The sequence below is a fragment of the Mauremys mutica genome, unplaced genomic scaffold (genome assembly GCF_020497125.1).
Source record: "Mauremys mutica isolate MM-2020 ecotype Southern unplaced genomic scaffold, ASM2049712v1 Super-Scaffold_100120, whole genome shotgun sequence".
Classification (NCBI taxonomy): Eukaryota; Metazoa; Chordata; order Testudines; family Geoemydidae; genus Mauremys; species Mauremys mutica.
This window is the reverse complement of record NW_025423273.1, coordinates 912569-983900: the sequence shown is the minus strand read 5'-3', so window position 1 is coordinate 983900 and position 71332 is coordinate 912569. Positions and strand designations below refer to the sequence as shown.

Here is a 71332-nt window from a genome sequence, read left to right as displayed (position 1 = left end):
CAGCCACAATGAGCCTTTGGTGCGAGAGCTCAGACCTGCCCCTGTCCCAGGGGGAGGGGGGTGTCTACAAGGGGCTTGGACCACTGATCTGTCAGGGCCTAACTCCCAAACTTTCAGTAACTCTATCATCAGTGCCCGTGAGTGTAACTTAAACCGTGAGAAAAACCACACTAGGCTAGACCGAAGGCCCATCTAGCTCTGAATCTTGTCCTCTGACAGTACCCAATAGCAGGTGCCCCCAAAGCCACCACTGGGAGTGGAACCCAGGATCACCTGTTTACAAGGCAGGTGCTTTAGCCAGCTAAGCCATGGTGCCTGCCTGGGTGTAAGATATAGTGTCTGCCCACACCTGACTCCCTGCCATCGCCACCAGGACCTGACACGCTTTCCTTGTGTTTGGATTCTGCAAAGCAGAGGAGGAGGTGATGTTTTCCTTGCAAGCTCTGTGTGTGTGTGTGTGTGTGTGTGTGTGTGTGTGTGTGTGTGTGTGTGTGTGTGTGTGTGTGTGTGTGTGTGTGTGTGTGTGTGTGTGTGTGTGTGTGTGTGTGTGTGTGTGTGAGAGAGAGAGAGAGAGAGAGAGAGAGAGAGAGAGAATATCTTTGGCCAGGTCTGCACTACAAAGTTATTTCAGCATCATTATATTGTTCAGGTGTGTGAAAAACACACAACGCTCCCTCAGTCGGCAGCTTTTGGCTGGTGCACACACTGCAATGCCACGTCTGGCGACAAAACTGCCCTGTTTTGGTGACAAAATAAAACCACTTCGATGAGAGGCCTAGAGCTTTTTGCAGCAAACTGAAAGTGCCAGTGTAGATGCTGCTGGTCATTAAATCACCATAACTGGCCTCTGCCAGTATTCCACAATGCCCGCTGTGAACTCGCCTGCCCTGCATTCCTGCTACAGAGGCTGGGCCCCTCCCTTTTCCTAGCTCCAGGAAGTTCTGGCAGCTGAGCCTGCTGCTCTGCTCCTGCAGCCAGGAGCAAATCACTGCCGTGGAATGCTGCTCTCCGGCACTGCAAACACAGAGCAGGGGGCTGGAACTTCCATACATGGGGGGGGGCACCAGCATCCGAACTGTGACACCCCATGACACCCCTTCCCTCCAGGAGGCTCTTACCTTCTAAACAGGGACGGCTGTTTTCTAGTAAAATCACTAAAAGGGAAGGAGAAAACTCGAAAGAGGTTCCTCCTGGCGCTCACATCCGTGAACCCGAATACTCAGTCCTCAAAGAGAGACCTGGAGAAGGAGACTTGCTGGAGCAAAGCCACAGGGGCCTCTGAGGTTTCCCTGGTCCCTCGCCCGTGTTCTGCCTGGCTGATGTCAGCATCTCTCTGTGAGGTCACCACCTCCCCCCCATACCTTTGACCAATAGGCTGAGGTCCTGCAAAACACCTTTGTGATGTCACTGCCACACCCCGCCCTTGCTGTGCCAATGTCCTGCCCCTGGCCAGGCACTTTGCAGGTTTCAACTAGTCCCTGTGGATCACCCCACTCCAGGAGCGTTCGTTCTAGGCAGCAAGCCGGCTAGACAGGGAAACATCAGACGCTGCTCCCAATGCTACACTCAGTTTTTCAGAAATTAGTCGACTTTATGGCCAGAAGAGACCATTAGAGCATCTAATCTGACCCCCTGCATATCACAGGCCTCCTGTATGACACAAGAGCTACTTTTGGGGCAAACACATTCCAGAAAGGCATCTAATCTTCATTAAATGACATCAGGAGATGGAGAATCCACCACTTTCCTTGGTAGCTTGTTCCTGTGGTGAATCATCCTCGCTGTTGAATATTTGTGCCTTAGTTGCAATATGAATTTGTCTCTTTTCACCTTCCAGTCACTGGATCTTGTTAGGCCTTTCTCTGCTAGATTCAAGAGCCCTTTAATACCCAGTATTTTCTCTCCAATATGGCACTTCAGTGAAGTCACCTTTCAATCTTCTTATGATAAGCTAAACAGGTTGAGCTCTTTCAGTAGCTCACTAGAAGGCATTTTTCTCCAGCCCTCAGAACATTTGGTGGCTCTTTGCTGCCCCAGCTCCAATTTCACAACATCTTTTTCAAATGAGGACACCAAATCTGGAGGCAGTATTCTAGTATCAGTCTCACTGATGCCGTGTCACCTCCTGTGACTTTATTGACATAATCTGTAACTGTATAGATCACTGTTGTGACCACTGTTCTATATTTGCAGCCAATATTGTAGAAAGATTGTCGTGTAAGGGGTCTATGAAGGGGTTCTGATTGGCTGATTATAATGATGCTGTCTCTAGATGTGTATCATTTTTGTAGTTGACGTTATGAATATTGGCTCTCTGCTGCCTGTATTTCAATCTTGTGCTCTGCTTCCGGGGAACACCCCAGACAAGCTGGTGTCAGTTCCGCGTAGCCTGCTTGATGGCCCATTAAGGACCATCAGCTCTACAATCGCCCCATTGAGAGAAGGCAGATACGCCTTGTGACTCAGCAAGGTAGCAGGGACCTGCCTATGGAGAGAACTCTAAGGTTTTTCTATGCCACGTGCTGGACAGAGTGTCTTTGGGACAAAGAAAGCAAAGACCACATGGCAAGAGACTATAAAAGGCTGATGCCTCGTCTCCATCTTGTCTTCAATCCTGTTTCTTACCTCTGGAGGGACTTTGCTACAAACTGAAGCTCTGTACAAAGGACTGAATGACCCATCCCAGCTGTGGATGGACTCCAGAGACTTGATTTGAACCTGCAGTTTATTCCATCACTGTTACAAGCCTGAACCAAGAACTTTGCCATTACTGTATGTGAAGGGTTCAAATCCATGTGCATTTTATATAACAACCTGGTCTATGGATTGTGCCAGTTCTTTCCCAGACCCAAAGTCCAGAGTATGGTCAAGGGACCAGAGGCCTAGCAAATAGTGACCAGCTAAGAGAAAGCTGGGTAAACAGAAAGCCTTGCTTGCTAAGATAGGCCTGGTGAGCAAATTGCCAGGTGTTGGAGCTAAGAACTAAAGAATTGTGTCTTATTCAGAACTGCAGACTGAAGAAAGAATCCCTATTGTGTTTGTTTCTTCTCTAGGGAGACCTTCTTGCCACAGATCCAACCTTGAGTTTATGAAAAGTTGGCACGTCAGTATAAGATATGGCATCCTTCCACCTCCCTTCCAAGGGACCAATGCCTGCCTTTAGACACACAGAAAACAATCTTTATTGCCATATACTTTCACTCTTTCTTTGCTTTAACCCCTAGGAATGTACCTGTTGGACAATCAAAGGAGTTGCTCCATTCCTATGGATCCCAAATCAGAATTCAACCTATATATTTTATACTACTAACATTTTATCAAAGTATTAATGAAATGTTAACTTGCTAACTTGAGACCATGGGTGGAGACATTATGTAACCTGTTAACCATTGGCTACTGTGCTATCTTGTCTTGCTGCAAAACCTGTCCCAGGGTTTGGAACTGCCTACGCCGTCACTTTCCCCCACCCATGGAAAATCTATATATTCTATTGTAATTAATTAATTAACAGTGTCTCTGAGCCTAATAAGCCCACTCCACCAGCACTGTGTGTAATAAACTCCTATTGTTGACCTCTACACAGTGGAGATTTGTGTCCTTCACAGACACCTGCTGAAGAAAGAGGAGATTCAGCATCCAGCTTGGCTGAATGTGTCTCCTCTCCCCACAGCTTGGTGATCTTTTGAGGAAATGGAGAAGACTGCCTTTGCCTAGCTGTACATCACTTGCAAAAGAAACAGGTCTTTTTGGTGACAAGTGTTGAAAGGAGCCATTAGACAAATGTGGAGACAGGAAAAATGTCCCCCAATTGAACTGGCATCCATGGATGCTGAAGCCACAACACAGAGCGCTAAACACTATATGAGAACGGCTGGTGTCAGAAGAGTCTCTACCAAAGCCTTTTCCCACAAGCAGGGGCCTCTCTGTGCACAAAACTCCTGGTAGCGTGATGGCTGCAGGCAGTAGAGAACTCTATTTTGGCATCTCTTTGTCGGTGAACATCTGCAGTGGCTGTTTAAAGGTCTCTGGATAGTGATCTTTGGGAAGAGCTGGCTGAAGTGTCTTCCTTGTAACCAGGAGATCCTGGCTTGGCCTACCAGTTCTTCCTTGCAAGTCTTGAGGGAAATGGGGAACGGCTGTAGTTTGGAATTTGGAGGTGTTGTCCTGGACCATCAAATGGAACAGTTGCAAGTATTTTCTTGAGGCAGGCACCATGGCTTAGCTGGCTTAAAGCACCTGTCTAGTAAACAGGAGATCCTGGGTTCAACTCCCAGTGGTGCCTTGTTCTATGGCTTTTATCTCCTCTGCTCACATTTTCCTGTGTCTTTCCGGGAAACAGAAGAGACCTCCCTTGGTATCCAAGTAATTGCTTGCTAAGGAAAAGGCTTCTTTGGAGAGAAGCATTGGAAAGAATCAAATCACAAGCCTGGAGTTGATGAAAAGGCTGCTGTGACTGGCATTAGCATGGTGGTTGCTTCAACTGCAATTGCTGCAACATGAGAGCCTGCGCCACACGTCCTTGTGATTCGCTGGGGATGTCTGCACACAGATGTCATGTCATCTTCCTTTTGATTGTCACTGTTGAAAAATGGAGCCGCTGGGAGAAAAGTTCCAGAGACACCTGCCAGGTAAAGTGGAGGTTAGAGATGCAGCACCCAGTGGTGCCTTGCCAAATGTGCCCACTCCTCCCACCTTTTGGTCAATCTTTTGAGGAAACAGAGAGGACTGCCTCTGCCTTGCAATGCAAATGCTTCCAAAAGAAACCAGTCGTTTTTTCTGACAAGTGTTGGAAGGAGGCACCTAAGAAACATGGAGACAAGGAAAAGGTCACCGTAACTCAACTTGCATCCATGGCTCTTGAGGCCACAACGCAGAGCACTAAGCACTGTACGACCACAGCTGGGGACAGAAGGGTCTTTTCCAAAGGCATTTTCCACTTGCAGGGTCCTCTCTGTGCGCAGAATTCCTGATAGTTTGATGTCTGCAGGCCCTGGAGATCACTATTTTGCCATCTCTCTCACTGTTCCAGTGAACATCTGCTGTGGTTGTTGAAAGTCTGTGATGGGATCTATGGGATGCAACCTGAACAGTGGGACCCCTGAGCCCTGTGTCCCACTGGGGGATAGAAGAGCCTGTTAGTCTAGCACGCTCCCAGCTCAACTACTTCAGCAGCTGCTCGGTTTCTTTTTGGCCTCCTGCTTTTCTGTCTGGGATGTTGTTGTCAGCTGTGGCACAGAAAAAGGACGTCATTGCGAGCGGCCCATGGAGACAAGATTCACTTTTGCCTTCCTTGCTCGGCTTTACTCGCTTCCTCGCCCTATTCCTGCCTTAGTTCCTGGGTTTCCTGAAAGCAACGGGGGGCCAGCAGTACCAGGAGGAAGTTGGGCAGCTAGACCCTGGTGGCAAAAGTCCTGCCGCCACTTGCCACCCCACTCTCTTCTCCCAGCGTCACATATTGGCCACCAGGGACTTGGGGCCCAGCAGTGCAACGGAAGGCAGTGGACAGAGCCACCCTCACCTTGAAGCTCCGGCTCATTAAACCACATCTTCAGTCGCTGATGGCCAATGAGAGACCGACATCATTTGCTATTTTAGCACTTGGAAATGCCATTGGCCAATCTTTGGATCTCTTTAATGCTGCGCTTCAGTTCATGGGGGAAAGGCGAGAGAAGCGACCTTTCAACTAAAGGCCTGGGGTTAACATCCAACGCTGTTTCCGACTGTAACACTATTTAATACCGGCCCACCCTGTGCTGGTGACAGTTCCATTGCTAGATGTTAGTACATTTCAGTTACTGTCAAAATTAAAAAGTTTCTATATGCTTAAAGAAAATGCATTTGTTTTATTTGCTTATATATGGCACGAATAAATACAGGTTTACAGAACCTAGCCTGCAAATTTATCATCTTATATGACAGAGAAAATCATGCATCGAAATTGTTCGTCAAAATCATGAAATGAGCTACAAATGCAATGAAAAATAAGATATTCAAAATTTTAACATATGGGGGGTGGGGCGGCACTGAAGACACTTCTTGCCTGGGAGAGGCACTTGGTGTAGGGGAGGCCCTGTCAGGGAGAACAGGAGTTAGTGTCAGACGCCTATTTCCAGGCTGTAATCTGTGGGTGCCCTGCTCTGGGGGAGGGATCGCGGCAGCCCAGACTCAGGGCTGGAACAGGCCCCGGATTGAGGGGGTGGCTGCAGGGTTTGCAGCGCTCTGATGTCTCAGACAATGTGTCTCCCGAAAGCCTCAGATCTGCGTCCCCAGAAGGCTCCTGCACTGCCTCCGCTCCTCTCACAGTCTATAGCAAGGAGCAGCAGCAAGGGTCAGGGATGAGCCATAGGCACTAGGTGGGTGGCCGAGGCTTCAGGAGCCCAGAGTGTTTGCCTGTCTGGGCATTTTGGCTGAGACCTCAGGGAGACATTGTGAGGCAGAATCCCAGGCATCTGTATGGAAGGAGCATAAGGACATAAGGACATACGAACGGCCAGACTGGGTCCATCTAGCCCAGTATCCTGTCTTCCCATAGCGGCCAAAGCCAGGTGCCCCAGAGGGAATGAACAGAACAGGGAATCACCAAGTGACCCATCCCCTGTCGCCTATTCCCAGCTCCTGGCAAACAGAGACTAGGGACACCATCCCTGCCCATCCTGGCTCAGAGCATATCCTCCATGAATTGATTTAGCTCTTTTTTTGAACCCTGTTATAGTCTTGGCCTTCACAACCTCCTCTGGCAAGGAGATCCGCAGGTTGACTGTGCGTTGTGTGAAAAAATACTTCCTTTTGTTTGTTTTAAACGGGCTGCCTATTAATTTCATTTGGTGACCCCTAGTTCTTGTGTTATGAGAAGGAATAAGTAACACTCCTTATTTACTTTCCCCACACCAGTCATGATTTTATAGACCTCTAGCATATTTCCCCTTAGTCAGCTTTTCTCCAAGCTGAAAAGTCCCAGTCTTATTATTCTCTCCTCATATGGCAGACACTCCATACCCGTTTCTGAACCTTTTCCAATTCCAATACATCTTTTTTAAGATGGTGCAACCATATCTGCACGCAGTATTCAAGATATGGGCGTACCATGGATTTATACAGTGGCAATAAGATTTTCTCTCTTATTCTCTATCCCTTTCTTCATGATTCCCAACATTCTGTTCGCTTTTTGCCTGCCGCTGCACATTGAGTGGATGTTTGCAGAGAACTAGCCACAGTGACTCCAAGATCTCTCACTTGAGTTGGAACAGCTATTTTACATCCCATCGTTTTCTATGTGTAGTTGGGATTATGTTTGCCACTTTGCATTGATCAACATTGAATTTCATCTGCCGTTTTGTTGCCCTTTCACCCAGTTTTGTGAAATCTCTTTTTAGCTCCTCCCAGTCTGCTTTGGACTTAACTATCCTCTATAGTTTTGGATCATCCGCAAATTTTGTCACCTCGCTGTTCAGCAGATCGTTTATGAAGATGTTGACTAGTCCCAGTACAGACACCACTAGTTACCTGTTTGCATCCTGAAAACTGTCCATTTATTCCTACCCTTTGTTTCCTGGCTTTTAACCAGTTATTGATCCACATGAGGACCTCCCAGAGGTGAACGTAAGCTGGTACATTCCGGTATGGGGTACTGGCAAGAGCGGGTACGCTGTGCCAGCCCCGCCCGGCTTCCCCAGGCTGGTGATATAAAGGGCCCAGGACTCCCTGCAGCCTCCCAAGCCCCCCTGGCAGAGCCCCGGGGAGCAAATCACTGCCGTGGAACGCTGCTCTCTCCCGCGCTACCAACACAGAGCAGGGGCGGCGGGAGCTTCCTTACAGTGGGGGGGTCACTATTGTCTGAACTGTGGCACTCCCATGAAAACCCTTCCCCAAGGACCCACACTCACACCACCCCTCCCCCCGAGGCCACACCCACAGAATTCCTCTCCCTCCCCAAGACTCCCCCTTTCCCTCCTCCATCATTTGTCCTAACAGCCAGTTAAGAGTGGTGGGGTCACGGCCCTCTAAACCCCCTGTTCCAGCACCCCTGACACAGAGCTCAGCAGCAGCGGTGTGTGTTTGCGTGTGACAGAGGCTGCTGTGCTGAGCTGAGCCAGTGAGGGAAGCGGGGGCTGATGTGGGGGCTGTCCCCTCCCCCTGCCTCAGGACTGGTTGCTTGCAGCAGCTGTCTGAACATAGAGACAGTGTGCGACACACTCCCTCTCCCCACACACACACACACAGTCTCTACCCCGCCACGCACACTGCAGTTGAAAGCAGCTGGCAATCTAGTAAGATGCCCATGGAACGGTGGGATAGAGAAACCTGCATCATGTGATGCTGTACCGGCCCATGAGGCATTGCAAACCCTTCCCAAAGCACCCTGCAGCCAGTTGCACAGCTACCCACAGTGCACTGCTCTCTGTGGCCATCCAAGATTCTAGCGTGGATGTGCTCTGGTGACACAAGGGGCATAGTGTGGACATGCAGCAGCTGTTTAATTAAAACACTTTAAAGCCGCATTACCCAATAGCATAGACACAGCTTGAGAGTGAGACAAGACCCAGCTCCCTTGAAACTAAAGAACCACAACTTTCTCCGTAGTTGGCAGGATTCAAACCTGCTTAGGGAGACCCCACTGGATTGCTAGTCCACCCCCTTAACCACTCAGCCACAACTACTTGGTGGAGATGTGTCTCTTACTGCACTCTAGTTCTGTTCTCACTGAGTGATCAATTCCAGTTGTTTCCTCAGACCAGCTTCCACAACACACACACTGCTGTGCCATTGTGTAAGTGTGTCCATGGCTGAACTGCAAGAATTCCTGCTCATTTCCCTTCTGGCTGGAGCATGAGGAGAGTGTGTTTGTGGTAATGACATTGTTGTAGATTGTTGTCCATTTCCTGCCTTGACCATTCAGACAGTCCCTTTCCTGCCATATCCCCAGCACATCAGTGATTGCAATAGCAGGGGGCAGGTTTTCTCTGGGGCACTGAGATTTGTCAAGGGGGTTGGTGGCTCCTTTCTTTCCTCACCCTGGAGTAAACTCAGCTTTTAATTCCATCCTTGATATTTCAAGGAATAACAACAGACGACCGAGGAAAGAGGTGGACAGGGCGGGTCTCAGGGGAGGGGCAAAGAGGTGGGGTGGTGGACAGGGAAGGTCATGGGAGGGGGTAGAGAGGTGTGAGCACTGGGCAGGGTGCGTCTCGGGAGAGGCAGAGAGGTGCAAGTGGTGGGCAGGGCGGGTCTCAGGGGAGGGGCAGAGAGGTGGGGGCGGTGGGCAGGGCGGGTCTCAGGGGAGGGGCAGAGAGGTGGGGGCGATGGGCAGGGCGGGTCTCAGGGGAGGGGCAGAGAGGTGTGGGCGGTGGGCAGGGCGGGTCTCAGGGGAGGGGCAGAGAGGTGTGGGTGGTGGGCAGGGCAGGTCTCAGGGGAGGGGCAGAGAGGTGGGGGCGAGGGGCAGGGCGGGTCTCAGGGGAGGGGGCAGAGAGGTGGGGGTGATGGGCAGGGCGGGTCTCAGGGGAGGGGCAGAGAGGTGTGGGCAATGGGCAGGGTGGGACTCAGGGGAGGGGCAGAGAGGTGGGGGCGGTGGGCAGGGCAGGTCTCAGCGAAGGGCACAGAGAGGTGGGGGCGATGGGCAGGGCAGGTCTCAGGGGAGGGGGCAGAGAGGTGGGGGGGTGGGGCAGGGCGGGTCTCAGGGGAGGGGCAGAGAGGAGGGGGCGGAGGGCAGGGCGGGTCTCAGGGGAGGGGCAGAGATGTGGGGGCGATGGGCAGGGCGGGTCTCAGGGGAGGGGCAGAGAGGTGTGGGCAGTGGGCAGGGCGGGTCTCAGGGGAGGGGGCAGAGAGGTGTGGGTGATGGGCAGGGCAGGTCTCAGGGGAGGGGGCAGAGAGGTGTGGGTGATGGGCCGGGTGGGTCTCAGGGGAGGGGCAGAGAGGTGGGGGCGGTGGGCGGGGCGGGTCTCGGGGGAGGGGCAGAGAGGTGTGGGCGGTGGGCAGGGCGGGTCTCAGGGGAGGGGGCAGAGAGGTGTGGGCGGTGGGCAGGCCGGGTCTCAGGGGAGGGGCAGAGAGGTGGGGGTGGTGGGCAGGGCGGGTCTCAGGGGAGGGGCAGAGAGGTGGGGGCGGTGGGCAGGGCCGGTCTCAGGGGAGGGGCAGAGAGGTGGGGGCTGTGGGCAGGGCGGGTCTCAGGGGAGGGGCAGAGAGGTGGGGGTGGTGGGCAGGACGGGTCTCAGGGGAGGGGCAGAGAGGTGGGGGCAGCAGGCAGGCCGTGGGGCAGGGGGTGGAGAGGCACAAGGAGGCCTTCAGGGAGGAGAGGAGCGAGCGGAAGGTGGACCAGCAGGCCTCAGCCACAGTGGAAGAGCAGGGCTGGGAAGTGGCCAATGGGAGTGAGGGCGGAGCACAGGGGGGACCTCGGAGGGAGGAGAATGAGTCAAGGGGGTGGAGGGGGCAGGGCCACCCAGAGGATTCAGGGGGCCTGGGGCAAAACAATTTCGGGGGCCCCTTCCATAAAAAAAAGTTGCAATACTCTAGAATCCTGTGTTCTCCTGGGGGTCCTGCAGGGCCTGGGGCAAATTGCGCCCCCTTCCCCCCCTCTGGGTGGCCCTGCCCTCAGCCTCCCCTCGTAAGTCCCCTGCCCCCTAATCATTTTTGTTGCCCTCCCCTAGACTCTCTCCAACTTGTTTCTGTAGTGGGGGGGGGGTGGCGAAAACTGGACGCAATGCTCCAGATGTGGCCTCCCCAGTGCCGACTAGAAGGGAATAATCACTTCCCTCGATCTGCCGGCAATGCTCCTACTAATCCAGCCAATACGACCAGGTACCCATATTGAATACAGACCCAGCAATATTTGATAAATTGGTTACTGTCCATTCAGGAGGTTATTTCCCACCTATTCATAAATAATGAAGATGCTCTAAGCGGAGGGGAGAGAGCTGTCCCGTCCGTGTAGTTAATCCATCTCCCCGAGAGGTGGTAGCTATGTCACTGGGGGAAGCTATGTGGGTGGGTGTGCAAGCTGTGGTGTTTACATGGCTCTATAAGTTTAATCAAACCCCATTTTTAAAAGCACTGTGGTCTGGCAACATAACAGGAGATCCCTGAGGCAGGGCCTGTTCTTCAAAATCTTTAAGATCTCTGACTTACCTACACAGCAGTCATGGGGGTATAGCTCAGTGGTAGAGTGTTTAACTGCAGTTTAACTGGTCCTTGGTTCAAATCTAAGTGCCCCCTTACAAACCTCTTCCTTCAACAAAAATAATGGCATTTCCATTATGTTCAGGAGTTCCACTGAATAGGGATCCCTGAAATGAATAGAAACACTCAATGTTTTCCTGTGCAAATGCATAAAAACCTAGCAAACATGTGCCTCCACTGAAATCAGTTCCAATCTTCTAAAGGATTAAAGAATCCTTATTGAGGTTGCAGGAAAAAAAATCCCGATGTGTAGAAAGAATAGTAAATATGGTAGGCGACAAGCTTGGCTTAACAGTGAAATCCTTGCTGATCTTAAACACAAAAAAGAAGCTTACAAGAAATGGAAGATTGGACAAATGACCAGGGAGGAGTATAAAAATATTGCTCAGGCATGCAGGAGTGAAATCAGGAAGGCCAAATCACACTTGGAATTGCATCTAGCAAGAGATGTTAAGAGTAACAAGAAGGGTTTCTTCAGGTATGTTAGCAACATGAAGAAAGTCAAGGAAAGTGTGGGCCCCTTACTGAATGAGGGAGGTAACTTAGTGGACAGAGGATGTGGAAAAAGCTAATGTACTCAATGCTTTTTTTTGCCTCTGTCTTCATAAACAAGGTCAGCTCCCAGACTGCTGCACTGGGCAGCACAGTATGGGGAGAAGGTGACCAGCCCTCTGTGGAGAAAGAAGTGGTTCAGGACTGTTTAGAAAAACTGGACAAGCATAAGTTCATGGGGCCGGATGCACTGCATCCGAGGGTGCTAAAGGAGTTGGCCGATGAGATTGCAGAGCCATTGGCCATTATCATTGAAAAATCATGGCGATCGGGGGAGGTCCTGGATGACTGGAAAAAGGCTAATGTAGTGCCCATCTTTAAAAAAGGGAAGAAGGAGGATCCGAGGAACTACAGGTCAGTCAGCCTCACCTCAGTCCCTGGAAAAATCATGGAACAGGTCCTCAAGGAATCAATTCTGAACCACTTAAAGGAGGGGAAAGTGATCAGGAACAGTCAGCATGGATTCACCAAGGGCAAGTCATGCCTGACTAACCTAATTGCCTTCTATGAGGAGATAACTGGCTCTGTGGATGAGGGGAAAGCAGTGGATGTGTTATCCCTTGACTTTAGTAAAGCTTTTGATACAGTCTCCCACAGTATTCTTGCCAGCAAGTTAAAGAAGTATGGGCTGGATGAATGGACTATAAGGTGGATAGAAACATGGCTAGATCGTCGGGCTCAATGGGTAGTGATCAACGGCTCCATGTCTAGTTGGCAGCCAATTTCAAGTGGAGTGCCCCAAGGGTCGGTCCTGGGGCCGGTTTTGTTCAATATCTTCATTAATGATTAGGAGGATGGCATGGACTGCACCCTCAGCAAGTTTGCAGATGACACTAAACTGGGAGGAGTGATAGATACGCTGGAGGGTAGGGATAGGATACAGAGGGAACTAGACAAATTAGAGGACTGGGCCAAAAGAAACCTGATGAGATTCAACAAGGACAAATGCAGAGTCCTGCACTTAGGACGGAAGAATCCCATTCACTGCTACAGACTAGGGACCGAATGGCTAGGAAGCAGTTCTGCAGAAAAGGACCAAGAGGTTACAGTGGACGAGAAGCTGGCTATGAGTAAACAGTGTGCCCTTGTTGCCAAGAAGGCTAACGGCATTTTGGGCTGTATAATTAGGGGCATTGCCGGCAGATCGAGGGATGTGATCATTCCCCTCTATTAGACATTGGTGAAGCCTCATCTGGAGTACTGTGTCCAGTTTTGGGCCTCACACTACAAGAAGGATGTGGAAAAAGTGGAAAGAGTCCAGCAGAGGGCAACAAAAAATGATTAGGGGGCTGGAGCACATGACTTATGAGGAGAGGCTGAGGGAACTGGGCTTGTTTAGTCTGCAGAAGAGAAGAATGAGGGGGGATTTGATAGCTGCTTTCAACTACTTGACAGGGGGTTCCAAAGAGGATGGATCTAGACTGTTCTCAGTGGTAGAAGATGACAGAAGAAGGAGTAATGGTCTCAAGTTGCAGTGGGGGAGGTTTAGGTTGGATATTAGGAAAAACTTTTTCATTCAGAGAGTGGTGAAGAACTGGAATGGGTTACCTAGGGAGTTGGTGGAATCTCCTTCCTTAGAGGTTTTTAAGCTCAGGCTTGACAAAGCCCTGGCTGGTATGATTTAGTTGGGGATTGGTCCTGCTTTGAGCAGTAGATTGGAGTAGATGACCTCCTGAAGTCCCTTCCAACCCTGATATTCTATGATTATATGATTAGATGCTCTAATGGTCTCTTCTGGCCATAATTTCTGAAAAACCTGAGTGTAGCATTGGGAGCAGCGTCTGATGTTTCCCTGTCTAGCCGGCTTGCTGCCTAGAACGAATGCTCCTTGAGTGGGGTGATCCACAGGGAGTAGCTCAAACCTCCAAAGTGCCTGGCCAGGGGCAGGACATTAGCCCAGCAAGGGAGGGGTGTGGCAGTGACATCACAAAGGCCTTTGCAGGACCTCAGACTATTGGTCCAAGGTGGTGGGGAGGTGGTGACCTCACAGAGAGATGCTGACATCAGCCAGGCAGGACAGGGGCGAGGGGCCAGGGAAACCTCAGAGACCCCTGTGGCTTTGCTTCAGCAAGTCTCCTTCTCCAGGTCTCTCTTTGAGGACTGAGAGAGTATTCGGGTTCACGGACGTGAGTGCCAGGAGGAACCTCTTTCGAGTTTTCTCCTTCCCTTTTCCTGATTTTACTAGAAAACAGCCGTCCCTGTTTAGAAGGTAAGAGCCTCCTCGAGGTTTGAAACCTGTTTAGTCTGATCCATCTGGTGACAGTTGAATTCTAGGCATGGAAAACATGAGCTTAAGGAGGCAGAATTTTATTGCGCACCTGGGATTTTGTCCCTTAGAATCACTGGGGACATTGGGGTTTGTCCTTTTTGTTTTACCTTTTCCTCCATCCCTCCCTCCTTTCTCTTTATCTCTTGCTTCTTTTGTCCTTTCTCCTGTTCCCCTCCCAACACCAGGAGGTAGGTGTGTGTGTGTGTGTGTGTGTGTGTGTGTGTGTGTGTGTGTGTGTGTGTGTGTGTGTTTGTGTGTGTGTGCAGGGCCGCCCAGAGAATTCCGGGGGCCCGGGGTCTTCGGCGGCGGGGGGCCCCCGCTCAGGGGCGGCTCTAGACCCCAGCGCGCCAAGCAGGCGCGTGGGGCGGCCCTTTCCCTGGGGGGCGGCAGCCGGCTCCGGTGGACCTCCCGCAGGCATGACTGCGGCGGGTCCCCTCTTCCCGCGGCTCCAGTTGAGCTCCCGCAGGCATGCCTGCGGCAGGTCCGCTCATCCCGGGCTCCGGTGGACATGCCTGCGGGAGCTCAACCGGAGCCGCGGGAAGAGGGGAAGGGCGGCGCAGCGCACCGCGCTGCTTGGGGCAGCCTATTTTCTAGAGCCGCCCCTGCCCCCACTTCAGCAGTAATTCAGCAGCGGGGGGCCCTTCCACCCCACCCCCCCCCCGCCTGGGCGGCCCTGGTCTCACGTCGGGCACAAGAGCGAGACTGGCTGCGAGACTGGCCCCGCAACCAGCGGGTCCATGCTGGGAGCAGACCCCGGGCTGCCCGGCTCCCCGCCAGCCCTGTACCTCAGCTAACGGAGACACGTCCTCCCTGATCAGTGTCCCGGGGCCAGGACAAAACTCCCGGGGCTCCCTGCCGCCTCCCGCGTCCGCGCGCGCTGCCCCCCACCCCGGGGCTCCCTGCTCACGCTCCCGCCACGCTCCGCAGCCCCCTCAAGGACTCACCGGCCCGACCTCCTGGTGCTCTCTTGGTGGCCCCGCCCCGCGGCCGCGCTGTGTCGGCACGTCCGGCGGGTCTCGAAGATGGCGGCGGCCCGGCTCCTGGCCCCGCGGTTGCAGTAGCCGCGCTCGGTTCCCTGTCGGGGCCCTTGGGCGCCCCCTCTCCCGCGCCGGCTGCCCCGGAGCGGAACGACCCCCCTCCCGCCAGCGAAGACGGGAGAGGAAAAGTTTTCCGGGCCCCCTGGAGTGAGTGAAGGACCCCACTCCAGGGGCCCTGGAAAACACTCGTGGGGGCCCCTGCGGGACGCGGGCCCTGGGGCAAATTGCCCCTCTTGCCCCCCCCCTCTGGGCGGCCCTGTGTGTGTGTGTGTGTTGCGGGGGAGTGCTCTGCAGCTCCCACTGTGGGAGGTCCACCCAAAAATGTGGGGCTGAAATAGTGCTCGGGCAGTGATCCCCACCAGTGACCTGGGCCATCCTTTGGGCTCTCTGGTGAGAACCCTCAGCCTCCTGTCCTCAGTCTCTACCCTGACTGGCTGAGCAGGGGGTTATTGACAGGGAGGAGACTCAGGTCCTTGTTGTTCTCTTTTAAGACCAAGGAAATAAGTCAGAACCAGTTCTATGTTTGATGGATTTTGCTGCTTCTCTGCATTAATGGTCTCTGAGCAGTTCATGATTCTCTCTAACATTGCAGTTCTCCTCAAATACTTGCTGAATAATTCCTGTGCACTGTTGTTGGTCTGGAGCTCATCTGAGAGCACTTTATTCAGGTCATTCAGTGTCTGAAATTCAAGATCTGATGGTTAGTTTGAAAATCAGGGCTCTTGGGTCCTATTCCCAACTCAGCCACTGACTGGCTGTGTGACCTCAGACAAGTCAATTCTCCTTTCTCAGCCTTAGCTTCTCCCTCTTTCGAGTAGGGATAATAATGATCCGCTCCTACCTACCTCAACACACTCACTCTTCCCCAGCACACACACACTGTCTCTCCCCCCACACACACACACAGTCTTCACACTACAGTTGAAAAGCAGCTGGCAATCTAGTAGGATGCCCCTGGAACAATGGGATCGAGAAACCTGCATCACTGAAAGTGCAGCCATGGAGACACCACACAGCAGCCTTCCCTAGCAGGGGCAAGGGGGCGGGAAGGGACATCATCCGAGCTCCCTGCATCCAGGTCACGTTCCTCAGCTGGGCTGCGTCAGGGGAGGGCAGAGAGCAGCAGCTTCTGATGCTCCCCTCACAGTCCAGCCGCGGTGGGGAAAGTGACCAGGACGCATGGAGCACATAGTGTTGCTCCTCACTCCCCCCAGCCTCTGTGGGGCCACAGAGGAGCACTGGGGCAGGGGAGAGCAGTGAGCACCTTTGCACGGCCACACGGTGCCCTTTGACCCCCTAGAGCCCTGGGCGGCTGCCGGGGGCCCCTAAGGCCGGCCGGGCTCCCCAGCACGAGCAGCAGAGACACAGGGAGACTGGCCACCCACTGAGCAGAGGTAGCCTGGGCGGCTCGTAATGGAGGCTCGGTGGGGGGGGCTCAGCCTCCCCAAACCTTGCGTCGCCAAGGGGGCAGTGGGGCCCATGACTAGGGGCCCTTGCCAAATTGGGCCCCCCTGGGAAAGTCTCCCCCATGTGGGCCCCAGGGCTGGAGGAGCTCCCACTCCCTGCTACGGCCCGGGGGCTGCAGCAGGGCACAGAGCTTCTCTGGTCTCGGGGCCGCAGCGGGGCCGGGGTAAAGGACTGACCGGGTGGGGCCAGTGGGGGAAGGGGTGGAAAGAGGTGACAGTGGGTGGGGCCGTGGGTGGAGGGTGTGGAAGGGGGCGGAGCCACACACAGAAGTGGGGGGGGTCATGGTTCCGGTGCTGGGGCCCCCGCACTTGTTCTCCCTTTCCCTGGGCTTTGGCATCACTAGCCCCTGCTTAGCGAGTAGGGGTCAGTGGTCCCCAAAATGTGGGGCGTGACTCCTAGGGGGACACAGAGGAAGATTGATGGGGGCACCTCAGGGCCTGAGCCAGCCCCCATGGAGGGCAGGGAGGGAGCCCCACTCAGCCCCACTCTGTCCCAGCTCTTCCCCAACCCCACCCTCAGCCTGGGCCCCTGGCTCCCAGCCCGGCCTCGACCCCCTTACCCCTGTCCGCACCCCTCTCCCCAGCAAGCACCGGCCCCACGCCCAGCCCCGGTTCTCGACCGCGGCTTCCGAGGGGCCACAGCCATGGATACGAGGGCGCAGTGTGAAATGTTTGGGGAACACTGGGTTAGGGTGACGTCCTCAGTCACTTCTCTGCAGTCCAATGAAAGCGATTCCTCCCCCACCCACCCCTCCGTCAGGACGGCCTAGGTACGTTCTTCTTCGAGTGATTGCTCCTATGCATTCCAGTTAGGTGTGCGTGCCGCGCGCGTGCACGGCTCTTTGGAACATTTTTACCCTAGCAACTCTGGCGGGCCGGCTGGGCACCCCCTGGAGTGGCGCCGCTATGGTGCTGGATATATACCCCAGCTGGCCCGTCCGCTCCACAGTTCCTTCTTACCGCCCGTGACGGCCAGTTGGAACAGTGGAGTGCTCCGTTGACCTCCACAGCCCTAGCGTTTCTTCGTTGCTACTTGTATATAGTTTGTTGTTAGTTAAGGTAGTTAACTTAGTTAGATAGTTTAGTATAGATATAGTGCAGTAACGGAATTAGCGGGGTTCGCCCCTCTTCTTCCACAACCGGTGCGGGCTCATGCCCAAGGCACCGGGGTTCAAGCCCTGTTCGGCTTGCCAGCGGCACATGCCGGTCAGGGACCCGCACGACTCCTGCCTCCGCTGCCTCGGAGAGTCCCATTGGCCAGATAAGTGCCCAATCTGTTCGGCCTTTAAGCCTCGGACTTGAAAGGAGCGAGACTCTCGCCTCAAGCAGCTCCTGATGCAGTCGGCACTTCGCCCGCCCGCGCCGTCCCCAGCGGCACCGAAGCCGTCCTCGACGCGCAGCACACCAGCGGCCCCGAGCCGGTCCGGTGCCGAGACAGCTCGAGCTCCGCAGCCGGAACCGGCATCCCGGCACCGTTCCCTCTCTCCGGCGAGGAAGTGGAAGGCGGCGCAGATGGCCTCTAAGCCCCATGCACCACCGGCACCACTGGCACCGGCCGTGGTAGTGCACAAGCCGTGCACGGTCCCGTTGACTCCGGCACCCCAAGAGCCGTCGAGTCCGGTACCTCCCTGCTCCCCGGTGCCATCCGCAGTCGAGCTACATCTCCCGTCCACGCCCGAGACCTTCTCGACGGCGAGAGAGCTCATCGAGCTCAGAGAGGCACCGAGCCTCTGGCCCCCGGCACCACCGGTGCGGGCTGTCCAGTCAGTGGGCAAGCCGGCTATGATGCGGCCTCCTTCCCCTGACGGACGGGATAGACGGCGCTCCAGGTCCCGGTCCCAATCCCGTTCCCGGAGATGGTCACCGTCACGCCGCTCCAGGTCCTGGCACCGCTCACCATCGCGGTACCGCTCACCATCTCGGCGCCGGTCGCAGTCCCGGTACCGCTCAGCATCGCGGTACCGGTCGCACTCCCGGAGACGCTCGCGGTCCCGGTCACCCGACCGCCGGTACCGCAGGAGGTCCCGGCACCGTGACTCCAGAAGCTGCTCCCGACACCGTCGGTCGAGATCACGGTTGAGCTCCCGGCACCGAAGCAGTCGATGGTCCCGCTCTCCATCCCGGCACCGCGACGACCGGCACCGATCCTCAGCACCATCCAGGGACATACTGGCGGTATCGACGGCACAGTCCGTGAGCGCCTCTGCTCCTCCGTGGCCTTCTCGCCAGTCCTCAGTCGCCTCGCAGGCAGGCAGCAGTGGACATCTCCGGGCCGACCCCCAAGGACAGGTCCACGGACCGCAGCAGTGGGGCTTTTGGGTCCCCTGGGCCCACCACGAGGCTCAAGGGCTCCCTTTCCCTCCGCGACCCCCAGTCTCTGAACGCAGGGTGCCGGAAGCCACGGTGAGCAGGCCTCCCCCATCACCACCGGGTGAGGCCCAGTCGCCACCTATTCCCGCGGAACATCTGGGGTCCGAAGCAGCTCCCCACCCCCTGGAAGAACCACCTCCAGAGGCCGTGGTCCAGGGTCTGTCCTCATCGTCCTCGCCGGATGAGGCGGTGGCGGGGGCTTCCACGGCGGATCCCCCTCCTATTGACTTGCGGGCCCACCAGGACCTTCTTCGCCGGGTGGCAAAGGCTATTGACCTCCCCGTGGCAGAGGTCCCGGAGGACGACGACCCGGTGACCAACGTCATTGGAGCTGAGGCCCCGCTGCGGGTGGCCCTGCCCTTCATCCGCACGATCCAGAAAAACGCCACTACCATCTGGCAGTCACCGGCGTCCGTCCCTCCCACCGCACGTGGAGTTGAACGAAAGTACTCGGTTCCTCCCACCGGCTATGAGTATTTATATACCCACCCCACTCCGGACTCCCTAGTGGTGCAGTCTGTCAATGACAGGGAGAGACATGGGCCGCCAGCTCCGCGCCAAAGTCCAAAGACGCTAGGCGCATGGATCTGTTGGGCCGAAAGGTCTATTCGGCAGGGGGTCTCCAGCTCCGAATTGCCAACCAGATGGCTCTCCTTGCTCGCTACACCTTTGACAGCTTGGTGTCCCTGGCGAAATTTTCCGAGCTGATCCACGCCTCACGTCAGGAGTTCTCGGCCCTCCTGGAAGAAGGCAGAAAAGCCTCCCGGTCCTCCATCCAGGCCGCTCTGGACTCGGCGGACTCAGGAGCCAGAACCCTGGCCTCAGGGGTGACCATGAGGCGTATCTCCTGGCTGCAGTCCTCCACCTTGCCGCCTGAGGTGCAGTATACCCTGCAGGACCTCCCCTTCGACACTCAGGGTCTCTTTTCGGAGAAAACGGACTCCAGGATTCAGACCCTCAAAGATGGTCGAATCGCTATTCACACCTTGGGTATGCACACACCGGCTACCCAGCGGAGGTCGTTCCGGCAGCAGCCCTACCGGCCCTTTACTCAGGCCAGGTCGCGGCCATATAATAGTCGGCGTGCTAACCTAAACCGCCGTAGACCATCGGGCAACAGGCGCAACCAGGCCCAGCTGCCTTCCAAGGCCCCTCAAGGGCCCAAGCAGGCGTTTTGATGGGACGCCCGAGGACGGCCCATCAGACTCTTTACTGGATCCTTCCCAATTATTTTGCAACCGCCTTTCCCACTTCCTCCCCGTGTGGTCCCAAATAACACCGGACAACTGGGTACTTCGTACAATCCAGCACGGTTACCGCCTTCAGTTTGTTTCGCCCCCTCCCTCCCACCCACCTTCCCTGTCCCTCTTCAGGGACCCCTCTCACGAGCAATTCCTCTTACAAGAGGTCGAGACTCTGTTGAGCGTGGGTGCCATAGAGGAGGTGCCGCACGACATGCGGGGCAGGGGATTCTATTCCCGATATTTTCTCATCCCCAAGGCGAAAGGAGGTCTCCGACCCATACTAGACCTCCGAGAGCTCAACAGGTACCTGCTCAAGCTCAAATTTCGCATGGTAACCCTGGGGACCATTATTCCCTCCCTGGATCCAGGAGACTGGTTTGCCGCCCTCGATATGAAGGACACGTACTTCCATGTCGCAATTTATCCTCCCCACCGACGCTACCTGCGGTTCGTGGTCAACAACGCGCACTACCAGTTTGCGGTGCTACCCTTCGGCCTGTCCACCGCGCCGAGGGTCTTTACCAAGTGCATGGCAGTGGTGGCCGCTGCCCTCCGCCGTCGTCGCATACATGTCTACCCGTATCTCGACGATTGGCTGGTTCGCGGGCCATCCCGACAGCTGGTAGCAGATCACATGGCCGAGACGCTATCCCTGTTTCGGTTTCTGGGCCTTCTCATCAATGCCGAGAAGTCCACTTTCACTCCATCGCAATGAGTGGAGTTCATTGGAGCGGTCCTGGACTCCAGTTTGGCCAGAGCCTGCCTCCCACGACCTCGGCACCAGGCGATGGTATCCATCATCCGGGACCTGCACACCTTTCCCACGACAACGGTCCGGTCCTGCCTATGCCTCCTGGGCCACATGGCATCCTGTACGTTCGTCACCACGTACGCGAGGCTGCGCCTTCGCCCATTTCAATCTTGGCTGGCGTCGGTGTACCGCCCGCACCGCGACCCCATAGATATGGTAGTCACAGTCACGAAACCAACCCTCGATTCGCTCAGCTGGTGGCTGAACCCAGAGGTCGTGTGTGCAGGAGTCCCGTTCCGCCCTCCTCGCCTATCCGTCACCCTGACCACGGATGCCTCGGCGTTGGGATGGGGGGCTCACCTGGGCGACCTTCACACCCAGGGTCTCTGGTCACCCCAAGAGCTCTCCCTCCACATCAACTGCTCCTCCCTGCTCTGCACGGAAGCGATGCTCCTGTGGGACTTCTGCGTGACCCACTCGATTCATCTGGAAGCGTTCTTTCTTCCAGGAGTGCAGAACACGCTGGCCGACCATCTCAGCAGGTCGTTCCTCTCCCACGAGTGGTCCCTTCGTCCAGATGTGGTGCACACGATTTTCCAAAGGTGGGGGTTTCCCCAGATAGACCTGTTTGCCTCCAAGGAGAACAGGAAGTGCCACCAGTTTTGTTCCAGGGTCGCTCTCCGGGCTCCCTGTCGGACGCATTCCTCTGCTTATGGACGGATCATCTCCTCTACGCCTTCCCTCCGTTCCCGCTCATACACCGTGTGCTGCTCAAACTTCGGAGGGACAGGGCCCACCTAATACTCGTCGCTCCGGCCTGGCCGAGGCAGCACTGGTACACCCTGCTGCTCAAGCTCTCCGTTCGGGATCCCATTCCCCTTCCAGTATGGCCGGACCTCATCACGCAGGACTTCGGCAGACTCCGCCACCCGGACCTACAGTCCCTCCCTCTTACAGCTTGGTACCTGCGTGGTTGACCCACGCGGAGAAGGGCTGTTCGGCGGCAGTGCAGCAAGTCCTGCTTGAAAGCAGAAAGCCTTCCACTCGCTCCACCTACCTCGTGAAATGGAAGTGTTTCGCGCTCTGGTGCGACCAGCGCGGCCTTAATCCCTTCCTAGTCCCGGTCCCTACAATCCTGTACTACCTCTGGTACCTTAAGGAGCAAGGACTCACGGTCTCCTCCTTGAAGGTGCACCGGGCAGCCGTGTCCGCCTTTCGTCCATCCATGGGAGGTTGATCCATCTTCTCGAACCAGATGGTTTCCCGCTTCCTTAAGGGCCTGGACCGGTTGTACCCGCCGATACGACGTCCTACCCCGGCCTGGGATTTGAACCTGGTTCTGGCCAGGCTTATGGGGGCCTCCTTCGAGCCCTTGGCCATGTGCTCCCTGCTCTACCTGTCGTGGAAGACGGCTTTCCTCGTCGCTATAACGTCGGCAAGACGAGTGTCCGAGCTCTGTGCCCTAACGGTTGGTCCACCTTATACCGTCTTCCACGGAGACAAGTGCAGCTTCGACCACACCCGGCCTTCCTCCCTAAGGTGGTGTCGGCCTTCCACCTCAACCAGGAGATCTTCCTTCCGGTCTTCTTCCCGAAGCCGCACGTCTCACCTCGTGAGCAACAGCTTCACACCCTGGATGTCCGCAGGGCTCTCGCTTTTTATATTGAGCGGACGAAGCCCTTCCGGCGTTCGCCCCAGCTGTTTGTAGCGGTTGCTGATCGCATGAAAGGCGAGCCGGTCTCCTCTCAGCAAATTTCCGCATGGGTGACGGCATGTATCCGGACATGCTACGAGCTTGCTCGCGTGCCAGCTAGCCGCCTCACCGCTCACTCCACGAGGGCGCAAGCCTCGTCTGCCGCCTTCCTGGCCCATGTCCCCATCCAGGACATCTGTAGAGCGGCCACATGGTCTTCTGTCCACACCTTCGCTTCCCACTATGTGTTGGTGCAGCAATCCAGAGACGATGCAGCTTTCGGCTCCGCAGTCTTACACTCTGCCACGTCTCACTCCGACCCCACCGCCTAGGTAAGGCTTGGGAATCACCTAACTGGAATGCATAGGAGCAATCACTCGAAGAAGAAAAGACGGTTACTCACCGTAGTAACTGTTGTTCTTCGAGATGTGTTGCTCCTATCCATTCCAGACCCGCCCTCCTTCCCCACTGTCGGAGTAGCCGGCAAGAAGGAACTGAGGAGCGGACGGGCCGGCTGGGGTATATATCCAGCGCCATAGCGGTGCCACTCCAGGGGGCACCCAGCCGGCCCGCCGGAGTTGCTAGGGTAAAAATGTTCCGAAGAGCCGTGCACGCGCGGCACACGCACCTAACTGGAATGGATAGGAGCAACACATCTCGAAGAACAACAGTTACTACGGTGAGTAACCGTCTTTTCTGCTGCCCTTCACTCGTACAGGAAGGAGAATAACATTTCATTCCACTCAATCCCAAAGTGATGTGTAACCCACCACCATCCCAAACTGGTCATTTTGGGGAAGCGGCCCCACCATGCTGCATAGCTAGGCAGAGTAGGGGTGTCTATGGAAACACGGCCTGTTCCTGAAGTCTTCCCCCAGCTCCTCACTAGATGTGAGGGGGGAGCTCATTCAGCCCCTGCTTATGCTTAGTATTGGGAAACTCCTTAGTGTCCCTATCTCTAGTGGCCTTAGATTTCTCCTCCTGTACCTGTTTTAGCAGCTCAGATGAGGTGGCCGAGTGGTTAAGGTGATGGACTGCTAATCCATTGTGCTCTGCACGCGTGGGCTCAAATCCCATCCTCATCGGCTGTGTTTGGTCTTCACTCTCCTTTATAGACAACCATCTCCCCTCTTGGTACAATGACAGATCAAACAAGGTTGCTTCTTGCAAACAAAAACCTTCTCAGAATCTCAGCTACCCACCCCCGCCCTTGCTTCAAATAAAATGTCTAAATCCCAGATTTCTAAAAAAATTCTCTAGTCCTATATTTCTTAGTTTTTATCTCAAAGGGGAACAGCCTCATAATCTCCCCCAAACACCCTGGGACCTCCCCAAATAATTAAAATACCCCCAACCTGAGCAAGGCCACAACAGTGAACCAGAGCTAGTGTCTAGGCCAAGCTGTTCTGAAGGAGACAACTCAACCATTTTCTCTCTGCTTCCCTTGTCAAAGTCTAACTGAGAAACCAAAATTCCCCAAACTGAAAATTTTCTGCTGAAAAACCACTACTGTTTGTGGACTTTGGTTTGAATGTACTATTATTATTCTCTTCTGATTTCTGAATCAGTTTTGTCATCCAGGTGTATTTCCAGCGGTTGAGTTGTGGGGGAGAGAGGCCAACTCATGATGTCTCTACCCCCCTTTCATAGTTTTTTCCAACTTGCTAGGAAGTCCCTTTGCTATGATGTGAGCCAAGCAGTGTCCATTGTCGCTGTGCTATCTCGGAGAAGTCTGCATTGTACACGGTTCCTGGGATAGTCCTTGGGAGTGTGGAGCCCTTTAATGGGCCAGCAGCGAGTCTGGCTCCTCCCTTGTCACACCTGAAAGGCTGGCGGTGGGCATGTCCCAACCTCATCTCAGTAACACACACAGAGCAAAACTTCCCAGCCAATGCTACACACACAATCCAACAAGATATTAAGGTTCAACAGACCAAGACTTTTGAAATGATACCTCACCAGGCAGACGTTGTACAAACCGTATCATCATTGTATGAGAGTGGTGAATATGGGGCTTCCAGGGTGCTGCTTTGAGCACAGCGAGCCACACCTGGGCTGACATTGCAATGGAGACGTGCCCTTAGAGTCCATCTCTCCTGGGATAAAGATGGCAGCATGGCTGGCCTGGACCATCTGACGTGGGTTCATGGAGCTAAAGCTGAGAGGCTAGAAACTGTAGTGCAGATATTTGTGTTCACACTGAAGCCTGGGTTCGGAAACCCTCACCCCTCGTGGGGTCTCAGAGGTTGGGCTCAAGCCCATCTGTCTGCCCTGTAATTTTATAGTCTTGCAGCCCAAGCCCCATAACCCTGAGTCAGCTGACCCGGGCTTTGCGACAGGTGCCCTGGGTGTGTTAATCACAGTGTAGACATAACATTAGGCTACGTCTCCAGTGCAATGAAACACCCATGACTGGCCTGTGTCACATTAATCAGGGTCATGCGGCTTGGGCTGTAAAGTTGCAGTGTCCGTGTCTCGGCTCAGGCTCAGTCCCCTGCTCCAGGAGCCCAGAAGGTTGGGAGGGAGTTTAGCAAGTGGAAATGGTAAAACCGCAGGGGAGTATTACCCTGGACTCATGGCATTTCTCCATTGGTCTGTCTGCTCTGGGGCAGGGACAGAAACACGTCCTGCTGCATCCGTTATTTCAAAGGGCGGTTTAGGATTTTCATTCTCAGACACGGTGCACAAAGCAGGACTCAACCCTCGGCATAAACTAAACGAGCTGCCCACAGATTCTGGCAGCCACAATGAGCATTTGGTGTGAGAGCTCAGACCTGCCCCCTTGGCTGTGAGGGGACTGGACCACTGACCTATCAGCTCCTAACGCCCAAACTTTCAGTAACTATCATCAGTGCCTGTGAGTGTAATTTAAACCATAAGAAAGACCACACTAGGCTAGACCAAAGGTCCATCTAGCTCTGAATCTTGTCTTCTGACAGTAGCCAATACCAGGTGCCCCAAAAGCAACTCAGTAAGGTACCACTGGAACTTGAACCCAGGATGTCCTGTATACAAAACAGTGGTTTTAGCCAGCTAAGCCATGGTGCCTACAGTTGCTGAAGGGATCATGTCTGCACACACCTGACTCTCTGCCAACCTCCATCTGGGCCTGACAAGCTTTGCTGGTGTTTGGATTCAGTAAAGCAGAGGAGCAGGGGAAGTTTTACTCCCAAGGTTCTTTGGAAGGTCTACACTACAAAATTAGATCGGTGTAACTACATTACTCAGGGGTGTAACTACATTACTCCAGGCGCTTGTGGATCACTGTGGGCGTTTCATTGACATTTACACAGGCTGGCCTGGAAAGGTGCATGATGCACGCATCTTTCAGAACAGTGGCCTGTTCAGGAAGATGCAGGAAGGGACATTTTTCCCAGACCGAAAGATCACAGTAGGGGACGTTGAAATGCCCATTGTGATCCTTGGGGACCCCGCTTACCCATTAATGGCTTGGCTCATGAAACCCTATACAGGGAAGCTGGACAGGAGCCAGGACCGTTTCAACTACAGGCTGAGCCGGTGCCGAATGACTGTGGAGTGTGCTTTTGGGCGTTTAAAGGGGCGCTGGCGAGCGCTTTATGGGAAGCTAGACTTGGGGGAAAGCAGCATCCCTGCGGTTATATCCGCATGCTGTACCCTCCATAATATTTGTGAAGGGAAGGGTGAAACATTCAGCCAGGCATGGGCCAACGAGGTACAAGTCCTGGAGGCTGAATTTGCACAGCCAGAGAGCAGGGCTACTAGAGACGCCCACCACAGGGCAAAAAGGATTAGGGATGCCTTGAGGGAGGAATTTGAGGCTGAAAGCCAACAGTAATGTTTTTTGCCTTGACCAGGAGTGACGTGCACTGGTTACAGTGCTTTTAAGTGCCTGTGTTTTCCTTGCTGTTTGTTACCTGTGTTTTCCTTGGGGTTTGTTATCTTTCACTTTATGCAATAATAAAAACTGTTTCATAATCAAAGAAATCATTTATTTAAAAAAAAGGAAGTAAACGGGCAGGGGGGTTGGTTGTTGGACTGTACATTCATAGGTTTGCATGTGTACTGCCAGGAGTGCTGTGCACCTCAGGATTGTACTGTTGCATGGTGATGGGGGTTGAGTGCAGAGGGTAAGGGTCGTAGTTCTTTGGGCTCATAGGTGACCGTACAGGTGTCGGGGGCAGCTGGTGATGGTGTAGGTAAGAACCTGGATGCTGGGGAACGGGACTTGGAGCTGACATTGGTGCACAGGGGAAAGAGGTTTGGGAGGGTGGGGGTTTGGCACAGTAGTGCTCTGCTTGCATGGCTACCAGTGACTGCATATAGTCTGTTTGGCGTGCCATGAGGTTTATAAGCTGCCTCGTGGTTTTCTTCAGCGACAACTCCTTTCTCCTGCTTTCTGTTTCCTTCCAGTGCTGCATTTTTTCTCTCCATTCCTGCGCAGTTTTATTCTCTGTTGCACACTGGTTCATAACTGCCTTCACCAAGTCTTCCTTGCTTTTCTTAGGCTTCCTTCTAAGGTTCTGAAGTTTTCTTTCAGTCACTGATAAGACCGGTCCAGGACTAGTCAAGGACACTATAAAAATACAGCAAATGATACATTTTAAGAGAGCCTGCATTGTGTATAATCTGAAGTTAGTTTCCAGTCTCACACTGTAGCATTCCTCAGACATTTCAAACACAGCTAGAGAATTCACAGCCTCCCAGAAATGGTAAGTGAGGGTAAGGCAGTAGAGTAGAAATCAATAAATCCTGGGAGACATGTTCCTGCCGCGGTTTGGCTGAGCAGGGGGCTTCTTGCTTCATGGGTGCACTGCTGTTTGTGGGCTTTGGGAAAGGCAGGAAGCTGCTGTTGGGACCTGCATTGAAACACTGTGCCTCCCTCCATGTCACACAGGAGTTAATACTTGAAGATATCTCTCTGCTGCGGGTTACCTGGGAAGCAAGGGAGGGTCTCCTACAACAATGCGGATTCCGCCCTGGCCCCTATGCAGCTTGCCTGTGTGCAGCCATGGTCCCCCCACCCCTCCTGGAACAGTGGCGCAGACGCGTTAGCCTGACTGGGACAGGGACCACACTGGCTCTCCCTTTAAACTTGCTCAAGCGAATTGCCTATGCTCTTGCTGAAACTTTTGAAGAGATTACAGAGTCAGATTACTGCAACGTGATAGACCACATCAATGGGATATTCCACGTCTAGGCATGCAAGCATGCAGCCATACCACCCCCTCCTCTCCCAAAACATTTGCATTGCAATAAAAGCTGCTTACCTGGGACCTGCTCCTGTGATTCTTCTGCACCAAGTTCCAGGTGCTGCGACTGGCTAGCTTCCTCCTGGCTTGAGAAGAGCTCCTGACTGCATGCCTCCTGGGACTCCGGGGTGTCTCCCCCCACCACAGTAGCCTCACTGTCTGTTTGGATCTCCCCCTCCACCTCCCTCTCCTCTACCGGCTCTGAACTGTCCATCGTGGTCCTTCGATTTACAGAGGGGTCACCCCCATAAATCGCATCCAGCTCCTTGTAAAAACGGCAGGTCGTGGGGGCAGCGCCGGAGCGGCGGTTTCCCTCACGTGCTTTGCAATAGGCACTCCGCAGCTCCTTTACTTTAACCCTGCACTGTAGTGTGTCCCGGTCATGGCCCCTTTCCAGCATGTCTCTTGATACCTGGGCAAAGGTATCATAATTCTTACGGCTAGAGCGCAGCTGTGCCTGCACAGATTCCTCCCCCCAAACACTGATGAGGTCCATCAGCTCGCCATTGCTCCATGCTGGGGCTCATTTGCCGCGTGGAGGCATGGTCACCTGTAAAGATTCACTGATTGCACTCCACACCTTGCTGAGCAAACAGGAAGGGGATTTTTAAAATTCCCGGGGCATTTAAAGGGCGGGTCACCTGAGGCCAGGGCAGTAGAGTCTGACCTGATGAGCAGAGTGGCTGAACAGGCATTCTGAGATACATCCTTATACCCTGGAGGCCAATAACAGCGCTGGTGTGTGGCCACACTTGATGACCAGCGCTGCAGCACCAGCACTGCAATCCTTATTCCCCATGCTGAGCAAGGTGTACGGCCAGCGCTGCAGCCAGGGAGTTGCAGCGCTGGAAGTGCCCTGCAGGTGTGGCCACTTACTAATTGCAGCGCTGGAAAGCCTCCACCAGCGCTGCAACTCGCCAGTGTAGCCATACCCTAAGCAATGCAGTTATATCAGCCTAACCCCGGTGCAGATAGCGCTGTGCCAACAGGAGGGCTTCTCCCAACAACACAGCTTGGGGAGGGGCTTGGTTAGTGAAGATGAAGAGAATAGGTGGCCCATGGCTCTTGCATTTGGGGAGGCTGGGTGTGAGCGCTGGAAGCTCCCTAGAAGTGGGGGGCCCATTGGTGCCCAGACCATGGCACTGCCCCCCCTTCTCCTCTCTCTGAGGCCCCACCTGTGCTCCCCTCCTGCTCCAGTTTGGCCACTTCCCACCCCCAGCTCTTCCTCTTTGGCTGAGGACTGCTGAGCCACCTTTCGCTCGCTCCCCTCCTCCCCCAAGGCCTTCCTGCCTGCTGCTCATGCCTCTCCACCCCCTACCACAAGGTCTGCCCACCAGCCGCCACCGCCACCTCTCTGACCCGTCCCTGCAACCCACCCTGCCCACCACCCACACCTCTCTGCCTCTCCTCTGAGACCTGCCCTGCCCACCACTTGCACCTCTGTGCCCCTCCCCTGAAACCTCCCTGCCCACCACCCCCACCTCTCTGCCTCTCCCCTGAGACCTGCCCTGCCCACTGCCCCCATCTCAGAGACCTGCTCTGCCCACCGCTCGAACCTCTATGCCCCTCCCCTGAGACCTGCTCTGCCCACAATCTTTCTTCGGTCGTCTGTTGTTATTCCATGAAACATCAAGAATGGAATAAAAAGCTGAGTTTACTCCAGGGTGAGGAAAGAAAGGAGCCACCAACCCCCTGGCATTGCTGCTTTAGTTAAAGTGTTTTAACTAAACAGCTATTGAATGTCCTCCCTATGCCCCTTGTGTCCCCAGAGCACATCCATGCTAGCAGTTCTTGGATGGCAACAGAGAGCAGTGCACTGTGGGTAGCTATCCCACTGTGCAACTGGCTGCAGGGTGATTTGAGAAGGGTTTGCAATGCCTCACGGGCTGGTACAGCATCACATGATACAGGTTTCTCCATCCCATTTTTCCATGGGCATACTACTGGATTGCCAGCTGCTTTTCAACTGCAGGGTGGAGACAGTGTGTGTGTTGGGGAAGAGTGAGTGTGTTGAGGTAGGTAGGAGCAGATCATTATTATCCCTACTTGAAAGAGGGAGAAGCTAAGGCTGAGAAAGGAGAATTGACTTGTCTTAGGTCACACTGCCAGTCAGGGGCAGAGTTGGGAATAGGACCCAAGAGCCCTGATTTTCAAACTAACCATCGGATCTTGAATTTCAGACATTGAATGACCTGAGTAAAGTGCTCTCAGATGAGCTCCAGACCAACAACAGTGCACAGGAATTATTCAGCAAGTATTTGAGGAGAACTGCAATGTTAGAGAGAATCATGAACTGCTCAGAGACCATTAATGTAGAGAAGCAGCAAAATTCATCAAACACAGAACTGGTTCTGACTTATTTCATTGGTCTTAAAAGAGACCAACAAGGACCTGAGTCTCCTCCCTGTCAATAACCCCCTGCTCAGCCAATCAGGGTAGAGACTGAGGCTGAGGGCTCTCACCAGAGAGCCCAAAGGATGGCCCAGGTCACTGATGGGGATCACTGCCCGAGCACTATTTCAGCCCCACATTTTTGGGTGGAGCTCCCACAGTGGGAGCTGCAGAGCACTCCCCCGCAACACACACACACACACACACAAACACACACACACCCCTACCTCCTGGTGTTGGGAGGGGAACAGGAGAAAGGAAAAAAGAAGCAAGAGATAAAGAGAAAGGAGGAAGAGATGGATGGAGGAAAAGGTGAAACAAAAAGGACAAACCCTAATGTCCCCAGTGATTCTAAGGGACAAAATCCCAGGTGCGCAATAAAATTCTGCCTCCTTAAGCTCGTGTTTTCCATGCCTAGAATTCAACTGTCACCATATGGATCAGACTGAACAGGTTTCAAACCTCCAGGAGGCTCTTACCTTCTAAACAGGGAGGGCTGTTTTCTAGTAATATCACTAAAAGGGAAGGAGAAAACTCGAAAGAGGTTCCTCGTGGCGCTCACGTCCGTGAACCCGAATACTCCCTCAGTCCTCAGAGAGAGACCTGGAGAAGGAGACTTGCTGGAGCAAAGCCACAGGGGTCTCTGAGGTTTCCCTGGCCCCTTGCTCCTGTCCTGCCTGGCTGATGTCAGCATCTCTCTGTGAGGTCACCACCTCCCCACCACCTCTGACCAATAGGCTGAGGTCCTGCAAAAGGCCTTTGTGATGTCACTGCCGCACCCCTCCCTTGCTGAGCTAATGTCCTGCCCCTGGCCAGGCACTTGGCAGGTTTGAGCTACTTCCTGTGGATCACCCCACTCCAGGAGCGTTCATTCTAGGCAGCAAGCCGGCTAGACAGGGAAACATCAGACGCTGCTCCCAATGCTGCACTCAGATTTTCAGAAATTAGTCGACTTTATGGCCAGAAGAGACCATAAGAGCATCTAATCTGACCCCCTGCATATCACAGGCCTCCTGTATGACACAAGAGCTACTTTTGGGGCAAACACATTCCAGAAAGGCATCTAATCTTCATTAAATGACATCAAGAGATGGAGAATACACCTTATTACAATATTTGTGGCTTAGTTGTAATATGAATTTGTCTCTCTTCACCTTCCAGCCATTGGGTCTTGTTATGCCTTTCTCTGCTCGATTCAAGAGCCCTTTAATACCCAATCTTATCTCTCCATTAAGACACTTCAGCACTTCAGTGAAGTCACCTTTCAATCTTCTTTTGATCAGCTAAACAGGTTGAGCTCGTTCAATAGCTCACTAGAAGGCATTTTTCTCCAGCCCTCAGAACCTTTGGTGGCTCTTTGCTGCCCCAGCTCCAATTTCACATCTTTTTCAAATGAGGACACCAAATCTGGAGGCAGTATTCTAGTATCAGTCTCACTGATGCCGTGTCACCTCCTGTGACTTTATTGACATAATCTGTAACTGTATAGATCACTGTTGTGACCGCTGTTCTATATTTGCAGCCAATATTGTAGAAAGATTGTCGTGTAAGGGGTCTATGAAGGGGTTCTGATTGGCTGATTATAATGATGCTCTCTCTAGATGTGTATCATTTTTGTAGTTGACGTTATGAATATTGGCTCTCTGCTGCCCGTATTTCAAACTTGTGCTCTGCTTCCAGGGAACACCCCAGACAAGTTGGTGTCACTTCTGCCTAGCCTGCTTGATGGCCCATTAAGGACCATCAGCTACACAATCGACCCATTGAGAGAAGGCAGATATGCCTTGTGACTCAGCAAAGTGTGCAGGGACCTGCCTATGGACAGAACTCTAAGGTTTTTCTGTGCCACATGCTGGATAGAAGCAGCAAAGAGTCCTGTGGCACCTTATAGACTAACAGATGTTTTAGAGCATGAGCTTTCATGGGTGAATCCCCACTTTGCCGGATGCATGCAGTGGAAATTTCCAGGGGCAGGTATATATATGCAAGCAAGAAGGAAGCTAGAGATAACGAGGTTAGTTCAATCAGGGAGGATAAGGCTCTCTTCTAGCAGTTGAGGTGTTTTCACCGCCTGCTTCTTACTTGTTAGTCTATAAGGTGCCACAGGACTCTTTGCTGCTTTTACAGATCTAAACTAACACAGCTACCCCTCTGATACTGGATAGAGTGTCCTTGGGACAAAGAACGCAAAGACCACATGGCAAGAGACTATAAAAGGCTGATGCCTCGTCTCCATCTGGTCTTCAGTCCTGCTTCATATCTCTGGAGGGACTTTGCTACAAACTGAAGCTCTGTACAAAGGACTGAATGACCCATCCCAGCTGTGGATGGACTCCAGAGACTTGATTTGAACCTGCAGTTTATTCCATCACTGCTACAAGCCTGAACTAAGAACTTTGACATTACTGGATGTAATTGATTCCTTTAACAATTTTAACTCTCATCCATATTTCTTGCTTTTTATGAATAAACCTTTAGATGCTAAAGGATTTGCAAGAGTGCGATTTGTGGGTAAAATCTGACTTGACCTGCGTCTGGGGCTTGGTCCTTTGGGATCCTTTGAGAGAACGTTTTTTCCTTTTACTGAGGTTTTGGTTTTCGTAACCATTCATCCCCATACGGAGCGGGGCTGGTGGTGATAGAAGGGAACTGGAATAGCTGAGGGAATTGCTTGTATGACGTCCGATTGGCCAGTGGGTTAAAACCAAAGTCCTCTCTGCATGGCTGCTGTGACGTGCTTTAATAGTAAAGGGCACCCAGCCTCAGACTGTGACTGCCCTGCTCCAAGCAATTTGTCCTGAATTGATACTCTCAGTAGCGTCCTGCCAGTGGTCGCATTGTTACAGGGGTCGTCCGGGATTACAGCTGGGAACGCTCTGAAGCTCAGGATGCGCTTCCTCAGCTAGGGGAAGTACGTAACCCCCACACCTCCAGGGTGTGGTGGGGTGTCCCAGCTAGTGGCACTGGGATCACTTAGAGGGAGAGATAAAATGAGTCTTCTCTAAAGTTTTAGCTAGCAGTCAGGTGGCTCTCAGTTCATGCTGTGGAGGCCCACACACTAAGCTCCTGAGTTCCCAGTTCAATCCCACCCACTGACAAGTCACTGACCCGGATCTGTCAGCGTAACAGACACAGCTGCCACCCCAAGAAGCGGGAATGTGCTAATAAAGTTTGCAATGACACAAAGCCAGGAGGTATTGTTAACACAGAGAAGGACCGGGATATCTTACAGGAAGATCTGGATGACCTTGTAAACTGGAGTAATAGGATGAAATTTAATAGTGAAAAGTGCAAGGTCATGCATTTAGGGATTAATAACAAGAATTTTAGTTATAAATTGGGGACGCATCAGTTGGAAGTAACAGAGGAGGAGAAGGACCTCGGAGTATTGGTTGATCACAGGATGAATATGAGCCGCCAATGTGATATGGCCATTAAAAAAGCTAATGCGGTTTTAGGATGTGTCAGGCGAGGTATTTCCAGCAAAGATAAGGAGGTGTTAGTACCGTTGTACAAGGCACTGGTGAGACCTCATCTGGAATACTGTATGCAGTTCTGGTCTCCCATGCGTAAGAAGGAAAAATTCAAACTGGAACATGTTCAGAGACGGGCTACTAGGATGATCCGAGGAATGGAAAACCTGGCTTATGAAAGGAGACTGAAAGGGGTTGGCTTGTTTAGCCTAACCAAAAGAAGTCTGAGGGGGGATATGATTGCTCTTTATAAATATATCAGAGGGATTAATATTAGGGAGGGAGAGGAATTATTTAAGCTTAGTACCAATGTGGACACAAGAACAAATGGATATAAACTGGACACTAGGAAGTTTAGACTTGAAATTAGATGAAGGTTTCTAACCATTAGAGGAGTGAAGTTCTGGAACAGCCTTCCAAGGAGAGCAGTGGGGACAAAAGACATATCTGGCTTCAAGACTAAGCTTGATAAGTTTATAGAGGGGATGGTATGATGGGATAGCCTAATTTTGGCAAATAATGGATCTTTGATTATCAGCAGGTAAGTATGCCCAATGGTTTGTGATGGGATGTTAGATGGGTTGGGATCTGAGTTATTACAGAGAATTCTTTCCTGGGTGTCTGGCTGGTGAGTCTTGCCCACATGCTCAGGGTTTAACTGATCACCATATTTGGGGTCGGGAAGGAATTTTCCTCCAGGGCAGATTTGCAGAGGCCCTGGAGGTTTTTCGCCTTCCTCTGCAGCGTGGGGCATGGGTCACTTGCTGGAGGATTCTCTGCAGCTTGAGGTCTTCAAACCACAATTTGGGGACATCAATAACTCAGACACAGGTTAGGGGTTTGTTATAGAAGTGGATGGGTAGGATTCTGTGGCCTGCATTGTGCAGGAGGTCAGACTAGATGATCATAATGGTCCCTTCTGACCTTAAAGTCTATGAGTCTATAAGAAGAGAGTTGCTATGCCATACCGAGCTGTGAAGAGGTGCCAAGCAGTGAGCTGACACCCGCAGAGCTTCCTATGATAAATTGTGAACTTTGGACAATAGCGGGGTGGTAGGCAGTGTTGCACTCAGAGTGGCCTGGGTCAGAGCCCATGGGAGGCCCTGGGCTCCCCCACCATCTTCTGTGCCCTTCCCCCCACCCCAAAGGACTGAAACCCTGACCACTAGGCAACATCCCCATGAGCGAAGGCCATCACGAGGCATCTGTCTTTAAAAGTTTGCAGAGGATGCAGGAGAAGAAAGGGGAGAGAGGATGAGGGTGGCTCTTGGGAAGAGGGAGCCTTATGGGAATCTCTTGTTTATTGCCATCAACCCAATGATCAGATCATTGATGCCTAGAATCTTCCCTGATGTGTTGTAATTGATTGGATCTAGGTTTTAAAACAGGTACCACATTTGCAGACGGAGAAATGTCAGCGAGTTGAGTGAAAGGCAAGCTCAGCTAATTAGGCAATGTGGCTTATGCCCCATCTAATAAGCTCCTTAAACAATACCTCCCAGTTTTCATTCGCATTGTTCTGTTTAGTGTTTTTCTCCAAAACACTTTTACTAAACCTTTGGGTCAGCTTTGGAAAGTTAGCCGTTTCAGTGCACCAAATATAAATATTGCTGGTGGGGACTGCCCTCTATTGGTCATAAGAACAGCCATACTGGATCAGACCAATGGTCCAGCCAGCCCAGAATCCTGTCTTCCCACAGTGGCCAATGCCAGGTGCCCGCGAGGGAATCGACAGAACAGGGAATCATCAAGCGATCCATCCCCTGTCGCCCATTCCCAGCTTCCGGCAAACAGAGGCTGGGGACACTTCAAGAGCATGGTTTTGTATCCCTGCCCATCCTGGCTAATAGCCAATGATGGACCCGTCCTCCATCAACTTATCTAGTTCTTTGGTGGACCCTGTTATAGTCTTGGCCCTCACAACATCCTCTGGCAACGTTTCCCCAAGCTGACTATGTGTTGGGTGAAGAAATTCTTCCTTTGGTTTGTTTTAAACCTGCTGCCTATTCATTTCATCGGGTGACCCCAGTTCTTGTGTTATGAGGAGTAAATAGCACTTCCCTACAGATCCAGGCTAACACGGCTACCCCTCTCATACTTCCTTATTTACTTTCTCCAAACCCGTCGTCATTTTATAGACCTCTATCCTAGCCCCTCCTTAGTCATCTCTTTTCCAAGCTGAAAACTCCCCTCAGTCTTATTAATCTCACCTCACATGGCAGCTGTTCCACACCCCAATCATTTTGGTTGCCCTTTTCTGCACCTTTCCCAATACTGATATATCTTTTTGAGATGGGGGTCCAGCTCCAGTATTCAAGATGTGGGCATACCACAGATTTATACACAGGCAATATGATATTTCTGTCTTGTTAGCCATCCCTTTCCTAAGGACTTCCCAACATTTTGTTCGCTTTGACTGCCGATGCACATTGAGCAGATGTTTTCAGAGAAGTATCCACAGTGACTCCAAGATCTCTTTTCTTAAGTTGTAAGAGCTAATTTAGACCCCATCAGTTTAGATGTAGAATTGGGATCATGTTTTCCCATGTGCATTACTTTGCATTGATCCACATTGAATTTCATCTGCCTTTTTGCTGCCCAGTCATTCAGTTTGGTGAGATCCCTTTGTCACACTTCGCACTCTCTTTTGGACGTAACTAACTTGAGTTGGTTTGTATTATCTGCAAATGTTGCCACCTCACTGTTTATCCCTTTTTCCATATCACTGAGGAGTATGTTGAGCAGTGCTGGTCCCAGTAGAGCTCAGGGGGACACCACTATTTACCTCTCTCCATTCTGAAAATCAGACCCTTTCTTTCTTGCCTTTGAATCAGTTACCTATCCCAGAGAGGACCTTCCATCTTATCCCATTTTGCTTCAGAGCCTTTGCGGAGAGACCTTGTCAAAGGTTTTCTGAAAATCTAAGTACACTATATCCACAGGATCACCTTTATCCACATACTTGTTGACTCCCTCAAAGAATTATAGTAGATTTGTGAGGCATAATTTTCCTTTACAAAAACCATGTTCATTCTTCCCCAATGTAAGCGGGGGCAGACTCACCCGGCGGCGCCTCCTGCTGGTCGTCTTGGGAATTAGCTCTCCAGCCGTCAGAGCACCCTCTGCAGGCCAGTGATCTGCCTTACTGCAGCTGGTCCTCTGTCCCTCCCAGGACCCTGGTGCCCTTTACCCTGGCAGTACCCCCTGGCAGTACCCCCCCAGTTCTGGGTCTCCCCCTCCCAGGGGAACCCCCACCCACTATCCCCACTTCACCTCAGTCTTGGCTACTGCCCAGTCTCCATCCAGCCCCCGTTCACTGGGGCAGACTGCAGTGTGAGCCACTCATCACAGGCAAAGGGGTTTGGACCTGCCACCTCTGCTCCCCCCTGGGCTGCCCCCTTGCAGCCCTGCACCTATTCAGCCTATAGTCAGGCCTGCAGCCTGGGGCTTTCCAGGCCACAGCTCCCAGCTCCTCTGGCCCTTCCCCAGCCCTGCTCCCACTCTACGTGTCTTCCTTGGGTCCCTGCAGCCAGGCCCATCTCTCGCTACAAGCGGAGGGAGACTGACTGGGCTCCTGGCTCACAGCCTCTTCTAGGGGCCAGCTGGGCCTGACTGGGGCATGGCCACAGCTGAGCCTGCTTCCCCCAGTCAGCCCAGGCTCCTTGCCCCAGCCCCAGCCCTCTCCTGGGCTGCTTCAAGCCCCGCAGGGCAGGAGCAGGGAACCACCCGCTACACCCAGCAAATTCCGTTCACCGATGTGCCTAATCAGTGGGCTCTACAATTCCACCCAATGTGCCTGGTACTGACATTAGCCTCAGTGGCCTGTAATTGCCAGCTGCGTCTCTGGAGCCTTTTTCACACACTGCTCCAGCCAGGGACTCAAGGCCGCCCCAGACTTTCCCTTTCTCCCTTCAGGGAAATCAAGTTCAAATTCTACAAGGAGCTAAAGAAGCCTCAACCCCGCATCTGAGTTTATGTCACATTTCTCACTGCCCGACACAAACAAATGTCATTTCAATCCCAGGTGAGTCCACTTCAGTCATTCCTCAGCCCCATTCCTTCACCCTCCTGCCTTAGCTTAGGGCATTGTGCCACCCTGTGGGCGTTTCATGTCCCTCCTCAGTTTCACATACAGACACAATTTCCTTTGCTGTTCAACGAACAGCAAAACCTTTCTGTGTCTCTAGTCTGAGCCAGGGCATTCAACTCCATTGAAACCTTCTCTCCTGCAATGGCAACGGTCAGACAGAGGGGACGTGGCCACCTTCAGCCCCGAGAGTGAAATATTCACTCTCCTCTTTCTTCAAGATGCTGTTGTTAGTCCATAAAACATGTACCATGGAATAAAAAGCTGAGTTTACTCCAGGGTGAGGAAAGAAAGGAGCCACCAACTCCCCAAAAAATCTCTGTGCCCCAGAGAGAACCTGCCCCTGCTATTGGAATCACTGATGTGCTTCAGCTACAATGGGGAAAGTATCTGCTCTCAGGGGGTATAACTCAGTGGTAGAGTGTTTGACTGCAGATCGAGTGGTCCCTGCTTCAAATCCAAGTGCTCTCTAATAAGCCTCTCATTTTATTTAAAAAAAAAAAAAGGGAAAACATTTTCATTACCGTTCTCCATTATGTTCAGGAGCTCCATTATACAGGGATGCTTGAAATGAATGTAACACTCAACATTTCACTGCCCAAATGCATAAAAACCTAGCAAACCTGCCCATCAGCTGAAATCAGTTCCAATCCTCTAAGTGTCTAGTTTATGTTTTCATCAATTAAACAAAGGGATCATATGAATGTACATTTGCAGATCCCTCCTCTCCAGGGCTGTGCTGTGCAGAAGAACAAGAACCACATCCAGTTGGGGTTCAGGAGTCTGATGAGCAAAGGCAACTTGGTGCGGGCTAAAGTCACCAGCACTTTGGCTCCTTCCCATTCAACCAGCAGTTGGGCCCCCAGGACAAGGCATGAGAAGAAGACAGTGGCTGTGAGCAGGAAAATAGCCACCAAGAAGCTGACTAAAGCTGTCAAGATCCCCAGGGAGGTCACCATGCCCATGTCTAGAATGTAATGACTGCAGCGGGGACCAAAAAGGCAGAGAAAAGCCCTCAAAAGTTCTAAGCTGCCAAGCCCCAGAAGGTGATCAAAATCCTACCTAAAATCAAGACAGGATAATGCTAATGTCACCTCCAAAGCCAGGGCTAAGAAGGTAACACTGAGAAAGAAGTGGAGAGATTTCCATTGGGATGACTCCTGCTCCCCTAATGGCTCTGTTATGAATCACCATGGACCACCCGGAGAGATCAAAGTCCTGCAGGACAAACACCCCCATGGACAGTATAATGAAGTGGTGGCAGTGGGGGGAAGTGCTGTGATTTGTGTAACACCTGCCAGGTGAGTGATGCACTGACAGGGCAGGTGCCCATAAGCTCATTCTCTTCTATCTGCTCCTGCTGTTATTTCAGAGCCAGCACTAACGGGAGTGTGTCCCTGTCACTTCACCAGCTCTAGAACAGGCTCTGTCTGCAGCCCAGCTCTGATTAATCCCACTTGTTAATGTATTCCTACTGCGATACTTTCCCAGTTCTCTGCCTCATTCTAACATTCCGGTCAGAGACGGAATATGGGGAGGGATGGACTAATTTGTGTGACATTCGGTAAGTTGCCATCGTATGTGACTGAAACCTCTGCTGGAGGTGGACAGGAGCCTGTTACACACATAAAATAGCTAAGCTTTCCCAAACTACCTGCTACACATTCAAACCTTCCTGTACACACACAATAGAAATTGGGGCTCTGAGAAATGGCAACTTTCCTTTAACACAGATCTTTGTTTTCTGTACTTCCAGAGGCATTGAAATAGAAGCACATTACCTTTAAACAGCTGCTATTTCATGATCAGCAGCAGAGCCTCTGTAAATTTGCCACCCATAGAGCTGATTGTTTCTAACTGCAGGGTTAGCCAGATCATTCAGTAACATTATCGCTCTGTTCACAAAGCCTTTGGTTAGTGACGAATCATGAGACTTATCCCTCCCTGCTGTAATTGCACTGACTCCAGTGTCTCTTTCCCCAGTTCTGGTTCCAAGAAAATAAACAAATTAAAACAACCTTCAGAACTAACATGCTGTGGGAAAGTGGAAATGTTGATAACTCAAATAATTCAGTTTCTTCTGTGTCTTGTGTGTGTCTATCTGCTGTGTGTGTGTGACCGGTGGGGCTTTTTGTTTGCTCCTGGCAGATTCAACCCTGTCAGATTTATCTGTGGGGAGGGGCCAGAGAAAACAGACACCCTGGCCTTCCATCTTGGGGTTAGGCAAAGGAATAACAACCCTGTCCCATAAAAAACAAAAAATGTTACAGAAACAGTGGTAGGAAGAGTGCTAGAGAAACTGGTAAATAATCACAGTGCCCAGGCTTGAAGTAATCGGAAACACAGAATTCAGAAAGCTATAGCACAGGGAGCACTTTGGGATGTCTCCCATCCCACAATGGGGGAAAGGAAAAGGATTCTTAGGCTCTAGCACGGATTGAAGGAGGATGGTGATGGGGAATAAGGGAATCCCTCTGACTTACCCTAACTACAGCCCTAATGGATGTCAGGCACAGGTACTTTTTGCCTCAGTGTAGCTTGTTGGGATCAAACCTCTCTCCCACCTGGAGCTGATGAACATTCCTGGCAGGTGGGACACACACTCCTACGACTCAAAGGAAAGGAGTTGATAGAAAAGATCACAGGACTGACCCCAAAGAAGGGTGAGCTGCAAAAGGAAGAAGCAGGCAACTGATCTGGTGGAGCTGAGAGACCACGGTGAAGATGGTGCAAAAATCACTATGTGGGAATTAGCAAATGTAATTAAAAAAACCAAACTTTGGCCAGCCCTAGTCAAGGGATTTATTACAGTTCTCTCTCATGTGGATTTTGTGATGTCTAATGAGGCTTGTGCGCTGACTGAAGCTTTTCCCACACTCAGAGCACTGTAGAGCGTCTCCCCAGTGTGGATTCTCTCATATCTGATAAGGTGAGAGCTCCGCCCAAAGCTTTTCCCACACTCAGAGCACATGTAGGGCGTCTCCCCTGTGTGGCTTCTCTGATGTGTGATAAGGGTTGAGCCCCAACTGAAGCTTTTCCCGCACTCAGCGCACGTGTAGGGCGTCTCCCCTGTGTGGCTTCTCTGATGTGTGATAAGGTGTGAGCGCTGATTGAAGCTTTTCCCGCACTCATGGCACATGTAGCGTCTCTCTTCCAAGTTGATTCTGTTGCGTGGAATAAGGTCTGAGTGGCTACTGTAGTTTTCCTCTGGCCTCTGCTGAGTCTCACAGGCTTTTGTGTTTTCTGGGAGTGCACAACTCCTGGAAACATTCCCTTTGGATCTTCCTGATAACATCCAATCTGGATCTACTTGCACAGTGTCTTCCTGCTGGGGTTTCTCCTCCTCGTTCTCACTCACCATCCCATCGCTGGATGGGAGACAGAGAGAATCCAGACATAGGCCACTCCCTGTGCCTGAGAAAAAGGAAATGTCAGAGAGAGGAATGGAAAAAGGGATGAACAAACCAAAATATATGTGGGAGAGATCAAACCTATCAGGTGCTGATTTTCCCCAAACCCTTCCACAGGGAAGAGAGGAAGGGATCAGTTCTGGGTCCTCATTGCACCATAACTCTCAGGGGAAAGTGAGATCAGGGAGCGACCTGCTGCCAGTTGTCAGTCAGAATAGGACGGAAGCCATGTGGAATCATTATGGCAGATGTCACTCATCTGCAGGGAACAATCCTGACCTTGAAGAGCTCACAGGGTCTTTGTAGGGCATCCCAAATGTTTCCTGCATTCCTAAGCAGTTGTTGAGTTGTTTAACCAAGTCCTCACCTGTGAAGGCAGCTCTCAGGACCACTTCTTTCTCAGAGCCCTGGATGTCTGGGACCCACGGCTCTTCCCCTCGTTCCAGCTGCGAGATCACATCAGGTTTGGAAATTGGAAACCCTACTGCAGGCAAAGAAAACAAGGGAGGTCAGTGGAATTTGTGGGATACTTGGCACAAAGAATATTCCATGGTTTTAACCCCATCTCACTTTTAGGCAGTAACATCTGTAGCCCTCAGGATTCATCTGCTTGCCTGCATCAATATCTCTTTTCTTATAAGTACTGTATTGTGATAGGTTTATTAATTCATATTAAAAATACGTTTGGCTGTAATGCAAGAAACCTACAGGCCAAAAACCTGCATTTTAAGCTAAAGCAAAGTTAGCATAGCTACATCCTGTGCCCTTTTACCCAGAAAAGGAACTGTTTTTCCTATACCCAAATAAAGTGCCTACGCTTAGGTCTAAGACCCTTTACCTAGACCAACAGACAATGAAGAATAGCAAAGGGGATTTTTCAAAGTTGTACTCACAGACTTAACAAGTACCCCACAAGTGCGCAGATACCTGCCATCCACACGCACACACATACTAGCCTATGGAGTAAGCGTACCCTAACATTTCTATGGGGGAAGACTGAAATTTGGGCATAAGAGGAAGAATTTCCGGCATTTATTTCTATAAAAAGAGGTAACCTACCTCACTATGGTATCCCCACCCCCACCTCGACCTCCTCCTTCTTCTCTACACTTCACCATCTTCAATTACGTATTCATGCTATCCATCTACGACAGCTACTAACCAGTAATAGGCCGCACTTATTTTCTTTTCAAACCTTAAGTTCAAAAGGGACTCGGCTAAGCTTGGTCTCTCTAAAACTTTATTTTAATTTGTGTATTAGATTATTTAGTTGAGCTAAAAAGTAAATTCCAAAGTAGCTTTGACAGCTCTTTACATTAGTTTCCCGTGCAAGAGCTGTGAAACCAGAACCACCAGAGGCGAGGCCAACGCCAGTTTATCAAAACAGGGTGTGAATATTAACCAAAGTTTGCAGCACATAATATTGTATCATATGTATCTCCTGAATAACAGTAATACAATTGTAACTCTGTAATTCTACCTGTTTTACAATTTACTCACTATTTCATTGAGTTTAATAAAAAGTCGTTATGACTCTATCTGTCTCCCTGTGAGCTTCCTGTCATACCCCCGAAGGTCCCTTTATCAATTCTGTGGAACCTGATTCGAAACACGAACTTTTATCTTCTGATCAAACAAATTGGCGAGCCTAAACCCATATTAATTAATATAAATGATTAAGTATTATTATTAATTAATTAAAATAATTGCAATACAAATTAAATTAAGTTGATAAATCAAATCAACATTACTAACACACCCCAAATAAGGCTACGCATCCCAAGGCCATCTTCCTTGGCTCAAAGTGGCAGGAGAGTTACTATTATAACAAATCATATTCACTACCTTAGTGCCTAAGGACCAACTAACAGTGGGTCCCCATTGGGCTAGGCAAAGTGCAAACAGAGAATAGTAGATGGCCCATGCCCTGAAGAATTTACAATCTAAATCAGGGGTAGGCAACCTGCGGCAGCGAGCTGATTTTCAGTGGCACTCACACTGCCTGGGTCCTGGCCCCTGGTCCGGGGGGGGGCTCTGTATTTTAATTTAATTTTAAATTAAGCTTCTTAAACATTTTAAAAACCTTATTTACTTTACACAAAACAATAGTTTAGTTCTATATTATAGACTTATAGAAAGAGACCTTCTAAAAACGTTAAAATGTGTTACTGGCACGCAGAACCTTAAATTAGAGTGAATAAATGAAGACTCGGCACAGCACTGCTGAAAGGTTGCCGACCCCTGATCTAAATAGACAAGACAGACACAGAATGGGGGAAGGGCTAGAATCCACTGTTAGAATAGAGATATTCAGGCCTGCCTGTAAAGCCTAGACTTTAAGAACTTAGGGGTATTTTTATCACTTTGTCTTTATACCCCTGTAACTAGCTAAGAATCAAAATCTCAGTCTGCCTGTGTCTGGGCCTTCTCTCACTGTGACAGTCTGAAGCCTTGTTCTTAGGCTAAGGCCTTTGGCTAAGCAGCAGGCGCAGCCATAAGCTGGGAAGTGAAGGGTCACATCCTCACATCCCAAACCCGTCACGCTGAAATAAGGTGCTATTGGGCTGTTAGGAAGATGATCCTGTCCTGATAGTGCCCATCACCACCAGATAAAGAAACAGATCTTAAGATGGTTAAAGAAAACTTAGTTTGACAGCAACCTGTCTGGCAATATATCCCTTATCAATGGTTGTGGTTGTGAAACCCTCCTTTCTTTATTGTCTTATCTTCATGGTCACCACTTTTACCTTGTTAATCAGTCTGGTTCTCTAATTGTTTCTGTCTGCTGCATAATTAATTTTTCTAGGTGTAAGTTCATTAGGGCAGTGGAATATGCTTGCTTGGAAATAACCCCAATAAACATTGCATTATCTGTGCTTCAGATTTCTGGTCTTTCACTGCTTGCTGTCTGCGTGACAAGAACCAGGCAAGTGGGAGGGTGAAGGGAAAACCCTCTAACAAATGGACGTGACCTGATAACCAAGAGGTAAGCCTTTAAGGAAGGTTTTAATACACTTTGGAACGGATCAGGGATTCCCATGAGGACTGAGAGGGAGCGATGGTAAACATGCATTTAGATCCTTTTCTTGTTTTATATCTTTTCCCCATAAGGCTGAACCTCTGGCACCATCATGGATCCATAGGATCTGTGCAATGCCCTGGCTTTTAAACAGTCCTTGGGAGGTGCCCCTTGAGTGCACTAGACCCCCAAGGGGTCCCACTCTTCCACAAGGACAGGCCACTTAGCTTCAGCACCTGAGACTAAGCCACTTCCTCGGTGCCCTTCCTCCACACTCCTCTCCACTTCTTCCCATTACTCTCAGCCAGCACCATCTCCCGGCTCCTTCTTGTGTTCCCTCCTCGTCTCTCAACCTCCTCCCTCCCTGCTGCTTCTTAGCTCTAACCCTGCACACACCCTCCCCATGTCCTGACACCCCAGAATTATCTACTCCCCCCTTCTCCTCCCCTCCCACGGCTCTGTTCTCCCTTCACCCGTGGGGTCCTGAATGGCAACATTATACGCTCTCCTATCGAAAGAGGAGCTCATCTGACTGTCACACAAGCCAGGCATGAGTCATACACCCATTTACTCAATTTAGAATTCTACAGGTGGCGTATTTTCCTCTTAAAATGAGGAATAGGCATGAAAGCTACAGTTATTAATGTATCCAATAAGGATCCATTAAATGCAATTTTAAAATGACTGACGGCACCAAAAAGGCAAATGTCCAAAAATGATACTAGTGGGTGGGAGTTAAGGCAAATAAAGGGGGGGCAAGGAAACTTGTCAAAACTTGTATGACAAATAAAGGTATAAAGTTATTACTGCTCAGGTTCTTCAGAGACCCCACAGCTTCTAATAACCCAGGGGACAGGACTCCTTACCCAGCGACGTCACCGTCTCATAGTTCTCCTGCATGACATCCCTGTAGAGGGCTTTCTGAGCGGGGTCCAGCAGAGCCCCCTCTTCCCTGGTGAAATACACATCCACCTCCTCGAAGGTCACCGGCCCCTGAAAGAGCAAGAGTCCAACACTCAGTACCTGCTGCCCCACTCACAACCCCACTATTCACGGAACAGCAGCATCAGGTAAATGGAAGCTCCGGGAGGCCCATGTTAACAGAGTCCCACCTCACCTTGCCTAGAGCAGCCAGGAGGCATCAGAGGGTACAAAGAGAGAATCTTTGTGTCTCCCAACTGACAGATGGAGGCAGGGTCTTCACATTTATCACATACCTACTAGCCAGGGCTTGATATAGGAGATGGGGCTGTCTCTGGACCCTGGTAGGAATCCCAGCACTCTCCAAATAAAATATATGGAAGAAAGGGGAAGTCAATAGTAAAGAATAGAAGTTAGAAAGTCAGAATTGTATAAAATTGGTAAGGGAAGCTATCAGAAATCAATGACCACTTTATGAAAATAAGAAGAAAGTTTAAAAAAAGTATATTAACTACAAAATTAATCCCTAACAATGGTAGTGGTAAATTACTAGATGGAAATGGCAGAATTATCAAAATAATGCAGAAGAGGTAAAAGTGTTCAATAAATATTTCTCTCCTGGATTTGGAGAAAAACAGATGATGTAAGTCATATAAGACGTTGACGACGATAGTCTTTCCATCCCAACAATAACTCACGAGGATGTTGAACGGCAGGTATTACAGTTAGACATGTTTAAATAAGCAGGTCCAGATAACTTGTATCCAAGAGTTTTGAAAGACCTGGTGGAGGAGTGTGGAGGACTGTTAATGGTGATTATAATTAGGACTTGGAACACTGGGGAAATTCCAGAAGACTGGACTAAAGCTAATGCTGTGCCAATATTTAAAAAGTGTAAAAGAGATGACCCAGCTAATTACAAGAATGTTAGTCTGATACTGAGCAAGATAATGGAGCAGCGAATATGGATTTAATTAATAAAGAATTAAAGGAGGGTAATATAATTAGTACCAATTAACAAAGGTTCAGAAACAACAGATCCAATCAAACTAACGGGATATCCTTATTGCATGAGATCAAAAGTTTAGTTGCAACTAATAGTATTGATGTAATATACCTAGACTTCTGTAAGGCATATCACTTGGTTCAGCACAACATTTTGACTAGAAAACTAGAAAGATATGTAGCAATGAATGAAGCCAAGTCCGTCAGTCTGTTCCCGTGGACCCGCCCCAACTGGGCTGTCCACGTCTATTTATTATAGTTGGTTACATAAATCATTCTATTATACGCATGTACAAACTCAAGCCAACGTCTCGCCCCCTCTCCTGATTGGTGCTTTATGCACTGCGTACTCCAGAGATACACTCCTAATCGGCACTTAATCAGTGTGTCTCCTGACCGGAAGTGTGGGGGTGTGGGAACCACTTCAGCCGCTCTAAATCCGGGGGCGGCATTCCTACCCCCTTAGTGTTTAAGAAGTGTAACGTTCCTACATCCCCTCCTTTTCTGTTTTGTCGACCCGTGCCTGATCCGCATGTTTCATGATTCTATGGGCATACATGACGGCTTGGAATATAGGCAGGGGTTTGCGCCGACAGGGTGTAAAACACAGCCCAATTATGTTAGGAATACACTGAGCTAAGCAACAAAAACCAATCAAGCAGGCGATAACAATCAAAGCATATTACAAAACAATTCAAACCCATCCCATGGATGGCAGCCAAAAAGATGTACTCAGCCCAACTAAAAAGGCTGACATTGGCATTACATCCTGATCTCATGGGGGTTAAGCTTCGCCGGCATCGGGTGCGGGTCTCATTAATTTGGGAATCAGTCAACATTGACCTCGTGGGGAGTATCAATGTGAGTCTGCTTAGGCAACATTGAGCTTCTGAAATATTGGCCGGAATATAATTAAAGGTCCTCTGACCACATGTAAAAAACCAACCCTCTGGTAACATGATGTGCCCGTAATTGCTGGACACATTTTAAAAGCGCGTACAATTCCATTTTGGGGTACCCACCCGCAAACATCCTTTTGGGGGCCTGTGATGTGTGCAATTAACCATCCGTGCACAGGTCAAATTGGCGTGATTGGCTACCCGTGGGGTAAAGAGAAACAAGGCACTTGCAGGTTTCACATAAGTGGCTTGGCCCCATAGGCTCATAAAAGAATATTAAATCTCGGTGGCATTTATAAAATTAAACATCCCCGTTGCATGTGCAGCATCGCCTGGTGCCTTATATACTGGGACCAGGCAGGTGCCCAACAGGCCATGCATCTCAGGGGCCTGCTGTAAACAAAAGGAGGATTAATTGGCAAGAATCGCAAGTCGAGCCCATATATTATAACGCATGCGGCTATGCAATTCGGGTTCGGCCCTAGCCTGTAACACACAAAAACAACACAACAATATGGTAAAAGAATTAGCAATCAAACAAGCAAAGATAGCAACAGTAAAATTCTCGGGGGTAGGCTTGGACTTGTTATTCTCCAGCGTTTGCTGAGCCTGCTGCGCCAGTCGTTTCACCTGCCCCCAGGTAACCTTTGGTGCCGTCTTTGTGGCTCGGCACACTGGAAAGGTCTCGGTTAGATTCAGATTAAAGTTGGGTATCGGGTTCTTGAGGCTTTGATGCCACGTCATTGTGCCACGGTCGCACATTCTTGGCAGGGACCCACAACGGACCTGTGGGAGTAAGCACAGCGGCATGCCCCCGTCCCCAGGTTCTCAATGGAACGGGGCCATACCAATTAGGGTCTGGGCTCTGCCTATATTTGACAGATGGGCATGGGAGCGGGGTTTCCGTCTTAAATGTCATTCAGTGGCTGTAAAATTCTGAAAAATATTTAAAATATTTAGAATAAACAATACTATCGCTAATTAATTTTGCTTGGCTCCCATGGTTGGCCCATCATCCCCCACTGTTTTGTTTTGCTGTGTCAGGTACTCTTTAAGTGTACGATTGGTCCATTCCACAATGGCTTGACCAGTGGAATTGTATGGAATACCTAAGACGTGGTTAATTTGCCACTGCGTGCAAAAAGCTGCAAATCTGTAAAAAATGTAGGCGGGGCCATTATCGGTGTTTATCTATCGGGGGCGGCCCATAACGGCCACCGCAGCAAAAACATGATTAATCACATATCCGGCCTGTTCGCCCCGTTGGGGGGTGGCCCAAATGTAATAAAAGTAAATATAAATGGTAACATGTAAATATTTCCAAGAAAAAAAAGGGGGATAAAGCGTGACATCCATTTGCCAAATTTGATTAAATAAAAGGCCGCGGGGGTTAACACCCAATTCGGGATAATGAAGAAAACTTGCACAATAATTACAGGTTTAAACAATACGTTGGGCCTGAATTAAAGGGATCTTAAAATGCTTCACAAAAATTTAGCATCTTAATAAAAAAATGCATAACTATTAATGGGATCCAAAAAGAACAGAATGAATTAACTAAAAAAATTAAAGAAAAAAAAACTCTGGCCAGTCAAGGACACGGCTTGCAACTGAAACTTGGCGGACAGCCAAGAAGAAGGGAGGGCTTGGCGAACAGTCAAGAAAAGCAGCAATGAGCGCAACAGAACTCGGCCAGGCATTAACAAAATATATTAGCCAAAAAAAAAAAAAAGGGAAGGATCACCATCTGGGCCCATGAGTCCCCTTGGTGCTGCTGTTTTGACATAAGAGCCCAATTTTAAACATAAATACTTCCCATATAATCACTAGCTATTACCCTGGGAACTATCTAAATGCCATATTTTCCGGCATGGGAACGAGGGAGGATTAGCCCCATCGTGCCCGGGGGCAGGGGTCCAAAAAATTAAATAAAAACCACCACCACCTCCCCGGAGAAAATAAGCTCCCTATCTTTAAAACAAGGAAAAATCATTAAAAAAAACAATCTTTAAAACCTATTATCATAAGCTAATAATCATATGAAATAAAACTGGAATTTGGGGTTCCACACTGCAGGGGTCCCATGGGTTGAATGCAGGCGTTAATCGCTCTAAAATCATGGAGCATTCGCCATTTACCAAATTTTTACTTGATAACAAAAACCGGCGAATTCCAGGGGCTAGTGGATTCTTCCACATGGCCCGCCTGGTATCGTTCCTCACATAAGTGATACAATGCAAAAAGCTTCTCCTGGGGCAGTGGCCACTATTCCACCCATACAGGGGTACTGGCTAACCATACAAGGGGAAGGGCAATAAACTCAGGCATAAACAGTAAAATGTGAACAGAATGAGTTAACTGAAAAAGGCTGAAGAAAAAAAAACAACCACCACAGTCAAGGACAGCACTTACAACTAAAACTTGGCAAACAGCCAAAAGAAAGGGGGGCTTAACTACACCCAAGCAAAAGCGGCAAAACTTGGCCAAGCACTAACAGCACTGGCCTCAATCATAAATAGTAAAATGTGATCCAGATTTGCTTAACAAGTCTCTTCCCCATAGGGATACAGCAATATCCATGATATAGGGCTTAAGGAGAATCTCCTTTCCCCCTTCTCGCGGAGTCATAGCAATCCATCGGGTGCTTTGTTGAGCAGCCTGCAATCCGCCCACTCCCCAAATGGCTGGCACTTAGGATTTGTCCCAGGTGGACGGCTACTGCCGAGCGGAGATGACTGTAACGTCAGCTCCAGTATCTACCAGTCCCTCAAGGGGGATACCGATAAGCGAGCTTCCTCATTAATTCCCACTGGGCATCAGGATTATCCGCCTGCTCTCGTATAGCGGCGAACTGTCCTGCTCCATACAATTGCTCAGGAGTATAGGCCCCCCCCAATGCCTGCCTCTGTTGTAATGCTTCCTGTTGAAATTCACTATCCCAAATAACATACTGCACGGGGCTTAAAAGCATCCTACAAGGATCCTTCCAATCTTGGGGGAGCATGCTATACCCATTTGCAATCCCTTCTAACATGCCTCGGGTAAAGGTGGATCCCAATCCAGACTCAGTAACCGCTCGTCTCGCCTCTCGGAGAACAGAATAGGGGAGGGCTGTGATCTCCCCTTCAGCCACCCCCTCTGCATTGCCAGGGTGATGTGTCACTGGGAACGCAGCCAATAACTCCCTTATCTCTTCGGAGCTCTGTCCTCCCTCCTCCTTCTCCCTCTGTAACATTGCCTGAAAAGGGGACAGCCGATAATTCGGCTGTGAAGAGCCATCCGTACCCGGACATGCATCATGGCAGTTGGGTACCGCCTCAGGCGGCTTGGGGGGCAAGATCCGAGGGTAAGGAGGGGGGGCCGAAGGCGCGGGGGCGAGAAGGATAGCCCTGGATGACGCTCCAACCCTGATTGAATCCAGAGCCTCCGTACATCGCTGCCAAAGCAGGAGCCACTGCACCACGGCTCTAGGCTCCGCGTGCAGTGTCGCCCCTATCTTTATCCAATCATCTACTGACAGTGACCCGTGATCCGGGTACCAAGGACATTGGCGATCGATTTCAATTAGTAGCTTTTCTAACTGACCCAGGGAAACTGGCCTGCCAGTCTGTCGTATAATAGCCTGCAGCTCTTTCGCATGAACCTTCTGCGGAGCTGACAATTTCCCCCCCATACTCACGAAACGGGGCTATTCAGCGAGGGTCGATGCATCGGAGGCTATTCCAGACGGTGAGCAGGGGGAATCACGTCGGGGTCACCAGATGTAGCAATGAATGAAGCCAAGTCTGTCAGTCTGTTCCCGTGGACCCGCCCCAACTGGGCTGTCCACGTCTATTTATTATAGTTGGTTACATAAATCATTCTATTATACGCATGTACAAACTCAAGCCAACGTCTCGCCCCCTCTCCTGATTGGTGCTTTATGCACTGCGTACTCCAGAGATACACTCCTAATCGGCACTTAATCAGTGTGTCTCCTGACCGGAAGTGTGGGGGTGTGGGAACCACTTCAGCCGCTCTAAATCCGGGGGCGGCATTCCTACCCCCTTAGTGTTTAAGAAGTGTAACGTTCCTACAAAGATACAAAATAAACACGGCATACATTAAATAGATTACAAACTATTATTGTAAATGGGGAACCATGCTTGAGTAGATTTCTTTCTAGGGGATTCCCACAATGATTGGTTCTTGGCCTTCTGCTATTTAACATTCTTATCAATGACCTGGAAGAGAATATAAAATCATCACCGATAACGTTTGTAGTTGCCCCAAAGATCGGGGTTGGTGGTAACTAATGAAGTGTCAGTAGGTTCAGGTTTCTGCACTGGGAGTCTGGGAAGTTTTTCCAGTCCTGGCTAGAGGGTTATTTCCTGTGGAAGAGCTTAGCCTCCTTGTGAATGTTTCAGCCAGCCTATGAGTCATGGCTACTATGACTCACCAGGCCATGGTAGGGCCTGTGACCAGACCACATGACACTAAACTCCATTTTGGTACCTCTATTTTTCCACAAACTGGACTGGGAACTGAGTTTGGAACAAATGGTTCCTGCCATATGGAAAAGCTACATAAGGTGGGGTGTGACATCATCTCTTGGCCTCATTCTGCACACAAGAGAACTCCTGGAAACACCTCAGGAACAAAGACTGAACTGGGGGAAGTGTTGGTCCCAGGATAAAGGGATTTCTAGCTTGTGTATGGAAACTTGGGGGACTGCTTCTATCATCAGTCAGGGTGAGAAATTGCTAATTCAAATTCTATCCATCTAGTATGTTAGCCTTAGTTTGAGGTTTTGGTTATTTAAGTAATCTGCTTTGATCTTTTTGCTACCACTTACGGCTGGGAAATTGGCTGTTGTTGTCTATCCTTGAATGGCTAAGGTAAAACACTCAGGTAGCTTAGTTGGCTGCACAGTGCCACCTGCTGTCGTGTTGGGTGATAACAGGGCCTGGAGAGGCTGGTTGAATTTCCAGCAAAGCAGTGTGAGAAGGGCCAGCCCAACTTGAGGGTTCGAGGGCACAGCAGTTCCCAGAAGCCCCCCAGACTGCACCCCGGGATGACAACCCATCACACCCTAGAGTACACAAGTCTCAGCTGGTTTGTCACATCCTGTCCCCTCCCATTCCACACCCTAGATAGTTCCTGCCTCCCACCCTCCTATACATTTACTGCTCCTCTCCCTCCAAGCAGAACCCACCACCAGCTGTCTAATAATCCTTTACCTGAGCCAGCTCCATTGCAGCCATTTCCTTCCCCCTGGGAGGAGGGGATGATCTGGGGCGAAATGTGGATGTTATTCTGTAGCCTGCCAGGGTGAGAAGGGCAATGTGAGAATTCAGACAGGGTTTCTGTCCTTTCCACATGTCGATTCCCCCCAGCTTTGTTCCCTGCTAATGGACATTCTAGGTTCTGCCACACTGTGAAACACAGAGTGACCGTATCCCAGTACAGGCCTAGCCCCCTCCCACCAGGATGTGACCCTCTGACACAGGGTGAAACCCTCCCAGCAGCAGAGTCTCTCTGTTACACTTATGTTTGTGGATGATACCAAGCTGGGAGGAGTTGCAAGTGCTTTGGAGGATTGGATTAAAATTCAAAATGATCAGGACAAACTGGAGAAATGGTCTGAAGTAAAAGGGATGAAATTCAATAAGGACAAATCCCAAGTACTTCACTTAGGAAGGAACAAGCAGTTGCACACGTACAAAATGGGAAATGACTCCCTAGGAAGGAGAACTGCAGAAGGGATCTGGGGGTCACAGTGCATCATAAGCTAAATATGAGTCAACAGTGTTACACTGTTCCAAAAAAAGCAAGACACGAGAAGTAATTCTTCCGCTCTACTCCGCGCTGATTAGGCCTCAACTGGAGTAGTGTGTCCAGTTCTGGGGGCCACATTTCAGGAAAGATGTGGACAAATTGGAGAAAGTCCAGAGAAGAGCAACAAAAATGATTAAAGGTCTAGAAAACATGACCTATGAGGGAAGATTGAAAAAATTGTGTTTGTTTAGTCTGGAGAAGAGAAGACTGAGAGGGGACATGATCACAGTTTGTAAGTACACAAAAGGTTCTTACTAGACGACCTCTCGAGGTCCCTTCCAGTTCTATGATTCTAAGAACCAAAGGCCAGAGAAGAGCAGAATCAAAGGAGTCACTCTGGGGATTCCCCCTGTCACTGTCCCCAAGGCAGCTCTCTCAGGTTAACTAAGTTGTTGGATGCTCCAGCCTTTATCCAGTCTCTCCTGGCAGTGCCCCTTTCATGGGCTGGGCCTAGTTTTAGCTTTTGGGAAGTGTGACCCTGGGGGTGCTGAGACTGGGCCTTCTTGCCTCAGCACATCTTGTTCCTTTCTGTGGCTCCCCAGCGAGTCCCAATGAGTAGATACTCCACATACAGACTGTGAACATAAGAGCGGCCCACTGCATCAGAGCAATGGTCCATCTAGCTCAGTGGCCAATGCCAGGTGCTTCAGAGGGAATGACCAGAACAGGTAACCATCAAGTGATCGCCCCCGTCACCCATTCCCAGCTTCTGGCAAACAGAGGCTAGAGACACCATCCCTGCCCAGCCTGCCTGTGACACTGGCAGATGAGGTGTTAGCTCTTGCAAAAGCCCCCATGTCTTAACTGAACAGGGACAAACGCATCGCTGGAATCAGTCTGACTCACCTGTATTAGTATTGTTAAAAGAGGTATGAGAATTATAACAATGGGTTTAGACTTTACTGAATGCGTGTGATTTGCTGCCAGGGTTAATATCTGACTAGCTGCATTGTGAGCCTCTGTAAATCACCAGACAGGAGAAAGACTTTACCTAGGTGAAGTGCTGACTGGCAACCGAATGCATTACACCCTGCCTGGCAGGAAAGGTTCATCAACACCAGATAGACTATTATGGGATGTTAAAGACGACATAAGACTGTTGTTGTGCTCTTCACTTCCCTCTGGCTGAGTTTGCAGCTCAGAGCACATGGCAGGAAGGGGATGAAAAACCCCATGCAGAAGGAACTGATTATCTGTATGCTGCTTGGACTCTGGGGGGCAAAGTTCCTAGGCATAAGCAAGAGATCCCCAGCTCCTTATTCTTTAGGACTAACCCAGGCTATGTAGAACTTGCTTATTATAGAAGCTTCTGTTACCTTTTGAAATTTAAGACTAACTCGTCTGCATCTGCTTTAACCTGCCTTAACTTTGTAAACAACTCTGGTTTTAAATAAAATTTAATACAGGTTATGACAGGACTGGCTACAAGTGTTGTCTTTCTTGTGAGATCTAAGATTCAGTTGACCTAAGGAAATGACTGGTCCTTCGGGACTGGCAGTAACCTGAACATTGCTGTGATTCGTGGGGTAAGGCAGGGGTTCTCAACCAGGGGTCTGGGGCCCCCTGGGGGGCCGTGAGCAGCTTTCAGGGGGTTGCCAAGCAAGGCCGGCATTAGACTCGCTGAGGCCCAGGACAGAAAGGTGAAGTCCCAGCGCATAGGGCTGAAATCCAGGGCTCACCACTCAGGGCTGAAGCCTAAGCAATGTAGCTTTGTGGGGGCCCCTGTTGCCCTGCTTGCTGCCCCCTAACGCCAGCCCTGGCTTTTATATGCAGAAAACCAGTTATTGTGGCCCACATGGGCAGTGGAGTTTTTATAGCATGTGTGTGTGTGTGGGGGGGGGGGGGGGCTCAGAAAGAAAAATGTTGAGAACCCCTGGAGGAAGGGACCATCTGTCACAAAGGTGAGCTCACCTGCATGGTGAGATATATGGGATCACCCAAGGGGACTGTCTGTGATTCCATGTTAATGCTGTTACAGAGCCTGAAGCGTTTACATTGGATTCTTGGTTGGAGAAATCTCCATACAGACCTCACACCCAATTGGGGTTTGTTCCCTGCTTCTCACCAGTCTGTCTGAGGCCGGTGCTCGTGCTCTCCAGTCACTGGGGACAGCGTTACAGAGACTAACGGGCACAACGCCACCAGCAGCAATTGGCAGCACTGCAGAGCAGGCTTTACAGGGACACAGTGTGGGACAAAGGGTCTGTGGTCTCCACCAAGCCCCCGTTCTCCTCCAGGGCACGTCAGCATCCCGGCAACCTTCAAGGGGGGGTCCAGGCTGCCACCCCTCCAGTGATGGATCTGCAGCACAGCATCACCCGCACCCCATGACCCACCTTGTCTCCTGAGACAGAGGTGAGTGACGGAGGGGGCAGAACGGATCCAGGGGGCAGGGAGAGGGATAACAAAACACACCTCCTGGGGTCACCCCTCAGGCAGTGACGGTGACAGGCCTTGTGGTGGCAGTGAAGGGGGAGGGGAGGGAGTGGGAGCAGCACCCTCAAGGGCAATGCTGCCAGTGGGTCTCCCCACCACCTCAGGCATGGGGCTGACAGGGGGCCATTCCCTGGGCCTGGGCGCCTGTGAAGGGCTATAGAAACCCCACGCTGGCATAGAAGGGGTTAAACTGCTGCTTTAGTCTGGACTGGCCTGTCAGGACTGGAGCAGGAGCTAACAGGAGAGACCTACTCTACTCGGGGGGGGGGGGGCACCCTGGGGAGGGAACAGTCTGTGGAGCATCTCCAGCCCCAAGGAGAGGGCTGGCAGCATTCGGGGCTCTGGCCTTCACTGAGGGAGGGTGGGGATCCCGGAGCTCAAAGGGGGAGCAGGTTAAAACTTGTGCTGGGGACCCACTAAACTCTGAAGGGGACTGAGACGCTCCCAGGGCTCTCAGCAGTAAGAGGGGCCCATAGCCTGATGGGAGCTGTCCACAGGGCTTTCCCCGTTTCTCTTTCATTCCTTTATTTACCCTTGTTTGCCGACAGTCGGCTCTTTTGCTGTTTCACCTGGTGCCCCGAGAAGGACGTGCCCCCGGAGCACCCCTGGGGCAGGGGCCAATGGGACTCTCAGAGCTGCACCCCAGAAGGCCTGAGGCCCAGCAGTTGGGCACCAGTTTGAGGGGCTGGATGGCCTCTCCCTGGGGGCTGCCAGCAGCCTGGCACATGGAGTAGACACGGGGTGGCCTGGGGAGCAGGAAGCGGGGCAGCGTCCCAGACAGCACAGCGAGAAGGCAAACGGAGAGGGGACATGGGGCACTGCAGTGAACTCAGCACCCGTCCTGAAGGCCATTGGCAGAAAGTCGTCCTCTCCCTGGCCTAGGGGGGTCAGACAGTGACACAGAGATCCCTTGGCAAAGGGTCACTTGGGATTTGCCAGCAGCTCTCCCCTGAGACCTGACAAACCCACCACACCAAACACATCGCTTGGAGGAGGGTCCTGCGAGGTGTCTACAGAAAGCTCATCACTGGTCAAGACTCAGTGACTGAGAGATCAGCGTATGGGTCATATGTACAGAACAAAGCATTGACGCTGAACATCTGCTTTATAAACTCAACTGTCCGGCCCTGCTCCCTCCCAAACTATCAGTGGAAAACCATCGGGACATCACCAAACAACTGAAACTGGAGTGTGGGGGAGCTGAAGGTGGGGGAGTGTGATGGGGAGTGTGGGGGAAACTGGAGTGTGGGGGAGCTGAAGGTGGGGGAGTGTGATGGGGAGTGTGGGGGAGCTGAAGGTGGGGGAGTGTGGGGGAAACTGGAGTGTGGGGGAGCTGAAGGTAACAAGTTTAATCATCCCAAATCCAAACTAGGAATAGTTTCAAGGCACATGTTACACGTCTATGGGGTGCAGGGGCAGGCCAGAGTGTATAGGGGAGGGGGCCTGTTTGGAGGAGGGGCAGAGCTAGGGCACGGCTGGACCAGGAGCAGAAGGCCCAGCTGGGGCACAGACCATGTCAGAGATTTCTCTCGCTGGCTCTGTTACCACTGCCCATGGCAAACACTTGAAAGAAGGGGAGGCCGAGCTGCAAATGGTGTCAGGAGGAGGAGAGAGACACTTGAAAGCATGACCATTATTCCAATTCCACCATAACAAAAAGTACAGGAGAGGGGAGCAAAACTTCAGAATCACGCAGCACCTAGGTGGAGAGAGCCCTGGACCCAGACTATTCCTGGCTCTGCCACGGGCCTGCTGGGTGACATTGGGTAAGTCATTGCACTTCCCTGTGCCTCTGATTGCAAACTTGTGTGAGACCCAGAACTGCCTATAGCGCTGCTAACTCCTCCTGCCAACATTGCTCCGTGCAAAAAGCTAGGAAATTCACCTATTAAAACTTTATGAAAGCAAGATTTAAGGTTGCCCGAAGCTGACTCGTGCCCCTCCAGAAGAGAGATCAGCAAAACTCAAACTTGTAATAATCAGGAAATGCAGGAAAAGTACACACCAATGGAATCCAAATTCTGCAATTCACAAAGGCAGCAAAGCCCTGGGAAAGGCAACTTTCAGAAGCAAACAGAAGGGGACAGAGCTTACCTCTGCTAAGGCAGAATGTGGTTTTAGGTGAGCTGCGCTGTACAGGAGCTACCGACACCTGTTCTACACTCAGATACTGGGCCTGCTCCCCAGAAACAGCTGCACACTTGGTCAATTGAACAGCCCTTCACCCCTTTTTACAACTCTTTCATCCTTACTCACAGAAGTTCCAGTTAACAGTCTCCATTCACTCACCCATCGTGAAGCACACAGACTGCTCTCAGATCCCACCTCACTACTGACCATTCCCATGGCAGACCGTCCCGTTTCCTCCTGACAACATGCACCGCTCAGTGCAGAAACGAGACAGACTGGAAGCTCAAGGTACACATGCACCTCTCTCCTTTCATCGCACACATGGGGGACTCAGACACAGATCTTCTCTTATCACAATCACACCTCCACCAAATTGCTTTAACTAACACCTCTACCACTCAGTGCGGTCCTTGCCCCAAAGAGATCACAATCCAAGTAGACAATGGGTAGGAGGAAAACACAGAGGGGCTGTGACTTCCTCCAGGTCACCAAGCAGGTCAGGGACAGAGCCAGGAACAGACCCCGGTAACTCCAGAGCCCCGTCACCCGCAGCTTGGAAAGGTCCCCAGACCCCACTGTATTAGGCTGCAGGAAGAGGTGGTTTCTCCACGGATGCACAGGCTGTCTTGGCAGGCAGCTCAGCTGCAGTCCCTGCACACAGCTGGGGGTGGGTGTCCTGGGTCTGGAGAAGTCAGTGTCCCTGTCCCCCCGCAAACCTTCAAACTAGGACATGGTGCACCAGTGCCAATCAGAGCGCACTAGTGTCAATTCTGTCTATCCTAAGGGTTTACACCAGCGCCTAAAACACCAGGGTGGCAGAGACCTTCAGTGCCCAAAACACCCCTAGAACTGGGCTCTATTTCTAGCTCGGTCACAGACAGCCTGGGAGACCTCGGACACGTCAATGTTTCTCCTCCCAACTTCAGTCTCTGTACCCAGCTGCCACTCACTGGGGTCTCCTCTCTCTCCAGAGCTGCTCACCACTACAGTCTGTGCGGGTGTCCCCAGAGCTAGGGCAGGTCAGCTCGGGAATAGTCTTACAAGGGGGGCTGGGGAGTCTCTGTCCCTGGAAGTTTTTAAGAACAGGTCGGACAGAGATAATCTACATACACCGGATCCTGCCTCGGCAGGGGGAGCTGGACAGAGACATGGCAGCTGAAGGCACTAGGCTGCCCTACAATAGATACGTATGAAAACAAATCACACGGAATAAAACCCACCACAACATAACGTCAGGCAATTCAGGGAAAAAACCAACCCCCCCCCACCCCCACACACGGGGCAGGTGTTGATCAGGGATAAGATCCGAGCGGTTCCCACCCGGGTCTGGCCGAGGAGCGGGGGGAAAAGCGGCGCCGTTGGCCCCCAAGGCCCCGTCCCGCGGGGGGGACCCGGGCACAGGGTCGATCCGGGCCGTGGCTCGCGCGGTCCCGTTACCGAGGCGGGGCCCCGCGCGCGGCCCGGTCCGGCGGCAGCAGCGAAGGCGGGAGAGCGGGGGGGGGGGGGGTTGGGATGCTTTATATCCGTGTCTGAGAGTTGGGGGGAAAACGGGTCACAGACTCCGCCCCCGGCAGCGGGGAGACTAACCCCCAGCGCGGGGGGGAGGGGCGGGGTGAGGGGCCCCGGGGGGGATTTTACGGGACTCTCCAGCGCACGCGGGCAGTGACGGTTCCCCCCCCTCACACGGGCCGCAGGGAGCCCGGGGGGGAGGGGCAGGTGCGAAACACGGACACACACTCACCTCCCCCCCCGACGGGGGTTTCCCAGCCCCCCCCCCCGCTACGGAGGCCGCACCGGAACCGCCCGCCCCGCCCCAGCTCCCGGCCTGGCCCAGGGCGGGGGGGGGGGTCTCGGGCCCAGGTGTCTGTTCCCCGCGCCCCGCTCGGCTCTTACCGGTTCTGCCGCCCGCCCGGAGCCTCCCCCCGCAGCAGCCGGGGCAGGGGGGCAGAGTCCTCAGAGCGAGGGGCTGGCCTGGGGCAATGGGAGTTGGGTCATGGCACGGCAGGGACAGTCCCACTCCACCCAGCCCAGTACAAGGGCCCTGTTTACAAACTGGGAGCTGCCAGACCCACACTGTCCAGCCCAGTCCTGCACTGCCATCGTGCTTCTTCCCCTTGGGAGCAGGTCTATGCTGCACCATGCTACCCCCTGCCCAGCACCCCTCCGGCTCCCTACGCCCAGTGCCACACGACCCAGAGACCCCCCACAAACCCCCTGCCCGGCACCCCTCCGACTCCCTATGCCCAGTGCCGCACGACCCAGAGACCCCCACAAGCCCCCCTGTCCGGTGCCCTCCCAGATCACTCCCCCACCCACTCAGAACCCCCCCACAGATCCTCTCACTGACCAGTGCCCCCCAGCTGAAGACCCCCCCACAGCCCTCCCACAACTGCACAGTGCCCCACATCTTCCCACCCAGAGCCCCCCTACAGATCCCCTCACTGTCCAGTGCCCCCCACCACCACAACTGCACAGTGCCCCACACAGACCCCCCCCACTTCCCAGCACCCACACACACACAGATCTCCCCCACTGACAACCCCCCAACACATAGATCTCCCCACCCCCAGTGCCCAGCACCCCGCAGACCCACTAGAGACCTGCTCTCTCACACCCTAACCCCCAGCCACAGTAGCCGGCCCTGATGGGAGGTGACTGTGGCTGCGAGGCTGAGCTGGCAGCGCAGCCAGAGCTGGTCCTGGGGCAGGAGAACTCCGGCCCCTTGGGAGTGATGGAAGCAGCCAGGCTGGAGCAGGAGCAGAGCCTACCCAGGCCAGGCTCCCTCAGGACCCAGCTGAGCCTCCCCCCTCCCCGACTGTCCCCTGTGAGTGGCTGAGACTGGCCTAGCCTCTGCACCAGTCCCAGGTGGCTCTTCCCCCAGGGAGGCAGGTGGGGCCACACAGGTCCCAGGCAGTGGAGACAGCTCAGAGCTGGAGCAGTGCTGGGGAGCGGGGCAGATCCCTGAGACGTGACTCCCGAGATCCTACCCAGCCCACCCACCCCCATTGGCCCTGTGGCCAGCAGCCCTGCTGAGCCACATGGTGGCCCCCAGCTGCTGGGTGATGAGCCCTCTACAGCAGTGGCATAGCCAGGTTCTAACATCAGGGGAGCAAACACGTAAAAATAGGCACCACCCAACATATCAAATTACTAATTACATACCTTTAAATTTGTTATACATATTTATTTTGTACTTAAAATAAAAACACAAGAATGATCCAGCCACAGAAGGATTTGCACAGCCGGCATTTTGCAGAACTTTAGATTATACTTAGATATACTTTTGATTCTAGAAAGTAAACGACAGAATACAGTAGCTTATAATTGTCACAGGTTTAAAAAAAATACTGACCATTTTTTCCAGTTACTAATTTCATTTTAAAATCAATCAGTGAAATGCACTTTATTTATAATAGATCATAATACTAAAGTCACCAAAAAGGCATAACAAATACAAGTTTTCTGAGAATTGGTGAGCAAAGATCTCATAGCCTTCAGGGTTGGACAAAGCAGTAATTTCCCTTAAAGTAGCTTTATTCATGGGTTTTTTAAAAAACAGAAGACATCTCTACGACACAGGTTGGCAGTCTAACATTTTTGAAACACTGAGTACTGAAAGTTAGACTATTTAACCAATTTAAGCTGTACACACATACACACACACCCCTCTCTCTTCCTGCTTTCCTATCACCAGTTCTGTTACTACAGGAATGAAATCTAGACATCCTTTAAAAAGGACATTTACCTGTTCCGTAACTGGTGTTCTTTGAGATGTGTTGCTCTGGTCTATTCCACAGTAGGTGTGCGTGCTCGCCACATGCACCGGTGCCGGAAATTTTTGGAGAACTGCTGCGACCCCTGGAGTAGCGCCGCTATAGCGCTATAAGGGGAGCTGTGCACTCCCCCCACCCTCAGTTCCTTCTTGCCAGACAACTCCGACAGAGGGGAAGGAGGCTGGGATGTGGACTAGACAAGAGCAACACATCTCGAAGGACGCCAGTTACGGAACAGGTAACTGACCTTCTTCGAGTGACTGCTCCTGTGTATTCCACAGTAGGTGACTCCAAGCTATATCTGATGGAGGTGGGTAGGAGTTTAAGGGTTATCGGGACGGAGTACCACCCTACCAAACCCGGCGTCATCCTGTGCTTGGGAGACGATCGCATAGTGCGAGGAAAAAGTGTGGACAGATGACCACGTGGCAGCCCTACATATGTCCTGGATAGGGATGTTGGTGACATAGGCAGCTGACGAGGCTTGCGCTCTCGTAGAATGCGCCTTCACTATAGGCAGTGGGGTAACCCCTGCCAAGTCATAACACGTGCGTATGCACACGGTGATCCAGCAGGAAATGCGCTGGATGTAAACTGGTTGCCCCCTAATCCGCTTGGCTGACACAACGAATAGTTGCAAGGACTTCCTGACCAGCCTGGTTCGGTACAGGTAGAAGGCCAGCACATTAGCCAGGAGGAAGCAGATCATGAGTGTTTTCGACCACAAACCCCATCCCTCCAGATTTGCAACCATCCCTGGACCAGTGACATATGCATAACCATCCCTTGACCAGTGACAGGTGCATAGGCAGCCAAGTCATTGGAAATAAGCAAGGAGGAAGCCAGTGGAAAAAATGAAAGGGGCCACTCTGGTTACCACCTTGGGGTCAGGGGTGTGCTCCGTACCCCCAAACCTTACCTCCCTTTTCACGTATTCACACACAAACAAGTGGAAGAGCACGCCTCCTTCATCCAATAGATCAATTTGGCACATTAACCAGGAGGAAGCAGATTGTGAGTGTTTTCGACCACAAACCCCATCCCTCCCGATTTGTAACCATCCCCAGACCAGTGACAGGTGCACAACCATCCCCAGACCAATGAAAGGGGCCACTCTGGTTATCACCTTGGGGTTAGGGGTGTGCTCTGTACCCCCAAACCTTTCCTCCCTTTTCACATATTCATACACAGAAAAGTGAAAGAGCGCGCCTCAATCTTCCAAAAGATCAGGGTTCGGCAATCTTTCCGAAGTGCTGTGCCGAGTTTTCATTTAGTCTCTCTGATTTAAGGTTTCGTGTGCCAGTAATACATTTTAATATTTTAGGTCTCTTTGTATAAGTCTATAATATATAACTAAACTATTGTTGTATATAAAGTAAATAAGGTTTTTAAAATGCTTAAGAAGCTTCATTTAAAATTAAATTAAAATGCAGAACCCCCCAGACCCCTGCAATAGGTCAATTTGGCACATTAGGCAGGAGGAAGCAGAATGTGAGTGTTTTCGACCACAAACCCTGTCCCTCCTGATTTGCAGCCACATGGACCAGGCAGCAGCAAGTCCTGAGCAGGAGCCCAGATGGTCACGTTGCGTGGCAGAAACTGCACCTAGTCGCAAAACGGGAGGGTTGCACAATGTGTCATCACACCGGCCCCAGGTTACACCGTCCTGCTCCTGCTGTGCCAGCGCCCCCCTGCTTCTGCCCCCCCTGCCCAGCGCCCCCCCATCTGCGTCACCCGCCCCCCCTGCTGCTGCTGCCCCCACTGCCCAGTGCCCCCCCAGCTGCCAGTCACCCCCCGCCCTGCTGGTGCCCCCCTGCCCAGTGCCCCCCCAGCTGCCAGTCACCTGCCCCCCCTGCTGCTGGTGCCCCCACTGCCCAGCGTCCCCCCAGCTGCCAGTCACCCGCCCTGCTGCTGCTGCTGCCCCCACTGCCCAGCGCCCCCCCAACTGCCAGTCACCCACCCCCCCGTGCTGCTGGTGCCCCCCCTGCCCAGCGCCCCCCCAGCTGCCAGTCACCCCCCCCACCCTGCTGCTGCTGCCCCCACTGCCAGGGAGTTTTCCTGCTCCATACTCCCCTCACGTACCCTCTTAAAGCACCTCCCCAAAGGGCTCCCTGCTACCCATGTGAAGGGGGGGGGGGGAATTATTACTGTCTGTTTATGGAACTTCCATATACAATCCCGTCACACTGTCCAACTACTGTCACTTACTTAGTATAAAATCTCTTCAGAACCGGGTGCTTTTCTCTCATTATCAAATATTTCTTTTTAGACCTATTTCTTCCCCAATTCTCAAGGATAGATTTTAAATATCCCGGGTGCGGTGCTGTAGTAGCCATGGTGGTCCCTGGATATTCGAGGCTGCTCCCGTGATTTATATACAAACGTTGCGTGTTATTCTCCATCCCATTCCTTATGGATCTGAACACGTTCGCTTTTCTGCTGGCAGCTGTGCAGTGAGTGGAGCTTTGCATTGATCTGTCTACAGCAGTGCTTCCCAACCTTTTTGTGGCCAGTAGCACATTCATGTTTTCAGAAGAGTGTGGCGGGCGCCAACCATTTTTCAAGGCTTATTTTCTGTTTACATTAAATATACAAAAAAAGTCATTTAATATTACATAATATATGAATCCATAAGATAAAAACGGTAATTTTACATGTAAAAGGTATTAACTAAATTATTCGGCAATTACTCTTTCACCTTCCCATGTGAATTTGCTCTTTTTTATCTACAAAATATTTTACAAAATAAATATCATAAGCAGTTTTCATCTTCTTTATTTTTAAAAAAGTAAAACATTGCTGAACTGCTGGTCCAAATATATTTATTATCCTTCCTTTAACATAGACTGAAGCCTGCAGCCCCAGAGTTCTCTGTTCCCGGACGGGGCTGGGCTGCAGCTTCTCTCCAGCTTTGAAGCCGCAGCCCCGCGCCTGCCAAGGACAGAGAACGCCGGCGCCTACAGCCCCAGAGAAGCTGGAGAGAAGCTGCAGCCCTGCACCTGCCAGGGACAGAGAGCACCAGCGCCCGCAGCCTGCAGCCCTGGAGAAGCTGGAGAAAAGCTGCAGCCCCGCGCCTGCCAGGGACAGAGAGCACCGGCGCCTGCAGCCCCGGAGAAGCTGGAGAGAAGCTGCAGCCCCGCGCCTGCCAGGGACAGAGAGCACCAGCGCCCGCAGGCTGCAGTCCTGGAGAAGCTGGAGAGAAGCTGCAGCCCCGCACCTGCCAGGGACAGAGAGCACTGGCGCCCGCAGCCTGCAGCCCTGGAGAAGCTGGAGAGAAGCTGCAGCCCCGCACCTGCCAGGGACAGAGAGCACCGGCACCCGCAGGCTGCAGCCCTGGAGAAGCTGGAGAGAAGCTGCAGCCCCGCACCTGCCAGGGACAGAGAGCACCGGCGCCCGCAGCCCCGGAGAAGCTGGAGAGAAGCTGTAGCCCCGCGCCTGCCAGGGACAGAGAGCACCAGCGCCTGCAGGCTGCAGCCCTGGAGAAGCTGGAGAGAAGCTGCAGCCCCGCACCTGCCAGGGACAGAGAGCACCAGCGCCCGCAGCCTGCAGCCCCGGAGAAGCCGGAGATAAGCTGCAGCCCCGCGCCTGCCAGGGACAGAGAGCACCGGCGCCCGCAGCCTGCAGCCCCGGAGAAGCTGGAGAAAAGCTGCAGCCCTGCGCCTGCCAGGGACAGAGAGCACCGGCGCCTGCAGCCTGAGTTCTCTGTCCCCGTCAGGCGCGGGGCCACAACTTCTCTCCCCTGCTGGGCAGTAGGTAGGTGCACATAAATGCCCCGGCAGGCACCATGGCGCTCGTGGGCACCGCGTTGGGAGCCACTGGTCTACAGCCACGTGCAGATCCCTTTCTTTAGTTGTGTAGCCGATATGTTCTGCTGACGCTGGTAGGTGTAATGCATGTTCAGTAGGGGGTTCTCTCCTACTAATGCTGCAGTGTCCTTCTCCTCTTGGTTAGTATATTAATGATCTCATTTTGGTGTCACGTGTGTCAGTTCGTTGCCATGGCACTCGTGTGCTCAGACATCTGAGGATGCTCTGCAGAAAAGCTCCTTGAGTGGGGTGACCACAGGGAGTAGCTCAAACCTCCAAAGGGCCTGGCCGGGGCAGGACATTGGCACAGCAAGGGAGGGGTGTGGCAGTGACATCACAAAGGCCTTTTGCCGGACCTCAGACTATTGGTCCAAGGTGGTGGGGAGATGGTGACCTCACAGAGAGATGCTGACATCAGCCAGGCAGGACAGGAGCGAGGGGCCAGGGAAACCTCAGAGACCCCTGTGGCTTTGCTGCAGCAAGTCTCCTTCTCCAGGTCTCTCTTTGAGGACTGAGAGAGTATTTGGGTTCACGGACGTGAGCGCCAGGAGGAACCTCTTTCGAGTTTTCTCCTTCCCTTTTAGTGATTTTACTAGAAAACAGCCGTCCCTGTTTAGAAGGTAAGAGCCTCCTGGAGGTTTGAAACCTGTTCAGTCTGATCCAGCTGGTGGGAGTTGAATTCTAGGCATGGAAAACACGAGCTTAAGGAGGCAGAATTTTATTGCGCACCTGAGATTTTGTCCCTTAGAATCACTGGGGACATTAGGGTTTGTGCTTTTTGTTTCACCTTTTCTCCCTCCCTCCTTTCGCTTCTTTTGTCCTTTCTCCTGTTCCCCTCCCAACACCAGGAGGTAGGTAGGTGTGTGTGTGTGTTTTGCGGGGGAGGGCTCTGCAGCTCCCACTGTGGGAGGTCCACCCAAAAATGTGGGACTGAAATAGTGCTCAGGCAGTCAGGACCAGATTAACCTTCTGTGGGTCCTGGTACCAAACATATTTGTAGGCCCCTATGTAGTCACTGTGGGCTCCGAGTGTGGGCCTGGTGGGGCAGTGCCATTGCCCCACCAGGCAATGGATACCAGCTACTGAACCTCAGAGAGATTTTTCATTTTGATCACACACCCCTACATGACTATATGCACTGCCATACACAGCTCCCGGGTTTTCTTATTGAGCTGTACACCCATGTGGGTTTACCAGTGTCCACAGTGAGCAGAACTTTCATAGTGATCAAGGAAACTCCCCACAGATTTATCTCCTTCCTCATTCAGACCTTCTCTAGCCATGTCTCCAGTACCCCCCATGTCACCAGTCACGGCATTGCTTGAACCTTGCAACGGCAGCACTAGGGCCTATAAATCCTCAGCCCTGGCCCTAGGCAGCTGCAGACTCTGCAATTAGGCACTTCCCTCCTCTAGGCCATGGCTTTAAATACCTGCGATTCCCATCACCTGCAGCAGAGGCCACCAATTCCCACGCCCCCCTCAGCCAGCACCTAGTCGTGCAGAAAGTGAAGCCTGGATGATTTTGGAGGCTGGGGTGCCAGGAGATTCCCGTCCCGGAGCAGCAGCTCTGCAACAAGCTCACATGCCCCCCCTCTGCTGTGAGACCAGGACCCTGTGAAGACAGTGGGGTTACCCTGTGTATAACCAGTTCTGGCCAAAGCCTGTTGAAGTGAGTGGGAGGCTTTTCATTGTCTTTAATGGGCTGTATATAGACGCAAAGGCCCCATTCTAGACTCCAGGAGCAAAGTGCCTGCTGTGCAGCACTGGTTTACTAGTGTAACAGGAAGGTTACACTAGTGAATAAGCAACACCTCCTACAGCACCTAACTTTTTCTGAGACGCTTCCCACCCAATTACTAAATGTGAACCTGCTTCCCTTACAAGGGCTGAACATATCAGGTGAGATGGTCACAAAAGAGATGGTGAGATGGTGATTCTGAGTTCAACAGGGATTTTGGATGCGCACAGAACACAGACAGGACTGGTTCCCGCATGGTTACTGCAGTAAAGTGGAATAATTTTCAGCTTGTGTGATTGGAAGATGTCTGGATCTATCTTATAAGACTGTCCTACATAAATGAGGAAAACGTGAGGTGCCTTTATTATTCTTTTGTTCCACTCTTTGTTTCTATGGGGGATTTGCCAGTGCAATATCACTGTCTTCCTTTTAAACAAGCAAAAATAATAAAAAAAAAAATGGTAATGACTGTTGAAAATAGCAATTCCAGCCCTAGTGAGCACTGGGAAGACCCCAGCATTTGTTGCTCAATTTTATCCTACTTTTTCTACAGCAAATGATAGTGGATCAGTATATTTGATTTGGAAGAAATGAAGTAACAGCTGCCCAAATTGAGCTTGAGCACTCCTGAATTCTGAGGGTGTTCAAATCTGGAAGGCAGGCGCTAGATTCCCTTTCTGAACATTAGCTAAATCTGGAAAGGAAAAAGTCAATTTCTATTTTCATGGCTCAGAAGTGGAAATCCTCCTGTGCTGTTTCTGAAGCTGCCCAGGTCCTCTAGTAAAGCCTCTCCTCCCTTACTTACCATTTTAACTTCTGGTGGGATCCACATACCTCCCTTGCCAGGCTTCAGATAGAAGGGGACACTGTCCATTTAGTCCACCCAGTTCCTTCCTTGGGGGCTGCTAGGCGAGGTCACACCAGCATCCCTAAGCCAGTCTGGGGAAGTCTTCTGAGGGTGCTACCTGGGCCAAAGCCTTCTACTCCTTGGGCACACTTGTTCCCCATTCACACTGCCACTCCCTTCTAGCAGCCAGCTCCCCAGCCACAGCAAGCTGCAGCGCATGGAGTCTCGCAGCTTCCCCCCTCCCTTTCCTGTTGATAGCAGCCAAGGGAATGCTGGGAAATGTAGTTCCTTCCCTGCTCCAAGGCAGGGAGCTGGCCAAGGAACTACAGCTCCCAGGGCCCCGTGGGGTCTCAGCTCCCATGCTGGATCCGGGCTGCTCTAAGGCTCCGTTTCTGCAGAGGGGAGGAAGCGAGTGTTACAGGCCTGGAAAAGCCTTGGTGTTCTCGTTACACAGGCATTCCCCAGCATGTCTTGCTGACTCAATCGGTGTATCCCCTTGATCCTTTCCATGGATTCATTGTACAGCTGATGACCCTGGACGGGCCATCAAACAGGCTAGGCAGTGCTGATGCCAATAGATCTGAGGGTGTCACCCAGAAACACAGTCCACAGTCTGGAATACAGATATACCCTACGTATCTATATCTCACAATACAAAGGTGATACAAACAAAAAAAATGATCATACTTGGAAAATTATAACATTTTCCCTGACACCTAACATGGCATATCTAGCACAATTCATTATTAATACCAATATGATAAAATTGCAAAGTAATAATAATAGGAAGCGTCTCACAATTCCATGCAGTGTCACACTTAGTAAACCAGGTCCTTGAAGATGCAGAACACTTTGCTTAGGAAGGATTGAAAAATCCACATATCTGCTGGGAACACACACACAGGCCCTGTGACAGTCTGTAATCCTATGTTCACTCTTCTGGAAAATTATGATCAATTTTGTACACAGTATGGTTTGTGAAGTATCACTTGAAATCACATAATCTACTGAATATTAACCTCCTGTTAAAATGTGTAGCAACACTGTATGTAAAGTTATGAGATTTTACTGTAGGATATTACAAAAAGTTACAATTCTGGGGAACACCCACAGACCAGTTCCTCAGAGACAGCAAGGCAAACAGCAATTCGCTGGCAGGGGGAAGGTGTGAAGAAGACATTTACATTCTATCAGAGGGAGACCTGAAACTCATATCTCCAACAGACAGCCTGTCACCATGACTCAGCTGAGAATTGAAGTTGTTTCTAATACAAAGGACTGAATTATAAAAAGAGGTGAGGAAAATGCTTGGGACTCTCTCTCTCTCCCCTTTCCCTCTGCCCATGACAAATCCTGAAGAACTGAACTTGGGAGGCAGGGGCAGGTTACGGGGGAGTCCTGGCTGAAAGGAAAGCCAGCCTGTCTCAGCACATGGAGAGAGAAACATTTGCTTTGAATCCATTTTAGCTTGTTAACTTAGACGTTAATTTGTGTTTTATCTTTGCATTTCTTTTGTAAACAATTCTGACTTTTATGCCTCATTACCCTTAGCCACTGAAAAGATTTTTTTCCGGCAGTTAACAATTTTGTTTTATTGTTTTACCTAACTAGTGTGTTTGGATTCAAGTGTGTTGGAAACTCCATTTGGAATGACAAGGTTGGCACATGTCATTTTCCACTGATGAAATGACAGATTTCATATGAGCTCCCATTGTTCAGGAGTGTGCTGGACAGTGCAAGATACACATTTCTGGGAGAAGTCTGGGAGCAGAGAATTTTCTGGGGTTCTCTTATGGGGTACTGTAATTTGTGAGTCACTGACTAGCAGCACTCAGTACTGTGTAGCTGGGAGCGAGTTACATGCTGGAGACTGTGTGTTACCTGCCCAGGAGTGGCTGTTCTCACAGTAAAGCAGTGTAAAAGGCACCCCAGCTTGGGAACTGAGTCTCACAGCTGTTCAACAGTCCAGATTGCACTATGGTTAATGTCACAGACACTCAATTTCAAAGAGTCTCCTAGAACACATAGAAAGTAAATCCATGTCCCAGAAATCGAAGTCTCTAGAGAGAGGGCAAGTCTCCCTGGCACTGCTTCTTGCTGACAGACAGGTCCAGAGACAATGAGAGAGTCCTGGGGAAGCTGGGAACAGTAACTATGGGCTGGTGGGGTTCAGGGGAGAAAGGGAACAGGAAGGGCAGGGATATCACTGATTGCAGGATCTCAGCAGTACTAGATGTCAGGATAACACATAGTGCAGCTCATTGGAAAACAATCTCAACTATCAGTGATGAGCTGCCAAATTTTTAACAACGGGTTCCCTCCTCCCTCCAAAATTTTAACAACGGGTTCCCTCCTTCCCCCCCCCTCCGTGGGGGGGGGTCGTGCCCCATCCAACCCCTCATGTTCCTTAACACACACACTCCGAGACCCCTGACCCATCCCCCCCTTCCCTGTCCCCTGACTGCCCCTTGCCGCCCCACCCAACCCCTCCTCTCATTCTCAATGGCCCCCCAGAACCCCTACCCCATACAACTACCCCTTCTCTCTGTCCCTGAGTGCCCCCACCACCTCATCCAACCCTGCTCTTTCCTGACTGCTCCCCAGGACCCTTGCCCCCATTCAATCCCCCTGTTCCCTGCCCTCTGACTGCCCTGACCCCTATCCACCCCCCCACAACCCACCCCCTCCCTGCCCCCTTACCACACTGCCTGGGGACCGGGTCCACTCTGCCAGGACCACGACCGGTGCCGCGGGGCCCGACTCCCCGGGCCGGGCCGGCACCGGGGCCCAGCCATGGGGCCCGACTCCCCGGGCCGGGCCGGCACCGGGGCCCGACTCGCCGGGCCGGGCCGGGTCGGCACCAGGGCCCGACTCGCCGGGCCGCTCGGCCCGACTCCCCGGGCCGGGCCGGCACCGGGGCCCGACTCGCCGGGCCACTCGGCCCGACTCCCCGGGCCGGGCCGGCACCGGGGCCCGGCCGCTCAGCCCGACTCCCCGGGCCGGCACGGGGGCCCGGCCGCTCGGCGGCAGCTGTGGGGCCCGACTCCCCGGGCCGGCGCTGGGCTGGAGGGAGCCGCGATCTGGGACCGGGAGCTGCTGAGCCAGCCGCACCTCCCCTCCCCCTCTGCGCCCCAGCTTACCTGCTGGCTGCCTCCATGCTGCTTGTTCAGGCTTCCCGCGAACATCTGATTCGCGGGAAGCAGGGGAGGGGGAGGAGAAGGGGGCGGAGCAGGAGAGGAGTGGGCGGGAACTTTTGTTAAATTTAGCAGCCCTTAACAAGCGGTTCTAAAATGGCTGCTAAATTTAACAACGGGTTCCCGCGAACCCGCTACAGCTCACCCCTGTCAACTATACATAAAATTATGGGGTCTAAATTATGTTTCCACTCGAGAGATTTTGGAGTCACTGTGGATAGTTCTCTGAAAACATCCACTCAACGTGCAGTGGCTGTCAAAAAGCAAACAAGAAGTTGGGAGTCATTAAGAAAGGGATAGATAATAAGACAGAAAATGTCATATTGCCTCTCTATAAATCCATAGTACACCCACATCTTGAATACTGCGTGCAGATGTGGTCTCCCCATCTCAAAGAAGATATACTGGAATTGGAAAAGGTTCAGAAAAGAACAAAAAAAAATGATTAGGGGTATGGAACAACTTCTGTATGAGGTGAGATTAAAAAGACAGGGACTTTTCAGCTTGGAAAAGAGACAAAGGGGGGATATGAGAGAGGTCTATAAAATCATCACTGGCGTGGAGAAAGTGAATAAGGAAGTGTTATTTACTGCTCATAACACAAG

General features: G+C 51.6%; 1 long non-coding RNA gene and 2 other non-coding genes across 4 annotated transcripts; 2 read left to right on the top strand and 1 right to left on the bottom strand.

The window, feature by feature from the left end:
- Positions 1-4207: 4207 nt before the first annotated feature.
- On the top strand, positions 4208-4282 carry TRNAT-AGU. Its single transcript has one exon. It is a non-coding gene; the product is annotated as a tRNA-Thr (tRNA).
- A 19269-nt stretch (positions 4283-23551) lies between these two features.
- On the top strand, positions 23552-23633 carry TRNAS-GCU. The gene has a single exon. It is a non-coding gene; the product is annotated as a tRNA-Ser (tRNA).
- Positions 23634-46291: 22658 nt separating this feature from the next.
- On the bottom strand, positions 46292-52263 carry LOC123359419. 2 transcript variants are annotated; one of them, XR_006575860.1, is made up of 3 exons: positions 52204-52263; positions 50664-51056; positions 46292-47920 (listed from the first exon to the last, which is right to left on the bottom strand). It is a non-coding gene; the product is annotated as an uncharacterized LOC123359419 (long non-coding RNA). The 2 variants fall into 2 exon arrangements; XR_006575859.1 differs by having other exon boundaries at positions 50664-51207; positions 52204-52249.
- Positions 52264-71332: the final 19069 nt, after the last annotated feature.